The 60,948-nt window shown below is 42.2% G+C and overlaps 2 protein-coding genes across 5 annotated transcripts; both read right to left on the minus strand.

Annotated features, from left to right (window-relative positions):
- Positions 1-14,355: 14,355 nt before the first annotated feature.
- Positions 14,356-30,546, minus strand: LOC106609579 (protein FAM3C). 3 transcript variants are annotated; one of them, XM_014208535.3, is made up of 10 exons: positions 30,343-30,546; positions 28,085-28,139; positions 22,930-23,034; positions 22,134-22,157; positions 21,580-21,703; positions 20,830-20,888; positions 19,866-19,916; positions 19,668-19,752; positions 17,610-17,736; positions 14,356-16,451 (listed from the first exon to the last, which is right to left on the minus strand). In XM_014208535.3, exons 2-10 carry the CDS (start codon positions 28,095-28,097, stop codon positions 16,362-16,364), a joined length of 678 nt encoding a protein of 225 aa, XP_014064010.1. In that variant the 5' UTR covers positions 28,098-28,139; positions 30,343-30,546; the 3' UTR covers positions 14,356-16,361. The 3 variants fall into 3 exon arrangements, with proteins under 3 accessions (XP_014064010.1, XP_014064011.1, XP_014064012.1); XM_014208536.3 differs by lacking the exon at positions 30,343-30,546 and adding an exon at positions 29,768-29,937; XM_014208537.3 differs by lacking the exon at positions 30,343-30,546 and adding an exon at positions 29,605-29,747.
- Positions 30,547-32,461: 1,915 nt separating this feature from the next.
- LOC106609576 (sortilin) lies at positions 32,462-54,145 on the minus strand. Of its 2 annotated transcripts, none has more exons than XM_014208525.3 (21): positions 53,307-54,145; positions 52,584-52,646; positions 52,061-52,137; positions 51,860-51,962; positions 51,112-51,279; positions 50,482-50,555; positions 49,995-50,041; positions 49,743-49,879; positions 48,121-48,204; positions 42,695-42,755; positions 37,992-38,147; positions 37,430-37,530; positions 37,215-37,314; positions 36,517-36,691; positions 35,784-35,977; positions 35,057-35,249; positions 34,495-34,611; positions 34,098-34,224; positions 33,584-33,690; positions 33,303-33,392; positions 32,462-33,081 (listed from the first exon to the last, which is right to left on the minus strand). In XM_014208525.3, exons 1-21 carry the CDS (start codon positions 53,550-53,552, stop codon positions 32,793-32,795), a joined length of 2,709 nt encoding a protein of 902 aa, XP_014064000.1. In that variant the 5' UTR covers positions 53,553-54,145; the 3' UTR covers positions 32,462-32,792. The 2 variants fall into 2 exon arrangements, with proteins under 2 accessions (XP_014064000.1, XP_045578179.1); XM_045722223.2 differs by having other exon boundaries at positions 33,303-33,423; positions 53,307-54,144.
- Positions 54,146-60,948: the final 6,803 nt, after the last annotated feature.

A 60,948-nucleotide genomic window follows, 5' to 3' on the forward strand; every position in this document is an offset into this window, starting at 1 on the left:
CAGTAAAGACAGTACTGTAGCTGTTTACCACACAGTAAAGACAGTACTGTAGCTGTTTACCACACAGTAAAGACAGTACTGTAGCTGTTTATCTCACACAGTAAAGACAGTACTGTAGCTGTTTACCACACAGTAAAGACAGTACTGTAGCTGTTTAGCACACAGTAAAGACAGTACTGTAGCTGTTCACCACACAGTAAAGACAGTACTGTAGCTGTTTACCACACAGTAAAGACAGTACTGTAGCTGTTTATCCCACACAGTAAAGACAGTACTGTAGCTGTTTATCCCACACAGTAAAGACAGTACTGTAGCTGTTTATCCACACAGTAAAGACAGTACTGTAGCTGTTTATCCCACACAGTAAAGACAGTACTGTAGCTGTTTATCCCACACAGTAAAGACAGTACTGTAGCTGTTTATCCCACACAGTAAAGACAGTACTGTAGCTGTTTATCTCACACAGTAAAGACAGTACTGTAGCTGTTCACCACACAGTAAAGACAGTACTGTAGCTGTTCACCACACAGTAAAGACAGTACTGTAGCTGTTTACCACACAGTAAAGACAGTACTGTAGCTGTTTACCTCACAGTAAAAACAGTACTGTAGCTGTTTACCACACAGTAAAGACAGTACTGTAGCTGTTCACCACACAGTAAAGACAATACTGTAGCTTTTTATCCCAAACAGTAAAGACAGTACTGTAGCTGTTTACCACACAGTAAAGACAGTACTGTAGCTGTTTACCACACAGTAAAGACAGTACTGTAGCTGTTTATCTCACACAGTAAAGACAGTACTGTATCTGTTTATCCCACACAGTAAAGACAGTACTGTATCTGTTTATCCCACACAGTAAAGACAGTACTGTAGCTGTTCACCACACAGTAAAGACAATACTGTAGCTTTTTATCCCAAACAGTAAAGACAGAGCTGTAGCTGTTTACCACACAGTAAAGACAGTACTGTAGCTGTTTATCTCACACAGTAAAGACAGTACTGTAGCTGTTTATCCCACACAGTAAAGACAGTACTGTAGCTGTTTACCTCACACAGTAAAGACAGTACTGTAGCTGTTTACCACACAGTAAAGACAGTACTGTAGCTGTTCACCACACAGTAAAGACAGTACTGTAGCTGTTTATCTCACACAGTAAAGACAGTACTGTAGCTGTTCACCACACAGTAAAGACAGTACTGTAGCTGTTCACCACACAGTAAAGACAGTAATGTAGGTATTTATCCCACACAGTAAAGACAGTACTGTAGCTGTTTACCACACAGTAAAGACAATACTGTAGCTGTTTACCACACAGTAAAGACAGTACTGTAGCTGTTTACCACACAGTAAAGACAGTACTGTAGCTGTTTATCTCACACAGTAAAGACAGTACTGTAGCTGTTTATCCACACAGTAAAGACAGTACTGTAGCTGTTTACCACACAGTAAAGACAGTACTGTAGCTGTTTATCCCACACAGTAAAGACAGTACTGTAGCTGTTTATCCCACACAGTAAAGACAGTACTGTAGCTGTTTATCCCACACAGTAAAGACAGTACTGTAGCTGTTTATCTCACACAGTAAAGACAGTACTGTAGCTGTTCACCACACAGTAAAGACAGTACTGTAGCTGTTCACCACACAGTAAAGACAGTAATGTAGCTGTTCACCACACAGTAAAGACAGTACCGTAGCTGTTTACCTCACAGTAAAAACAGTACTGTAGCTGTTTACCACACAGTCAAGACAGTACTGTAGCTGTTTATCCCACACAGTAAAGACAGTACTGTATCTGTTTATCTCACACAGTAAAGACCGTACTGTATCTGTTTATCACACACAGTAAAGACAGTACTGTATCTGTTCACCACACAGTAAATACAATACTGTAGCTTTTTATCCCAAACAGTAAAGACAGTACTGTAGCTGTTTACCACACAGTAAAGACAGTACTGTAGCTGTTTATCTCACACAGTAAAGACAGTACTGTAGCTGTTTATCCCACACAGTAAAGACAGTACTGTAGCTGTTTACCTCGCACAGTAAAGACAGTACTGTAGCTGTTTACCACACAGTAAAGACAGTACTGTAGCTGTTCACCACACAGTAAAGACAGTACTGTAGCTGTTTATCTCACACAGTAAAGACAGTACTGTAGCTGTTTACCACACAGTAAAGACAGTACTGTAGCTGTTTACCACACAGTAAAGACAGTACTGTAGCTGTTTACCACACAGTAAAGACAGTACTGTAGCTGTTTACCACACAGTAAAGACAGTACTGTAGCTGTTTACCACACAGTAAAGACAGTACTGTAGCTGTTTACCACACAGTAAAGACAGTACTGTAGCTGTTTACCACACAGTAAAGACAGTACTGTAGCTGTTCACCACACAGTAAAGACAGTACTGTAGCTGTTTACCACACAGTAAAGACAGTACTGTAGCTGTTCACCACACAGTAAAGACAGTACTGTAGCTGTTCACCACACAGTAAAGACAGTACTGTAGCTGTTTATCTCGCACAGTAAAGACAGTACTGTAGCTGTTCACCACACAGTAAAGACAGTACTGTAGCTGTTCACCACACAGTAAAGACAGTACTGTAGCTATTTATCCCACACAGTAAAGACAGTACTGTAGCTGTTTACCACACAGTAAAGACAGTACTGTAGCTGTTTACCACACAGTAAAGACAGTACTGTAGCTGTTTACCACACAGTAAAGACAGTACTGTAGCTGTTCACCACACAGTAAAGACAGTACTGTAGCTGTTCACCACACAGTAAAGACAGTACTGTAGCTGTTTATCCCACACAGTAAAGACAGTACTGTAGCTGTTTATCCCACACAGTAAAGACAGTACTGTAGCTGTTTATCCCACACAGTAAAGACAGTACTGTAGCTGTTCACCACACAGTAAAGACAGTACTGTAGCTGTTCACCACACAGTAAAGACAGTACTGTAGCTGTTTATCCCACACAGTAAAGACAGTACTGTAGCTGTGCATCATGCATGAAGTGAGGGAGGACATTTCTTTTACGGCCCGTTTTCTTCCTCAAGAGGTGTTTTTTCAAAGCATAATTTCCAGTAAGCTACAATTATCCCTGCACTGCAGCAGATCACACACGCAGAGAGACAGAGAGACAGAGAGACAGGGAGAGAGACAGAGAGAGAGAGAGAGAGACAGAGAGAGAGAGAGAGAGAGAGAGAGGGAGATTAGGCTCAACCAACCATGGGGGTTTAACAATGGCTGAGAAAATGACAGGCTTGATATTGGGGCAGTGTGGTGGTACTGTGAACAGAGACTCTGAATGAGCTGATTTTCTGTCACACAGATACACACAATGTCCAACGAATGGAGACTGGATTTTCTTTTGTCTTTGAGACTATTTGGCTGTTTGCGTTGACAAGATGTGCGGTTGGCAATTATGTTCTCTATTCAAAAGACTTGAATAGTTTCTAAAGCAGTGTGGAATCATCATCTGACTTGTGTGTTCTGTTAATGAAATGCTGTATATAATGGATTGAATTGGCAAGTATCACAAATTGAACTGGCATTCCTATTTGGACAGCTTTATCCAAACAGCGCTCTATCTCCATATATGCTACTTCCTGTAGCATATGCTATTTGATACTGGGTGCAGGTCCTGGGCAATAGATGAAAACACATGAATGCACGTATGAACACACACACCACCATGTGGTACCACTTAGAGTGGTGGTTCCAATGTCACCTAAGTAACGCCAAGGCAAAACACACTGTGTTTCCATTCAGTCTATCAGCCATTTAAACTTCTGCTCCCCACCCCTGTCAATCTCTCAACACACACTTTTACTGATCTTGTGTTTACTGGGGGGGGGTTTCAGTGTTCCTGGTGTTTCAGTGTTCCTGTTGGAGGCCTGAGGAGAGAGCTAGATCTCAGATAAAGATGAAAAACAGCACGCTCACGGAGTTGAGGGACCTCTGCTCTCAACACAGCCAAACGTCAACAACAACTGGGTGGGACACGGCAGAAATGGAGCAGGGCGCCGCAAATACACACACACACAGAGTGACTTGAGATTAGTCAGATATTTTCTATATACACAGACCATAATACAAGTTGGGCTACATTCCCTTGTTCCACTGTCCTGTTTTACAAAATAGGCCTAAAGTCAAAGACTGATTGTTTGATACATTTCCTAGTTAATCTTGTTCAAATCTAAAAAGCTTTGAAATGCTTCATTCCGTCTCAAGTCGACCTAGTTCTAATTAAAATATAATTCTCAGGATGAATATGTTTAGGCAGTGTGTGTACGAGTGTACATGCATGTGAACGCAAACACAAGCCAATGAGATTAAATCAACTCGAACCGCAAGTCGGTTGATATTTAAGGGGCCCGTGGCTGGGAAGCGCTGGGGGTTATTTTTACCGAAAGCCATAGGTAACTCATCTGGCACTACAAGACAAGAGACCCTCAGGAGGGTTGAGTGTGTGTGTGTCTGAGGGGGAGACATGGAGGTGGGTTACAAGAGGGTATAGGCACAGGTTAAACTCACACACCTGGCCTTTTTATGGAAACCAAAATAAGGGACAGAAGACAGGGGTACTTTTGTGCTGAAGGGGGCTGTGAAATGCCATCAACTAGTCTACACTTTAGATACCCCTAGTATAGTTGTCAGGGATTTGCTATGGCTGGCCAGGTCTCAATTCATATGTTATTAAGCACCTTTTTTTAAATTTTCGCCTAAAATGACATTCCCAAATCTAATTGTGTGTGTCACTCAGGCCGTGAAGCAAGGATATGCAGATTCTTTGAAGTTTGTGGAAATGTGAAAGGAATGTAGGAGAATACAACACAATAGATCTGGTAAAAGATAATATAAAGAAAAAAACAACCATTCTTTTATATTTTTTGTAACATCATCTTTGAAATGCAAGAGAAAGGCCATAATGTATTATTCCAGCCCATGTGCAATTTAGATTTTAGCCACTAGATAGCAGCAGGGTATGCGCAATGTTTTAGACTGATCCAATGAACCATTGCATTGCTGTTCAACATTTTGACTCAAGACTGCCCAAATGTGCCTAATTTGTTTATAAATAACTTTTCATGTTCAAAATTGTGCGCTCTCCTCAAACAATAGCATGGTATTATTTCACTGTAATAGCTACTGTAAATTGAACAGTGCAGTTAGATTAACAAGAATGTAAGCTTTCTGACAATATCAGATATGTCTATGTCCTGGGAAATGTTCTTGTTAGTTACAACCTCTTGATAATCGCATTAGCCTACGTTAGCTCAACCGTCCCGTGGAAGGGACACCGATCCCGAAGAAGTTGACTGGCCTCAGATTGCGCTACCTCAACTTCCTGGATTGAAAATCTTTGATTAGAAGAGATCTGTGTACTGTCACAAAAAGAAAAGAAGGATGAGGGCTCCAGACAATAACAACTTGGCATGCATCACTCTGAATAAGGCTAGTCTAAATACCAGGTTCTTATTCACTAGGCACGAAATGAAAGCAAACAGGCCGAAACTGGGAAGCAGGCTCTCTATGTGAACTTTTTTGTTGTGGTGCACTTAAATGATTAGGACCCTGGAGTGTAGCACAGGAAAGAGTGAGCCTAGCTTCCTGATGAAGACATCATAGCAGACACAGATGGACTCCAGGTTTCATACCACTGTGTGTTGCTACCAAGTGGAGTCCTGTCACAACTTCCGCCGAGGTTGGTCCCTCTCCTTGTTCGGGCGGCGTTCGGCGGTCGACGTCACCGGTCTTCTAGCCATCGCCGATCCACCTTTTATTTTCCATTTGTTTTGTCTTGTTTTCCCGCACACCTGGTTTGCATTCCCTCATTACTCGTCTTGCATATAACCCTCTGTTTCCCCCCATGTCTGTGTGTGGAATTGTTATATATAAATGTATGTGTACTCCAGGCTGGTTTGCTCCGGGTTATTGTAACCCGTGTGTGTTTAGTTTTCTGAGTGCCGTGTTTTGTTCGCCTCAATAAAGGGCTCCGTTTGCTACCCATTTCTGCTCTCCTGCTCCTGACTTCCCTGCAGCCAGTTACGCACTCCTTTACAAGTCCACATACTGTACTATACGCTATAGCCAGTAGTTCCAGGAAGTGAGTTCACAACTAATAATAGCCAGTCTGGAGCCTCCTCCCTGAAAATAGGCTTAAAACCTTTTGTAACTCTTGGGACCAACCAAAACATACACTGGAAAATGGAATTTAAAAGATCAGGAAAACGAATCTGATTGTTTGTAGAGCTAAGGACCCACTGAGAATATGTCAGCAAGTGACACCATTTCATGGGGTCTGTGTTTCCATGAAATATGTTTTTGGCTGAGTTTCTGCTCCTAGAACTAAATAGAATGGGCTGAGTCCAGCAATCCAAATAAACCAATGTCTCCTCCAAGACACGTACTTCACTCAACCTCCCCATATGGACACCAAAGGCAGACCACCCGACACATGACATGGAACAATACACTAGTAGAAATGTTGGCACAACGCTGAGGAAATGTTGCTGGATGGGGCCCAAATGCAGAACCGCCACTAGGGAGATCGATCTGGAGCGTAATCCAACCTGTGTTGCACATGGGGACCAAAAAAACTAGGTGATGACAAGAGACGATGTGAAAGAAAACCGTTCAGCGTGGTTTCTGTTTTCTCCATGGGTATTTATGGGTATTGTGTTTGTTACACGTGGCTTGGGAGGCGAGGGCCGACGCAGTTCTATTTATGGGAAAAGACCAAACTGCTTCCCAGACACTGCTTCCCACTTCTGCTCTCACAACTTATTCAAGACAGTAACGCCATTATGGTCTCAGAAGTAAACAAATGGGACAAATGATTGTCTTGCCTCTGTCATGCCACATAGATCAGAGCAAAGACTAATGAAACTCATCCACTCTGTCCTCCAAAATACATCAGTCATCAGTAACTCTTATGAATCCCTCTCGATCACTAGAGTCTATATTTAAAGATGCAGACCAGGATCTTAAGCAGAACAAATTCATAACGTATAGCATCAAATGGATTCGTAACATATCATACAAATTGCACCAAAAAATGTCATAATGTTTTTTGCAGGATGTAACATATATACAAAATGGATGATGTAGTACAGAATTTGATCGTGAGCACCACTTTCAAAACTACTGGCTGAAATTATACAAAAGTTTGAGAGCGCATCTTTAACTCACTTGCAAATGGGCAGATATTCACTATGCCCAAATAGGGTTGTTATTTAATCTCCACTCACTCTGTCACTGCTCTGAAAACATTGGATAGGTGACATTCATCTGGTGAGAATCCATCAAGCCTTTCATCTGTTAGCTGTCATGAAGGAAAAGAGAGCGAGAGGAAAGGAGGTCATCCAAGAGTATTGGAAAGTGGCTGCCAAGGAGTTCCATAATGAATGTAAAAATACCTTGTAGCCAAAGGGGAGGTCAATGGGGTACTAAATGTAACACCCTTGTCTGAAGGCCCCATTTTGTTCTCCACACACGCACGCACGCACGCACACACACACACACATACACACACACGCACACACACACACTAGAGCTGGGAAGATATACCAAAAATGATTGACACCTACCATACCGATCACTTATCGCAGGCATTTTGCTGATATCGTTCATTATGATAAGTAGACTATACTATAGAAATGTGAAGTTTGAAATGAAATAAGTTTGCTAATATGGGTTAATGGGACAAATGATGGCTACAGCCATCAAACTAGTAGTAGTACTTTAAAGGATAATAAAATAAAATAAAACGGCAGTGCACATTGTTATAATTTAACGTATAGTTCTATTTATCGGTATCGCATGAATTCAGGCAATTTATCACAATATGGATTTTTTTGGACATATCGTCCTGCTCTAAACGCACACATATGTCGTTTCCAGGAATTATTAAGTACAGGGCAGTGGACACAAGCCTCTAAAACAGGGTTCACCAACTGGCAGCCTGTGAGTGGTTTTTTGGGCCCCTCAAGTTTTCTGAGCAATTATTATTTATATTTTTTGATATTCATTGTTGGATATAAAAGACTAAAAAACCCAAGGAAATCAGCTCCAAGTGATTTTGGAAATCTGTTCCCAATATTCCCACGCATAGAGACATGTTATGGTATACAAATGTAATCAAGGTTTTAAATTATTATATTTTAGTCAAATATTATATCTGTGTTGGCTTCTTGTGGTCAATTTGCAGTCTACAAATGATTTGTATTTATGTTCTGGCCCCCCAACCATCGGCGGTTAAATCTAATTGACGGACCCTGTTCTAATACAAATACATGATGTACTGCTGCACTCTCTCCAGTCTAACCACTGACCATCTCCCCTTGCAGTTCCTCTTCTTGGTGAGGCAGGGGGGAGCACCGAAAGAGGAAGTGGGGCAGTTTCTACTAGTAGAACTACAGATGCTGAGATGGGGGATGGATTGGACTATTTTCAGCAGACCCTGAGCCGCTTCAACTTCCTGACCCTGTTGTTTACATCTAAGGTAAAGTCACCTGGGAGACCAAAATGTCAGAAGTCAATGAGATCTTTCTTCTGTGCATAAGAGTAGAGGCCTCTGTTTGTGTGTGTTTACGTGTGTGTGTTGTGTGGGGAGAGAGAGAGAGAGGTCAGCAATTTCCATGTGTCAAGAGGGCAGCACTCTGAAATGATTAGCGGGAAATTAGTGTAACTCTGTTAAAACCCTGGGTTTCTCAGAAAAACAACTAAAGGAACTTACGGGAATGATGTCGGGCCTAACCAGGATCAAAACACAACACATATGGTTTCCCATTGAGTGGGGAAAACAGCAAAACATGCAGTTATCTACTAGCCTACTTCAAACACTATAACACATAGACCTGTGTGTAGCCTATAGGCTACGGTTGCAGTGCAGAGCGTGCATGTGCTTGCCTGACAGTGACACAATGCACATATGTGAACGTATATACACATGGTCACTCAATGATCTGGTGTGGGGCTGAGAGAATAAGCTGTGGCTGTGCAGAAGTCAGCAGAATCTCCCAGAGAAACACAGGGAGCGTAAACACAGCTGGCTGAATCAGGGGCTTTGGAGGGTGTCACGTTTGAGGGAGAGGGGGAGAGGGGGAAATGGCAGAAGGGTCACGGGGTAGATAGAGGTGGAAGGGGTGGCGTAAAAGAAACAGGAGTGGTATTAAGAGTTTGGGGAGAGAATGGAGTTGGAAAAAACTGCCTTATGTTGTGATCAGGAGTCAAGTTTATTTTAAAAGCTACAGGACACAATGTTTCACAAAAGTAGGTTTTAAAGGACCATAAAATTTAATTTGCTTCCTTTTTTCTTTTTTGCCTAGGGAAATCTGGTATCGTAGTGTCCCGATACTGGTACCATGCTACATGAATCCACTGCTGTTTAAGACATGCAAATACAGTTGAAGTCGGAAGTTTACATACACCTTAGCCAAATACATTTAAACTCAGTTTTTCACAATTCGTGACATTTAATCCTAGTTAAAATTCCCTTTCTTAGGTCAGTTAGGATAACCACTTTATTTTAAGAACGTGAAATGTCAGAATAATAGTAGAGAGAATATTTATTTCAGCTTTTATTTATTTCATCACATTCCCTGTGGGTCAGAGGTTTACATACACTCAATAAGTATTTGGTAGCATTGCCTTTAATTTGTTTAACTTGGGTCAAACATTTCGGGTAGCCTTCCTCAAGCTTCCCACAATATATATATATATTTTTTGGGGCCCATTCCTCTTGACAGAGCTGGTGTAACTGAGTCAGGTTTGTAGGCCTCCTTGCTCCCACACGCTTTTGCAAACCGTAGTCTGGCTTTATTACGCCGGTTTTGGAGCAGTGGCTTCTTCCTTGCTGAGTGGCCTTTCAGGTTATGTCGATATAGGACTCGTTTTACTGTGGATATAGATACTTGTCTGTAAACAATTGTTGGAAAAATTACTTCTGTCATGCACAAAGTAGATGCCCTAACCGACTTGCCAAAACTATAGTTTGTTAACAAGAAATTTGTAGAGTGGTTGAAAAACGAGTTTTAATGACTCCAACCTAAGTGTAAGTAAACTCCCGTTTTCAACTGTACATCTCTTACATGTTTACAATAGGCAGTGTACAACATACTGGTGGCAAATGGCATCATACACTTAAATAGGACGCACACTCAGCGGCACTCATAGGCCTAGTCATATACACAAATAAACGTATCCCGTCAGCATAAAACTAGACATGTGCCTCCAACAACAGATGATGCCTGCTGGCAACCTCAACAGCAGAGCCTCAAGGAAAGTAGTTTACAGGCAGACCATTAATAGGTCAATGGCGCCCCCTGTCTTACAATACTGCCTGAACGAGTTGTAAGGTCTGAGAGACACGTTTTTTAAACAACTAATAAGAGACAAATCAGATCCAGTCTGAACTGTGCGATGTAGTAGGGAGTTGTAGTTTCCAACAGGCCAATATTCTAAATGGTTTAGCGCATAAAACGTGGCAATTAACTACAATTACGATTTTCCATTGTCTGGTCTGGGTTTCTTTTATGCCTGCTACGGAAGAAGCAGAAGAATGTGCGATTGGGGATATATAGAGCAGCTGTTGCTTCGCGAGGTATCTCTACCTGAAAATACATGATCTATGTGGTTTATAGTTGGTATTCAGCAGTCATAAAAGTATGCCTTATTTACTTTGAATAACTACAAAATAGTTATTGTCAGACAGCATATGCAGCAGTTCTATGGAGATGAGATGACTTGGAATTAAATAAGTCATCAAATAAAACAAATGTAATATACACAACTGAAATATTTGATTAAAGTAATGTGAATAATTATTGTTAATAAGTGATAAGCTGTAATGGGCGGTCAAAACTCACTGCCATCATGGGACTTTTATTAATTGTTTGACTCAGTGTCACAGCATTCAACCCAAATAATCGAAAACCGTGATTTTAATAATTCAACCGAAACCGAAACGACCTCAAAAAGCACTAATCGCTCAGCACTAAGTGAGTCACAGGCCCTTAACATGTCAAAATGTCGAAGAGAAGCCAAGTATTTGTTCCTAGCTTTTCAAGTGGGAGCAACAATCTGGAAATATGTCGACCTTGAACAATGTCGACCTTGAACAACCAACTAAGTTTTGTTACACAGTGGTTGCGGTTTGTTACTTCTGCGTGTAATATTAAACATGCCTATTTGCAACAAGGCTTTATTATGATTGACCAGCGACAAACATTGGGAGAAAAACATAATATGGAGCCAGATAGCTGCCACAAGGTTGAACTTACGTATAGTTAGAATCATAAGAAAACCCATAGGTAAATTGTTAGGATAGTAAGAAAAGCCATGCAGTAACGTTAAATTAGTTCTGTAAATGTTACAACTATGAAAATCAATTCTTACTTTACGTCTCACTTTACTCGCTTACAGATCTTTTTTATATGTACAAACTTTCATCAGGGATGTGACATCCACAAAGGACATGACCTGAACGTAGCTAGTCGAACGTAGCTAGTCAATCAAGCAACTCTAGCCCAGACTTTAGAGTTGCTTTGCAATTTCCGGTTTAATTTCCTAAATAAAAGTTTAGAGCTTGTTGTAGAACGGCATTCGATAACGACGTTATACTAGTAGCTGGCGTAGTATAGGCTTGGGCCTTCAGCAAATGACTTTAAAGACACAGAAGAGCCTTGTCTAGAATAACCTCCTGAGCTGCAAAATAGAAAGTTAATATGATTTAGGCCTATTCCCCAATCTAAATATGCCAAGCTATGACGTGTTATTTAATGGCCATATAATCTCATAATTTATTTATAGCCGTGTGGGGCTACTGTAGTGATCATGTAATGCAGGTATTCCCAAACTGGAATGCCATCGGGGGTAAGCCAAATAAAAATGTGATTCACATTTTTTTTATTTTTTTTAAAACATTTTATTTTAATTCTCACATTTTGAAACAGTCCATTTATATTTTCCAACGGGGCTATACATTTGGGTGAGTTTTTTTTCTCACTTGAGTAACCTTGTTTCACTGCCAAAAATAAAATTAAACCATCTAGTGTTCAGCGAGTCTGTTCTATTCTCTTTGATTTAGTTCCTATTGCAACTCAGACAAATGACTAAATGGTTGACATACTGACTGAAGGATGAATTAAATGTTCAAATACGTTGGAATGATGAGTTGCAAGCATCATGCATGCTCTGCCTTTTATTTAGCTAGTAGACAAATAGGCCTACATTACAATGACTATGGCTGCATGGCTCCAGAAGGGCATCTTCTGAGGCTGAGCGGTGCTTTTCCGAAGGCGCATGGTGCTACATGGAAATCACAACCTCTTGAATTGGGCAGCAGTGTCACGATGGAGGTGATAGCCTATACAGAGACTACCTAAGACCACTGCAACAGAGTTATTGTAAAGTGTGGGAATAAGCTGATGCCAGATTTAGCCTAGGTTTAACCTCTCCCTTGTTAATTTCAAAATCCATATGTTCATGACCCGGTTCATATAAATCATGTCAAATCATAGTGTAGGAGGGGTTAATATGAATTTAAAATAATTTGACAAGATTTTGATTGATGAAATACATTTCTAAATATTCTATAAAATAATATTTGGAGTCCCCATGCTGTAGATACCTAGCAGACTGAAACTTCACTGTTGCAGACATAATACAGATAGTGCTATCTGGACTTGCCCTGACAAACACATCCATGACATTAGCTACCTAAATGTGAAGTAAACTCAACTGAGGAGTAAGAGAATGGAGACTTTTAACTTGAAAATGTGCAAGATCTCTCTTTCTGGTTTCCCTGTTTTTTTATACTGCATATGCTTGTTCACGTATCACTCCTCAAAGGCCGTTTGGTGTACTTTTTTTTGTTGGTGAGATGAAACTGCCAAAACTCTGAAAGGTATTATTGTATATCAGAATTGCTAAACAAGATTCGTTCATGCCTAAAATGTTAGTCCGTAATCGTAACATGCTGTTTGTTTGTTCACAGATGAAATCTTACTTTTACGTTTCATGAATGGCTTTTCTTACGATCCTAACAATACATATGTTCAACCATTTGGCAGCTATCTGGCTCCATAGACAAAGCATTCGCCAAACTGTCAAGATAATGGCATATGCCTACAGTAGAAATTTATTTTGCTTCTTACCAGTGATTCTTCTGCTTTGTACATTGTTTTCACTGTCAAATTTGTTTTAATTATTTACTCGTTACAATGTTTTTTGCTTGTCAACATGACACTTGAAAACAAACTTTTTTACGGGGGTTGGGCGCAAGGTCAGTAACATCACGTGCGTGACCTGCAAGTGATCTGATTAGAGCGTTGTTGGCGTGGAAAACACACAGATGTGTAGATGTGATGTGCATTGTGTACAAGTGTGCATTCAAAATACATGCCAACAATAGCCACAGTCAGTCATATATTTAAGCAATAAGCCCCAAAAGCGTGTGGTATCTGGCCAATATCAGCTAAGGGCTGTTCTAAACACGACACAACACGGAGTGCCTGGATACAGCCCTTAGCAGTGGTATATGGGCCATATACCACCAACTCATGAGGTGCCTTATTGCTGTTATAAACTGCTTACCAACGTAATTAGAGCAGTAAAAATAAATGTTTTGTCATACCCGTGGTAGACGGTCTGATATATCACAGCTGTCATCCAATCAGCATTCAGGGCTCAAACCACCCAGTTTATAATTCTTATTAAAAACCAGGTGGTAAATTATTTCTGACCTTTTGCAAAGAGAATATGGTATTTGGTTATTATATAATAGAGTCCCAGCACAACCTTGTGGAATGTTCTTAGTTCAGAAACATTAGGCTATGTAGAACAGAGTGTCACAGTAACAAAACAAAGAGCTATATCTATTCATGCCATTTCCATCTGCAACATTGAGTATGATGTAACCTCCTGAAAACAACCCAGATTGATGCAGATGACTATACTGAACAAAAATATAAAACGCAACATGTATCAATTTCAAAGATGTTACTGAGTTAAAGTTCATAAGGAATTCAGTCAATTGAAATAAATTCATTAGGCCCTAATCTATGGATTTCACATGACTGGGCAAGGGCACTGGAGCCAGGCACAGCCAATCAAAATGAGTTTTTCCTCCCAAAAGGGCTTTATTACACAGAAATATGCCTCGGCACCCCCTCATACAACCCCACAGGTGAAGAAGCCAAATGTACTATTTTTTCCCCTCCCTAAAAGCAAGTCAACTTCACCTGCCAACAAAGGATTTAAGATGTTAAAGGCATTGTGAGAGAGAAATACTTTCCAAATTCAGGACTTCTGTCTAAATAAATGTCACACGTACAATGAAGACAGGTTGAACTTTATTAACCATACTCATGAATGGTAAGTTGTTTGAAATGTTTCACGACAGATGTAAGACATTGCAACAAAATTAGTCACAATTATCAGAATTGTTCCCCTTGCAACAACATGTATGATTAAGGAATCAGTAGTTTAGTAGAGATGCAGAAATAGGGATTATTACATAGACTGTCTATGGATTTGTAAGTCAGACAAGGCACATTGGTGGGATGAATTCCTTTAAGAGCAGGAAGAACACACTTGTTTTAGGAATGGCATTGATGGGGTATCGATTTGGGCTTTTCACTTCACTCAAGGTCCTCAAATGAAACCAAAGAACAGAACACAGATCTTTTTTTAAAAGGCAATGTGGAGGATGTCATTCATTGTGTTAAAATATCTTGCCAATGTCACAACAAAAGGGAAAATCCTTCATTACAATGACTCCATAGAGAAGTGGATGGGGAACAGGTTTCAGAATAGCCTCCACAATCACATTGTGTTAGGTTACATGTACTGCCCTAAATGCAAACAGAACAGGAATTAATCCACTGAATCAATCTATGGGTTCCTGAGTGGTGCAGCGGTCTAAGGCACTGATTCTCAGTGCTTGAGGAGTCACTACAGATACAGCCTGGAATGGAACCAGGGTATCACACCTGGTCGTGATTGGGAGTCCCATAGGGCGGCGCACAATTGGCCCAGCGTCGTCCGGGTTTGGCTGGTGTAGGCCTTCATTGTAAATAAGAATTTGTTCTTAACTGACTTGCTTAGTTAAATAAAAGGTCAAATGTATTATTTTTATATTGGGAGTCCCATATATATATATATATATATATATTCCAACTGACTATTGCACGTCAGTGTGTAGCTTACTCCATTCCAAGTGTGACAAAATGACAGCTGGGGTGAATTGTAGCTAATATGACCACGGCTAATGAACAGTGGTACTGAGACCGCTCATTGAACAAGATCCAGTGGGGACATGATGCATGTTGCAAAAGCCAGCAGTAAATCAGCTAAAACTTCAGCCTAGGCAGTTTTTGCATTATATAAAGAACAAAAAAAAGTCAGTCACAATGAGGTAATCAAAGCTTTAGGAGAGCCAAGTGGAAGAGATGTGATGCAGAGAGTTAGTAGTCTTTAAAGTAAACCAGAGATACTGGGGAAAGTAAGATCTAGCCACGGAAATCTAAACCTAGTCATCTTTGTAATGTATCAATCTATTTCTTGAATGGTTTTTCCAAGGCTGTCAAGGTGCCAATAAAATCCCAAGTGATTTGTTATCAAAATCAGCAAAACCAGCTAAATATTTCCCTAAAAATATCGTTAGATTTTTACTGAAACACATACGTACATGACCCCCATCCAAAACCAACCATTCCCATTCTATCCAAGGAAGATGCACACAAGACAAAATCCCCACTAACACAATTTAGCTCTATGCTTCCTCATTCATTCCACACCCAACCCACACAAAAACTAACAATTAAAAAAAGACCAATCACTAAAGATAAAAAGCTATAATATAAATTCACTCTTAAGTAACAAGGATCTTAAGCCATATAGCTTTCCAAGATTTTATATTACAATACGGATGTTCAAAAGTTTGCTACTTTTTTTGTAGTTCTATTTACAAATTTCAGTGATCTTGGTACATTCTGCTGAATAACCAATAACAGGGATTTCTGCCAAACCAGCTACCCTTCCATTCCTCTTCCTATAAATAGACAATACTTTGACACAAAAACACAGGAAGATACAAGGATGCTCCCTGACGTCAAACACCGATTGCTGCAAACATTGACAGCTGCAACGCAGAGGGACAGTCTCTAAAATACAAAGGTTGCGTTGGTGTTAGCATTGGGTGGAGGGAGGTTCCACCATTGTTAGAGCCATCATAGGAAAGTGTGCAAGTACACTATTTTAAGAGAATGGGAGATGCAACCAAAGGCGAAGGGGTCGGCTATGAAGGGAACAGGAGATGGCCGGTCGAGGGTTCAAGTGAAAAGATCACTCCTGTCTTTGGGGTATGCAGCCTTCCATCTCCAGCACCTCGGGCCAGCCCTCGTACTTGTTGGTGTCGGCGTTGTTCTTTATGTGCTGTAGAGGCAGAGACAAGAGGTTTTGGATTAGACCCAATGGTAGCATCCCAAATGGCAGCCTATTCCCTATATAGTGCAAGTGTTTTGTGCACTACAAAGGGAATAGGGTGCCATTTGGGAAGCACCATGCATGGCCCCTCTTGTCTGATAAGGCTGTGTGTGTGTGTGTGTGTGTGTACCGGCACAGCGATCACAAACAATGTCCCAAGAACACATAAGGGAGGATGGAGAGTCAATATTGAAGGAGTGCCTGTTCACTCAGGGACGACATGTTCCAGGGTCAGTTGGAAATGTAAAAAGAGAGTATTCTCAAAATTGTCTTCTCTGGTGAAACTCAGATAATGAAATCAATAGTTCAGAACTGTAAAGAAAGAAAACTAAAATCATGGAGCGGCTGTGTTTTACATATCTTATAGAGCAATTTTGTTGTTTACAAAGAAACGTCACGTTCGAGTGATTCACTCGTCAAATTGCCCTGTTGCAGGATAGTTATACACTGATGTCGGGACCGTGACAAACTGAACAGTGAGTGATGACCATGAACACTAGGCTGATGACTATAGCTATGCTCAACAAGTAGATTATTATTCTGGCTTTATCTAGCTCCATTTGGGATATTTCACCTTGCCTCGCTAGGAAATCAACCCTCCGATGACATCTGTGACGTTGTAGACCAGGGGTGCTCAACTCTTACCCTACAAGGTCTGGAGTCTGCTGGTTATGTTCTACCTGATAATTAACTGCACACAGACACACACAGTGTCCCGAGTCTAAATCAGTCCCTGATTAGAGGGGAACAATGAAAAAAAAAAATGCAGTGGGACTGGCTTGGAGGTCCAGAGTTGAGTTTGAGGGTTGTAGACGATAACTTGTATGAACTGCATCTGGTTGTCGTTGTATTGACTAAAAATATAAACACTGCCATTGATGAGGCAGAACAGCGCGCGCAACTCTTTATGACAGGGCTGGAAACTGAGTCTGTATCATGATAAATGTTATTTCTATAGACAAAGTTCCATCGGTTGTGTTCCACTGAAGCCTTGATATTTCAACGGGGAGAGGTGAAAAAGTCCCACGTGAACAGACCAGAAAAGAAAAAATTTGAACAACCCAGGTTAAGGAGGATAAAGATTTAAAGGGGGGGGGTTGAAGTTACCTGCTCAAAGGGACTCTTGGTCTTAATCCCTTTGCCTCCCACAAAGATCCAGTTGTCCCTGAAGTCTAATGTGCTGATGCTGGAACTGCCAAGTTCACCAATCATCTTCTTGGACTCGTCGTTCAGCCTGTGGACCGCAAAGCAGGGTCGTATTCATTTGTGCGCACCGTAGCGAAATGTTTCACAACAAAAATAAATAAAAAATGTCTTAGACAAGTTCAGGTAGTCCCTCCCCGTTTCAGTCCGTTTGCTAGTGAATACACAGCTAGAATGTCATTAAGAGTCTGTAGACTAGACACTACCTGTTAGGGCTAGGGGGCAGCATTTGCACGTCTGGATAAAAAAAATGTACCCGATTTAATCTGGTTACTAATCCTACCCAGTAACTAGAATATGCATATACTTATTATATATGGATAGAAAACACTCTAAAGTTTCTAAAACTGTTTGAATGGTGTCTGTGAGTATAACAGAACTCATTTGGCAGGCAAAACCCTGAGACATTTTCTGACAGGAAGTGGATACCTGATGTGTTGTATTGACTTTAAACCTATCCCATTGAAAAACACAGGGGCTGAGGAATATTTTGGCACTTCCTATTGCTTCCACTAGATGTCACCAGCCTTTACAAAGTGTTTTGAGTCTTCTGGAGGGAGATCTGACCGAACAAGAGCCATGGAACGATGATGTCCCATTAGACACCTGGCGCGCGAGTTCATGTTGGGTACCCTCGTTCCAATACGTTATAAAAGAGTATGCATTCGTCCACCTTGAATATTATTCATGTTCTGGTTAAAAAAGGCCCTAATGATTTATGCTATACAACGTTTGACATGTTTGAACGAACGTAAATATATTTTTTCCCCTCGTTCATGACGAGAAGTCCGGCTGGCTTAGATCATGTGCTAACAAGACGGAGATTTTTGGACATAAATGATGAGCTTTTTTGAACAAAACTACATTCGTTATGGACCTGTGATACCTGGAAGTGACATCTGATGAAGAGAATCAAAGGTAATGGATTATTTACATAGTATTTTCGATTTTAGATCTCCCCAACATGACGTCTAGTCTGTATCGCAACGCGTATTTTTCTGGGCGCAGTGCTCAGATTATTGCAAAGTGTGATTTCCCAGTAAGGTTATTTTTAAATCTGGCAAGTTGATTGCGTTCAAGAGATGTAAATCTATAATTCTTTAAATGACAATATAATATTTTACCAATGTTTTCTAATTTTAATTATTTAATTTGTGACGCTGACTTGACTGCCGGTTATTGGAGGGAAACGATTTCCTCAACATCAATGCCATAGTGAAACGCTGTTTTTGGATATAAATATGAACTTGATAGAACTACAAATGCATGCATTGTCTAACATAATGTCCTAGGAGTGTCATCTGATGGAGATTGTAAAAGGTTAGTGCATCATTTTAGCTGGTTTTATGGTTTTGGTGACCCTGTCTTTGACTTGACAAAACATTACACACAACTCTTGTAAATGTACTGTCCTAACATACTCTAAATTTATGCTTTCGCCGTAAAACCTTTTTGAAATCGTAAAACGTGGTTAGATTAAGGAGATGTTTATCTTTCAAAGGGTGTAAAATAGTTGTATGTTTGAAAAATTTGAATTTTGACATTTATTTGGATTCAAATTTGCCGCTCTTGAAATGCACCTGCTGTTGATGGAGTGCACCACGGGTGGCACGCTAGCGTCCCACCTAGCCCATAGTTAAATGTCTCTACCTACCACTCTTTCCTTTGCTTGAACCTTTTCTCTTAGTCACCATTGTTATACATCAGTAATTGGTGACTACTCCTTTAATATCAGCAGTTAGGGTGAAATTCATTTACATTCCCCCGCAGTCAGTTAATGGGTGTATTTAAGTGATAGTCATTTGTCAACTCTACAAGTGTTCAATTAAGTCCCTGGAGGAACGAAACAGATTGATCAAGACACTGACCTGAAGTATTTGCCTAAGCTTAAAATGTTCATCTAAGAGTTCATGGAGAAGTTAAATGCTGAACGTGCATCTTTCTTCAGTTAGGAACACCTACTTGGAGGCCGAATCGTCAAACGTGGCCATCATCACTACTGTTCCTTCTTCAATAGTCTTCAGGAATGTGATGAGCGTGTTGACATCTGCACACACAACAAATACACAGGTACAAGACTGGTTTGCCTAGTCCAGCTGCCCAGCTGCCAAGTCAAGACACACCATGACACAGAAACTCTAACTGAAACTAAGGCCTCACCTCCCGCCCACATGTCAAAGTAGTCTGTCTTGATGAGGTCCCCTGTCTTTCCTGTGGAGAACAAACAACTTGTTCACGACAAGCCAATGTATGCTCACAGGCTAACGCCTATCATGAATAGTGATTTATAGTACATTCAATGACAATGGAAAGTACTGTTTACACTGAGTGTATAAAACATTAAGAACACCTGCTCTTTCAATGACAGACTGACCAGGTGAAAGCTATGATCCCTTATTGATGTCACTATACTACTTCAATCAGTGTAGATGAACGGGAGAAGACAGGTCAAATAAGGATTTTTAAGCCTTGAGACATGGATTGTGTATGTTTGCCATTTAGAAGGTGAATTGGCAAGAGAAAAATATTTAAGTGCCTTTGAACGGGGTACGGTAGTAGGTGCCAGGCGCACCGATTTGTGTCAAGAACTGCAACACTGTTGGGTTTTCACACCAAGTTTCCGGTGTGTATCAAGAACGGTCCACTACCCAAATAACGTCAAGCCAACTTGACAACTGTGGGACACATTGGAGTCAACATCCCTGTGGAACGCTTTTGATACCTTATAGTTAATGCGTCGACAAATTGAAGCTGTTCTAAGGACAAAAGAGGATGGTGCAACTCAATGTTAAAAAGGTGTTCTTAATGTTTTGTCCGCTCAGTGTATATGAACAGCGGTATGGACGGGTTAGTATTGAAGTAGTTAAGCAAGGCAGGGATGGGCAACTACAGTCCAGAAGGGCCATGTTGTATGCAGGCTTCTGTTCCAGCCCAGCACTAACAGCCATCTACACATCCTCGAAGGACTCGAGCTGCCAATCCCTGAACAAAGTAAATGTTTCACAACATATTTCATATTCAATTGTCATATTACTCACAGATGTAATTATGTAAAACAACCGATTAGACTACAAGGAGAAGTACTGTTTGTCTATGGTATGTAGCAGTGACAAGGCTGGTTTACCGTTAACCAGGGCGATGTTAATTCCTCTGCCCACGTTGTTCTTGACGCCACTCATCAATCTGAAAGGACAAATTAAAGCATTATGTGATTGTGAGCCTCCTGGTCGTGTGGCTTTCTTCACCACTGTACTGAGACTTGTCGCATCCTGGTCGTATAGCGTCGACACAAAAATAAAAGACATTCCTAACCAGACTTGATTCCCTTGAAGCAATGCCTGAGGAATTGGATTTCAATAACACGGATGCAGAATGCCACAAGAATCAACAGTTAATTAAATACAGGGTTAACAGTCAACAGGTTGCTTCAGGCATGTTTAAATTTAATCTCCACCTCAGTTACAAGACAGTTCATACCGGTCTACGCGAGTCTGTCTAGGAATCTATAAGAATAGAAATGCATCCTGTAGAACAGACGTGGATAATTGTGTTGTAGAATATCCTATTGTGTCAGCCTTGCACTCTAGATATCTACCTGACAATAGATGTTTACATTGTAGTCATTTAGCAGATGCTCTTATCCACAGCGACTTACAGTTATAGCGCATTCATCTTAAGATAGCTAGGTGAGACAACCACAGAACAGTCATAGTAAGTGCTGTACATTCTTTCTAAATAAAATGTAGTTATCAGCAAAGTCAGTGCTAGTAGGAAAAGTAAAGTGCAAGGTTATTTTTTGTGTGGGTTGTACTGTTAATATAGGTTGAGAGGGATGTGGGTTGTACTGTTAATATAGGTCTATCATGTCTCTTACATGTTGTCCTCCAGGCAGATTTTGGGACCCACAACACTGGCTGCTCCGCTGGCCATCTTAAAGGAGAAGTGTCCCTCAGGACATGGCTTGGAGAGGCCACACTTATAGCGGTCCAGTCTGGTAGCTGTGAATGGAATTCCAAACATAGTATACAATACCAACACACTTTACCACCCCCCCATCAAACACACACCCAATATCAGCAAACACATACATACCTAGGCCCTGCAAACACAGTCTACTATTACACACACAGCTTGAATCTCTCTCACCGGGGGCACAATATAACTCACACACCTACAGAACAAACCAGACTATTTACAAAGAACTCAACAGCTAAAGAACCAAAACATTCCCAATAAAGGCCAGGTGGTAACTACACAACACACAGATTAACTACTGAGCTCCTAACACTTAAGCCTACATGGTAAGGTGTTTCCATGGTTTGTTAAGAGAAGATCAGCCCTGAAATAAGAAATGTAACTTGATTGATTGAGGGAATCAGGAATTAGGTTAAAGTGATGTAACAGGAGAAGTGATTGAAGTACACTTACGGCCTTCCTCTACAGGCATAGACCCTGTTGTGGAGGGACAGAAACAGACAAGTTAGACTCAGATGTCTTTATGACATTAGCCCGTGAGCTCATGAGTTCCTTATTTAAGAAAGTTAAAACATTGAGCTTTGCACAAAATCTGTCTGTCTTTAGCCTGGCTTAAAACATAGCAAGCTAGCCAGGCCTTTTAGCATCCCACATCTCCATGTGAAATCAGATTTATCATTCTAAAAAAACATGCCCTAGCAAATACTCTACTTGCCGGTGCAACCTAAAACATTATCCGAGTTCGATATCCTGCTTGTGTACTCATTCAGATATCAGCTAAAAAAAAAAAAAAGCGCATGGCTAGCTAGTTGGCTAAAGCAGGTTCTACCACTTCACAATAGCCTGGAATAACTGGTTATTACTAATAAACTAAATATTTTCTGGGGGTGGAATCTTGTTGTTTGGTTTACTGTTTGTACAGTCGCAGAGATTATATTTGGTTACAAATACAAAATAGGCTACTTTGATGAATAACCTGTAGATCAGAACAAGGAACCAATCGACAACACTGTGTGAATTTAGCTTTAGCCAGAGGCTAAGGGGTGTCGTATGCAGACACAACCAAGGTTCTTCTGAAGGCCTAAATCTTGAATCCACGGTGAAGATTATTAATCCTATCTATTAAGAGATGTATTCAAAATAATAGCCTTTGAAACGAAGTGATTCCTCTTTGGAATTCCATGCAAGATCAGGCAATAGATTGATATGCACAGTTACAACACTGGAAAACCCCTGTAACCAAACTCACCAAAAACATTCCCCAAACTGAAGTCCATATTCATTTCCAGCAGCTGGAAGGCAAGGAAAACTGCCAGGAAAAAGACCGAAACCAATGCAGCCAACTTCAAGATGCCTGAAGGAAATTAGATAGACCAAAGAAAGAGAACGAATAGAGATCAATGGATGGAGCGAGAGAGGAGAGAAAATGTAACACTATTTAAACACCATGTATAATATGTGTGATGCCAGGTAAGGTCTGATGCTAACAGAGAAATTCATTTTCTTGGTGACCTGAACATTGACTGGATATCTAGTTGTCCTCTCAAGAGGAAGCTTTTTACTGTGACTAATGCCTGTAACATGACCCAGGTTATCACTCAACCAACTAGAGTGTAAATCAATAGTGTTGGATCTGTGACATCCACTTGTGTTGATCAGATCTTCACCACTGCTGCAGAGCTTTGCTCCAAAGCAATGTCAGTTCCCATTGGCTACAGTGACCATAACATTGTGGCAATAACAAGAAAAGCCAAAGGTACCAAATGCAGGGTCTAAAGTTATTTATAACAGGTAATACAAAAATGTTCTCAGGACTCTTGTTTAAGATGAAAAACATTTGTTGGCCTGATGTGTATAAGGAGGAGAAACCAGATACAGCACTCTGAGTATTTGTAAAATTATTCTTGCCGATTGTTGACAAGCGTGCACCTGTTAAGAAACTGAGAACTGTTAGAGCGCCCTGGGTCGATGAACTGAAAAATTATATGGTTCAAAGAAATGAAGAAAAAGGTGACAAACAATTCAGGCTGCTCAGCTGGTTGGTTGACATACTGTCAATTGAGACATTTGTGACAAAATACATACATATATACATATATACATACACATATATATACATACACACATATATACATATACATATACACATATATATACATACACACATATATACATACTACTAAAACAAGAAATTACACTAAAAAAAACAAAGGGAAAATACTTTGGATCACCTTAAGTTATATTATGGACAGAAAACCCAATTAAATCTACATCGTTCATTGATGTTGATGGGCCATTTATAGCAAAACCTTCTGATATAGCCAATTCATTTCAATGACTATTTCACCGGTAAAGAGGACAAACAGTCAGTTAAAACACTGAACCATCATATGTGTATTGAAGATCTAATAATGAAAGAGCAGGAATGCCGTTTTGAATTTGGTCAAGTTAGTGTGGAATAGGTGGAAAGACAGTTACCATCCATCAATCATAAGCCACCAAGTATAGACAAACTACTGAGAATGGTAAGACTGTATTGCCATGTCTTTAACCAGGATTGTGTCCACAGGTGTGGAAGAAAGCTAAAGTAATTCCACCTCCTAAAAAGAGTAAAGCACCCTTTGCTGGCTCTAACATCCACCCAGCCAGTGTGCTGCCTGTTTTTAATGAACTGATGGAGAACTGCGTTTGAGCAAATGCAATGCAATTTTATAAAGAACAAAGTTAACTAATGACTTTCAGCATGCATATAGGGAAAGGCACTCAACTTGTACTGCACTGACTCATGACTGGCTAAAATAAATTGATTAGATGATAGTTGGAGCTGTATTGTTAGGTTTCAGTGAAGCCTTTGATGTTACTGATCATCATTTGTTATTGAAAGAAAAAAAACTCACTCGGAATGGCTTTACGTCACCTGCCATCACACGGTTGGAGAGTTACTTATCCAACAGAACCCAGAGTGTTCTTCAACGGAAGCTTCTCCAACATCAGATATGTACAGTGGTATCCCTCAGGACAGTTTCCTTGGGCCGTCACTCTTCTCTATTTTTACAGATGATTTGCCACTTATCTTAGAAGAAATTAGAATGACTATGTATGCTGATTGCACACATCACCATCTACAGCCAATGAGCTCACAGAGACTCTTAGCAAGGACTTACAGTCAGTGTCAGAATGAGAAATTACAATAATCTGGTGTAAAATTCATTTGAAACCAAAAAGCATTGTATTTGGTTCAAAGCATTCTCTTAGACCTACACTGTAGATGTGCATAAAGGTTGTGAACATTTGTAGTGAAATCCTGCACGGAGCCTTCACCGTGGGCTGCCCCTTTAAGAGCACAGCAGCAGTCAGGAGGGAGATAATAAAGACAGCTCTTCCGGCTCTGTATGGAGGCTCTCGGTCGGCGCGGCAGTTTTGACAGTGTGTTTAACTCTTTGCAGAAGTCTTGTTTATTTTCAGCGTGATTAGTTTGTAAAGTGTTGAAGTTGATCGCCGGTGTTAACGCCCGAGGTCGTGTTTGGAATCTTTGGGGACCGCTCCTGTCATTGATCGAATGGATTAGTAGCAACAGTGTTGAAGCTTTGACAAACAAACCATCAGGTGTATCAGACTGACAGACAGTGCAACCGCAAGCCTGAAGTCAACAGCTAACCCCACCCTCACTAATTTTCCCTCTATCGCTCCAGCAAACTTATTTTTCCCCCCTCTGCGCTCCCTTTGATGTTCAGTGTCGCTGGACTATTATTGCCCTGCCGGATGTATTTGGGTTGACATTTTAGTTTATTTTTTAATTCACCTTTATTTAACCAGGTAAGCTAGTTGAGAACAAGTTCTCATCTACAACTGCAACCTGACCAAGATAAAGCAAAGCAGTGCGACACAAACAAGAGTTACACATGGAATAAACAAGCGTACAGTCAATAACACAATAGAAAAAAAATAAAGTCTATATACAGTGTGTGCAAATGGCATGAGGAGGTAGGCAATAAATAGGCCATAGAAGCGAAGTAATTACAATTTAGCAGATTAACACTGGAGTGATAAATGAGCAGATGATGATGTGCAAGTAGAGATACTGGTGTGCAAAAGAGCAGAAAAGTAAATAAAAACAGTATGGGGATGAGGTAGGTATATTGGAAGGGCTATTTACAGATGAGCCATGTACAGCTGCAGCGATCGGTTAGCTGCTCAGATAGCTGATGTTTAAAGTTAATGAGGGAAATATAAGTCTCCAGCTTCAGCGATTTTTACAATTCGTTCCAGTCACTGGCAGCAGAGAACTGGAAGGAAAGGCGGCCAAAGGAGGTGTTGACTTTGGGGATGACCAGAGAGATATACCTGCTGGAACGTGTGCTACGGGTGGGTGTTGTTATCGTGACCAGTGAACTGAGATAAGGCGGAGCTTTACCTAGCATAGACTTATAGATGACCTGGAGCCAGCCGACTATGACCTGGAGCTAGCAAGGGCCAGCCGTCTAGAGCATCCAGGTCGCAGTGGTGGGTGGTATAAGGTGATTTGGTAACAAAACGGATGGCACCGTGATAGACTGCATCCAGTTTGCTGAGTAGAGTGTTGGAAGCTATTTTGTAGGTGACATCGCCGAAGTCAAGGATCGGTAGGATAGTCAGTTTTACTAGGGTAAGTTTGGCGGCGTGAGTGAAGGAAGCTTTGTTGTGAAATAGAAAAACGATTCTAGATTTGATTTGTGATTGGAGATGTTTAATATGAGTCTGGAAGGAGAGTTCAGTCTAACCAGACACCTAGGCATTTATAGTTGTCCACATATTCTAGGTCAGAACCGTCCAGGGTAGTGATGCTAGTAGGGCGTGCGGTTGCGGGCAGCGAACAGTTGAAAAGCATGCATTTGGTTTTACTAGCGTTTAAAAGCAGTTGGAGGCCACGGAAGGAGTGTTGTATGGCATTGAAGCTCGTTTGGAGGTTAGTTAACAAAGTGTCCAAAGAAGGGCCAGAAGTATACAGAATGGTGAGGTTAAAGTGAGAGTTTGTTTATTATTGCTTGAACTGTATTCATTTTGTGGGGGACTATTGACATTTAGCAGAGAATATTTTGACATTTCAAAGCCTTTGTCTATGAACACACCCCACAAACCCATTTATACCCCCCCCCCTCACTCCTCCACTGGGACGTAATACAGAATATTGCAAGTTCTCTAAGGTTTATGACTGGGTTCTTTGTCGTCAATTGTTTGTATGAAGTGGCCTTTGAATTGCTCTGCCATTATTCTAGTATGAGGTATTATTGGTGGGGTTACCCCTGTGATGTAACGTGTTTTAGATGGTGTGTCTTATCTTTTCTCTCCACTGGCTATCTGGCACACAGGCTACAATAGTCTAGGCAGTCTCCTGCTGTGTGTCTGTCTGGTAGTGCTACTCCATCCTACTCTCTTCTTTCGGCAGGGTTAATACCTGCCTGGCGCCAGGACAAAATCTGTATCCCTCTCTAACAATACCGCTACACATTGAAGAAGCTGAAGTCCTAGGAGTAACATTGGATGGTCAGTTATCATTGTCAAGTCATATACAAAGTTGTTGTGAAGATGGTGAGCGGTACAGTATGTATGTTGTGGTAAGATCAACTGTACCAGGCTTTGATCTTGTCCCATTTTGATTACTGTCCGGTAATATGGTCAGGAGCAGCAAAGAAAGACCTAGCAAAGCTGCAGCTGGCTGAAAATAAACGCCTTGCCTTTAACTGCACACACACAACATGATAGTCTTTCATGGTTAAGGAGAAACTGACTACTTCTAGTCTAAGAAAAATGTGTTTTTTTGAAAATGCCTAACCATTTGCATACACTTCAAACATGCATACATGCATACCCCAGACACACCACTATGGGTTTCTTCACGGTACCCAAACCAAAAACAGATTTAATGTGTCGCTTAGTTATGTATAGAAACATGTCATCGTGGAATGCTCTGCCAGAGGTTACTTACGTTTACATTTAAAAACATATTGTATCACAGCACCTCTCCTCTTTCTGAACATCTCATTTAACTGTATTGTACATAAGAACGTATATATGAAGTGTGTAAATAGTATTTGCTGTTTATTGGAGTCTTTCATACACACCTCTTATTTCTATATTAAATGTAATATCTTATGTTGTTCTTGTCTATTACCGTTCTGTATTTTGTCATGTATTTGTACATGTTGTGTGGACCCCAGGAAGAGTAACTGCTACATGAGCAGCAGCTAATGGGGTTCCTAATAAACTAAACAAGTAGGCTATAGGCATAGCTATGTTGTACTGTGATTAAGAATATGGTTTGTAGACAGAATAGCCAAGAAACAATTGTCACACTGACCCAAGTAAATGTGATAAAAGTTATGCTAATTGTCAGAAATACAGGTACCTATTATAGCAAAACCTACCTCCAGCTCTCATGTTGGTCCCAAGAATCTGCAGTCAGTAGAACACAATGTATGCCTGTGTTGAAAGACAAACATGTCAGTATTCTCCAGTGTGGAGAGAGATACAGAGGGAGTGACTGTGGTTCGACAGTAAGGTTGACTAGCTAGTTAACTTTGGCTGGTTGGGTATGAACATGTCACACTCCTACTTGGACATTAGCCTTCCCTCCTGGGTTTAAAACATGACTCACTCACTTTGGCATCTAACTGAGAACAAGGAAGACCGGTAGTTCATAATGGGATGGCTAAATAAATATTGCCAGGAATACATCCATAGCTAGAGGGGGTTCCTACGAAGAGACAATTTTGGTCAACCAGTCATACGTCTCACCTTTCAGCCAGGTAAATGTCTTCAGAACTAAACATGCTCCAGGGAAGGCTAACTCCCTGCTAACTCCACTTACCCTGAACGAAATGACTGAGCCACGAGTTGAGGACCAATGAAATTAGATTTCATTCCTCTTGCAAAGATTGCATCATCTTCCCGTTCATTTGAGGAAGACTGAAAATATTTGATTAAATTAAATGTTTTTTGGTGTTATAGGTATGCCCTTTAACTATAGCACATTTTTCCTAGACCTATGTGTTATACATCTATTCTATCTGTGGACAACAACTTCTCAATCAAATGTCAGCAAGACAAAGAAGCTGATCATGGACTACAGGAAACGGAGGGCCGAGCACATCACCATTCACATCCACAGGGCTGTAGTGGAGCAGGTCGAGAGCTTCAAGTTCCTCTGTGTCCACTCCACTAAGGATCTATCATGGTCCACACACCAACACAGTGGTGAAGAGGGCATAACGCCTCTTCCCCTTCAGGAGGCTGAAAAGATTTGGTATGGGTCCTCAGATCCCCAAAATGTCATACAGCTGCACCGTTGAGAGCATCTTGACTGGTTGCATCACCGCTTGGTATGGCAACTGCTTGGCATCCGACCGTAAGGCACTACAGAGGGTAGTGCGTACGTCCCAGTACACCACTGGGGCCAAGCTCCCTGCCATCCAGGACCTCTATACCAGGCGGTGTCAGAGGAAGGCCATAAACATTTTCAAAGACTCCAGCCACCCAAGTCATACTGTTCTCTCTGCTACTACACGGCAAGCAGTACCGATGCACCAAGTCTGGAACCAGCAGGACCTGAACAGTTTCTAACCCCAAGCCACTGCTAAGTAGTTAACCAAATAGCTACCTGGACAATCTGCATTTACCCTTTTTGCTCCGACTGACTCATCACATACGCTGCTGCTATTCTTTATTATCTATCCTGTTGCCGAGTCATTTTATTCCTAGTTATATGTACATATCTACCTCCGTTATTGTTACTAATTGTTTATTTATTATTACTTTTGTTATTTCTCATTTCTTTCTCTCTGCAATGTTGGGAAGGGCTGTAAGTAAGCATTTCACTGTTAGTCTCTCAGGGCACGTGTCAAACTCATTCCATTAAGGTCACTAATTAGTAAAGAACTCCCCTCACCTGGTTGCCTAGGTCTCAACTGCAAGGAAAAACACACAGCCACATTCAGGGCAGCTGAATGAAAACGTCCTAGTAAGTACAATTAGTTAGCCAGCAGATCCGACCCGACTGCTCAGCTGCACTACGGTTGGAGCCAGAGCGAGATATGGTTCGGAAAACATACCTCAATACAGGGATGGGAAATGCCTTGTAGTCCAAATTGTCATACCAAGAAGACTGAATGACTGCTATGTTGTCCTCATGTGAGTTAGCAGGACAGCAGCCATTTTGGAACAATTCGGATTGAGGTTGTTAGCTACGCTTTCCAAACCTCATCTCACGCTGGCTCCTGTCTCAATCTACACCGGAAGTTATACATTTCAGTTTTAATCTACATAGGAAGCCTGTCCGATCCCGGTGCCTTAAACAATCGGGTCAGATCTGTTGGATACACAATTAGTTATGTGTGTCTAAGTTTTTGGCTACCATGTGTAGCGAGCTAACTGTGCAAACTAGACATACATTTTCCCGAATAATTTACCGTCCCCAAATAAGTAACGTTAAGGTATGGTTAGATTTAGCCATAACTAGCTAGTTATAGCGATTCAAAATGTAGTTAGATTCCGTTAACAGTAGCTAGCTAGCCAACCCTAGTCAAAATAGTTAGATAAACCTGATTGCCCCAGCAGCAAGTCGATTTAATTGGCATGAGCTAAAAAGAAAAACTGAGAACGTTAGCAAGATAGCTGGCAACTTTACCTGAGAAACGCCACGGGTACAAGCCTTGCCTGTACGATGACACTGTTCTCCCCTGTTTCAGAAAATCGCTATTTACTCTTGTGGTACTTCAATCATCTACTAAACATAAAGAACGACCAGACATGATTCTTCACCGCCACCTACTGTACTGGAGTGTGAGGCCGTTCTCTTCATCTTGAAATCATGGCGGTCCGCAAACACACGTTTAAGGTGCATACTGCTACGTACTGTCCTGAAGGATGCGATGAATCACGGTCTACCTAAAATACAAAATAAAAAAACTAATAAATGCCTGCTGAAACCCATCCCAAGCCCCCGAGTCCATTCAACTTTATCTATAACCTGCTGAAACAATCCACCATTAGAATTATTCAGCATGTCAACAACATTGAAATAAGGGAACGCTATCTGTACTGTTCTAGGCAAAACCTTCTCAAAGCTCAACAGCACTGATAAACGTTCACTTCTTTCACCCTCTTTCCTACTGAGCAAACTTTTGTCCTCAATCACGCTGCCTCCCTTCACATTTTCTTTAATATCAACTATGGACATAGATATTGGGGCCCCAGTGATAACTCCCCTCAACCTAGCATAAATCCCAGGGGTATGGCTTTTATACCACAAAATATTAGCAATTTACCTTTCCAATGAACCGGGATAGTTTGACTTCACCCATCTCTTTCTCCAAGGCGTTGGTTAGTCGGATAGGGTGTAAATGAGGCCCTGTGGTCTCAAACACCATCACCACTTTCCACTCTGACACATTATGACTCTTGCTTCCAACCTTGGCCATCTTTATGCTTTCTGTATCACGATCTCTCTTCTTCCTGTGCGTCTCCAATACAGACCATTTAAGTCCTTGACCCTCATTCTCCCAATCTATATAATCAGAACTGACACCCATAGTGTTCTCATTCCAGCACAGCTGTTGCCATTCCAACCTTTTCTCAATTTCCTCCTTTTCATCCACGCTACTCGCTGCCATTTACAACCTGAACACGGCCATCTGTTCCTCTTATCTAGCTCTGTTTCCACCTACTGTTCTGCAGTGCGAGTTCTATAACCGCGGGAAGCCCCTGATAAATCGAAATAAAAAGTTATAATAGTATATTTTTATTTTACAAAATTAGTGAACTAGGCCTTTATTACTCCTACATGAGCAGAGAAAAATACTCCTCACTTAAAGTCCCGCAGTTAGAGCAACAAAGCTAATATGTGTAAATTGTAATCTGTTGGTGTCACTGAATAGGCTGATACCTAATTTCATGGACCCAAGATCCATAGGTAAGGCTGTACATTGCAATATGAATGTCCAATACATACAATAGGCTGAATAGTGAGGGGATTTCCGACATTTAAAGTTCTGTAATAAGAGCTAAGACGCTAGTATTAATTTCAATTTTGTTGCTAGTGCTGTTGTTCATGACACACTCCAAGTCACATCAGCTCCAAAGGAGAGGCAAAGCATAGACACAAGACTTGGCAAAGACCTTTCGGGAGAGGATATGCTGCACAGCGCCCTCGTGTGGGGAGAGTAGTTGAATGAAAAGTGCATCCTTCCTCCTGCATCCAGCAACCATTGATTATTATTACAAGATTGGGCAAGTACATGCAAGGGCACCATCACATGGCTTTCACCTTTCCAATTATTTATAATCAACGAGGAAGGAATGATGCACTTTTAAAGAATTCAAACAGGGATTTCATTTGTGGGTGGTCCTGTCCAGAAAGAACAAGTGGAACCCATCGGTTGGAGCCCTAGCCCATATGGCACATTGTACAGGTAAGTAATAAGGCAACAAAAAATCCTTCTAGGAAGTAAAACAATTAAAGAACATAGACCGTTTAGGTGAGGTGCTGACTAACAGAAGATAATCTATTCAAATAGAAAACAAGTTGATAGTAATCTCTACTTGCTGTGGATCCACTCTACATGTCAAATCAATCATATGTTATTTGTCACATGTTTCATAAACAACGGGTGTAGACTAACAGTGAAATTCTTACTCACGGGGCCTTTTCCAACAATGCAGAGTTAAAGAAATAGAGACATCAGGAATAAATTCACAGTGAATAACAGATAACAGTTGATTGTTCCTGCAGAGTAAATACAGAATAATTGAGGTAATCAGGCACTTTATTTCCATTACATTGCTATTCTAACATTACTGTATTGATTTGTTAGGAATGCACATTATTCAGGGCCTCATCAAAATACAGACTAGTGAACAGTGGTTATAATAATACAAAAAATATAGGCCATTTAGCAGACGCTTTTATCCAAATTGACTTACAGTCATGCGTGCATACATTTTACACACGGGTGGTCCCGGGAATCGAACCCACTATCAATTGCGTTGCAAGCGCCATACAAAATTGTGCAAGTTGAAGAAAGTGTTCCATACATAAATAATATCATCAGACAGAGACACTGTTAATTCATGAAATACTTAAAAACAGAGCAGTGAAACTTGAAGTAAACTCAATTCAACGTCTATTCTTCGTTGGTTCAACCAGTGTGTGCCCAGTGGGAAGTGTTCTTCGCTCAATAAATAGCTCGGGACATCTGCATACCATCTACATGACATCCACAATTTGTTCCTTACAAACCCTAGACATCTTTCCATTGAGATGCAACAGGTACGTAATACAACAAGTGGAATGCCATACATCCAAATGGCCAAGCTCTGGAGATCATCGTCAAGATATTTAATCTCATGTTGTTCATTCAATAAGATCCTACAAAACGAGGGGGACAAAAGAGGGAAATAATCAATATTTTCCACATTACGTCTTGAAAATGGATCATTGTTCATTTAAAACAATTGACGGGCCAACATGACTATAACGTTGCCCTTAAATGCACAAGTTCACACATATTTTGCCTTTTGCTATGCACACAAAATGTCCTAAAAATCCTGGGTGCCTTTAGCCACCATGCTAAAGCTAATAACACTCACATCATCTGAATCCACTTGGAAGACTGATGTTCCGTTGCTACTGGCGACACTCTCTGGGTCGGCGGCAATGGAGCGGTCATCATCCTGAAGCTGCAGGACAGAGAAGCGATACGTTGGCGCCCTGTAGGGGGCGGAGCAGAGCCACAAGGCATGTCAATATTTAGGACCAGAATGGAAGCAGGCATTTTAATGTGCACTTGTACCTGAGCAGTGTGTGTGTGTGTTTGTTTGTATGCGTGTGTACTTGCATGCTCGTGCGCATAAATGTGTATGTGGCTCACCTATTTCCATAGATCATTCTCCTTACAGTATAGACAGCAGCGGCAACAGCCACCAGAATGACAATCCCTAATCCAACACAAACTACGATCAACAGCATCTTCTCTCTCTGAAATACAGACATAGCATTATCATATTTCTAGTCATAATATTCTAAACGCTATAAAGCTTTATCATGTGACACATCGCATCATCTAATATGTGGGGCTGTATTTTCTGATGAGGAAGTACCCAGAGGGTGTGTAGGCTTTTGTTCGAGCACACCGCTGACACAACTGATTCAACTCATCAACCAGTTATCAAGCCATTGATTGATTGAATCAGGTGTGTTAGTACTGGGCTGGAACAAAACCCAGCTCACAATGTGTGTCTCCCGAGAATGAAGAACACAGTTACACTATGCCCAGGTAAGTCACACCTTTCACACTGTGAGCAATAACCCAAGCACACACATACTCAAAGGAGACCCACACAAGAACTCGCAGATGCACACGCACACGCACAGGTCACACTCACCGGGGTTTCAGAATATGGGCTGGCAGTGGGGGGCTGACTGGAGTTCCCACAATGCTTGCTGACTGTTTCCTTTCTGCGCAGGGGAGTGAAACCTCCCTCACACTTATCACTGGGAATCTTACGGTACCTACACATGGAGATCACACGGTGAACTGTGTGTGTGTGTAGGTGTGTGTAGTTTGACTATCTTTGTGGGGACCACATTTCGCCGGTCCCCACAAGGAAAAAGGTTATTTTAGGCTTAGGGGTTAAGTTTAGGGTTAGGGATACAATTAGGGTTAGGAGTTAAGGTTAGTGTTAGATTAAGGGTTAGGGTCAGGAAAAATAGGATTTTCAATGGGAATCAATTGTTTGGTCCCCACAAGGATAATAAAACAAATGTGTGTGTCATAATTACCCTGACGTCCTAAGCTCCTCCTCCTCTCCATTTAGACACACCTCCAGGGCGTGGTCTGCAGTGTCCAGTTGTCTCAGACACTCTGAGCTGTTCTCATGACGATAGTAACCATAGTCACTGTTGGAAAGGAGAGAAACGTTAGGCCATTTCAACCAGACACAGCATATGCCTTGTTGGCAATGTTATGTTTGGGTCTGCGTTGACTCCGCCTTTGCCTCAAAGCACAATTCGAGAAAAAAAACGCTTTTTTGACTAGAAATGAAGTAACAGATTGTGCCTTTAAATGGACAACACTCAACTTCTGGTTTCCTGTATCTGAATGTATCCCTGACTAGAGGGAGAGAATGAAAACCAGGGTTGAATTTATTAGGGCACAACAAAGCATTTTTTTTTTTCAACAGACAATGAAAACGAGTGTTTCCTAAGTTCAGGTAGTCCCTTTCTGTTTCAGTTTGTTTTCTTCTGGTTACTACTGAATACGACCCAATAGTGTTACGGCCCTCGCGGACCATAACTGCATAGCCTTGTCAGTTTAGACTGGACCCCTGACAGTGTTTCTTACCATAGGTAGTCCTCTCTGGTGCAGGGGCAGGGGCTTTTCTGCCTGCTCACCATGTAGTCCCGTCCATTCCTGCAGACGGACAGCTTCCTCAGCCTCCTGAAGATCTCCTTGTAGCCCAAGACACACCCCTCTGTGGCCAAGTCCCCACCCTCTGTGGCATGGGCCAACCACTGTACATAGTCCTGGTTACCACCTATAGGAAACCAACGTTAACCAATAGAGACTATTGAGACATGCCAATTTTAGTATATATTTATCGATATCAGTATGCTCAATTCCGTTCCTAGTGACCCACAGGGGTGCACGCCGAAGGTGGCTGGTGGGAGGATCTATAGGAGGGCGAACTCATTGTAATAGCTGGAATGGAATCAATGGAATGGTATCAAACACATCAAACATATGGAAACCACATATTTGACGACACTCTTTGGGTATTCTCACAATAGAAAGCTAGCTACTGATTCATTCCTTGTGAAATGTCTGTTGTTGGTTTAATGATTATGATCCTTGGGGATATTACATTTGACAACAAATGACTCACAGGGGGAATCTCAATCATCTTTCCTTGATTCCTCGTGACCACTCTCCTCACCTCCTTCTCAAAAAGCATTGGAGGAGAAAATCCAAGGTTCCTCCCCTCAGACATTCTCCTCCACTAAGTTTTGACAAGGAGACGAGTAGACACAGGTCACAAAGAATCAAGAAAATACAATTGAGATTCACCCACACTCTCTGGTGAGGAGACTCTGGAAGTCAATGGTGACCACCACCCACATGGGCTGGTGGTCGTCCTCGGGCCGGTAGCCCCACACGCTGATGTTCATGGTCTTGGTGCCCGGCTCGGATGTCAGGCCAGCGAAGAAGATGGGCTGCTCTGTAAAATTGTACACCTTCCAACACTGGCCCTCATCTGTGGAGAACCTGGGGTGATGCACAATGACATACAGGGTTGTTTTCATTAGTGCACAGAGTCACAAAACGCTTTGAAACGGAAGACTAAAACGAGCCTTTCTTATTGGACAAAGTTAAGGTTGTTTTCTTTCGTTTGGTGCCTAATGAATACGACCCTGTATAAACATCTCAATGTGAACGTGCAAGCACACACACACGCATACACACACGCATGAAGTAAACAGAATTAAAACACACATACAGAGTTACCGGATAGTGGACTGCTTATAGACACATTCATAGCCACAACTTCATAGGGAGAGAAGAGCGGATAGACACACCACACTCCATAGTCACACACACACACACACACACACACACACACACACACACACACAAAACACTCAGAGGATGTCGCTTGCATGCCATGGGTGGGGGTGCAAATAAAATGCATCTCCTTACACCCAATCTTTCTACATGCCACCGACTGTGTGTGTGTGTGTGTGTGTGTGTGTGTGTGTGTGTGTGTGTGTGTGTGTGTGTGTGTGTGTGTGTGTGGTGTTCAGTACTTGATGGTGTTGATTTGGCCATCCATGGGGTGGGCCTCCACAGCCACGACGAGCCCCCCAGCGTCCAGGATGCTGTAGTGATGAGGCCCCCTCAGGGAACCCCTCCACTTGTACCCCCCATCCTCTGACACGTACACGTCAGGCCGTGTTGACGAGATGGAGTCCCCCACACTGCCTGACCGGTCAAAGCGCAGAGGTCATAGAAAGGTCACACACATTCTGGGACAGCTAGAGGGTGGGGGATGTGTCCGAAAACATGTTCTATCTGTCAGTCATCCGGTCCCAAATTTCTCCCTACCCATCCGTTTAGCCCTAACCCTCCAATGTTGTCTGACCTGAAGGGTCTGGATAGAGATAACCAGTGTAGTGGAGAAGCTTTCACCATACTGATCCCACATTACTGATCTGCAAACATTAAATGGTGAGGGAACGAATTGGGACCGGGCATATATAGTGCACTATATATGGGATCAGCTATTTTGTAGTGATGACCGAATTATTAGGGGGGGAAGAATTTCCTGTGTAGTCCATTCAAGATTGCCTACAATGCTAAATGTAGTGCACAACATCATGTACACTACGGTAATACAGAAGTATCACAATGCAACATGTAGTGCACAACATCCTGTACACTACGGTAATACAGAAGTATCACAATGCAACATGTCTTTGATATGTATGATTGACAGTTTGGTTACCGTGGGCGATGACAAGGCCAACGGCAGTGGGGTCAGAGAGAGGCAGCATGGGAGTGATGCCGTTGTAGCGACTGTGCTCACCGTGGATGTGCAAGTTACACTGTCACAAACACAAACACACACACACACACACACACAAGAATCCAGTGTTCACAATCATATAATAAGCATCAACATACTTAATTGTCAGAGGAGGGAATGAAGTTAGCTCTCACATCATTTCTTGAATCCTCACCACACTCAACATTCTGGGGCTTGTTGAGGAGTTTCCACTCTCCCCCTCGGTTAAATGAAATGACTGTCCGAATGCGGCCGTCTGTCAAAAACAATACCCAGGAAAAAAATACGTTTTAGCTTGGATTAGTAATTGTCATATTTTTGCCACTAAAAAATACATGAATTCACACTTCAAATCAGTAAGTTGAACCCCCCCCCCCCCTACAAAGTACAAGCATTTTATATTGGACAAGTTCAGGTATCAATCAAATTTATTTATAAAGCCCTTTTAACATCGGCAGTTGTCACTAAGATCTTAAACAGAAACCCGGCCTAAAATCCCAAAGAGCAAACAATGCAGATGTAGAAGCACGGTGGCTAGGAAAAACTCCTTAGAAAGGCTAGAACCTAGGAAGAAACCTAGAGAAAAACCAGGCTCTGAGGGGTGGCCAGAACTCTTCTGGCTGTGCCAGGTGTAGATTATAAGAGTCCCTCCCCGTTTCGGACTGTTTATGTTCCTAAAGAATACGACCCAGATTGTGTTGATGCGTAGTTGCGTACCCTCCTCCAGTACGTTGGTGAGGTACACTCCTCTCATGGAGGTGACGTTGGTGAAGTCGCTCTTCCCTTCCCCACCAAACAGGTGGCGCTCTAGAGACTTAGAGTACAGGATGCCCCGGTCATCTGACGTGTACACCGTCCCAAAGTAGCTTTCCTCTGGAGAATAGAAGACAGTAGAGTATGGTACAATAGAATAGAAAGTCAACAGAATCAAACATTATAATATAGAAGGAATAGTCATTAATCATCTACTCTATCCCGACCCCATGAGACAACACACACACGGACGGAAGAAATACAGTGTCTTCTGTAAGCTTGGGAACAAACCCAACTGTGCTGACACAGCCCTCTATGAGTCGGCATAGCGATAAGGGGCCGTAAACATCAATAAATGGTGTGAAGAACCCTCCTGACATCAAAGATGTAGAAACAACTTACGTCAGCACTTAGTGGTAAATAGTATGCATATGACCTTCTGGCCTTAAAATCCCTTTGTACCGTGTGTGTGTGTGTGTTTGTGTGTGTACCCTGATGCCCAGAGCTGTGTCAGCTGGTATTCTAGCCTGTCAATGTGTCTGTCTACCTCTAACCTTCCCCCACTCAGATAAAACCCCTCCTTCTTATCTTCTCCATTCAGCTGAATGGAACAAACACCTCGGACCTCCACCCATAGACACCTACTGTATGCACTGACACAGAAGACACACACACACAGCCTGTATGATCGGATGACTTGTCAGCAATACTGAGAACTTGTGAAACCAGCCTTTCCTCTTTCTCTCTAACAAACTCAAGCTTTTCCATTGCAGCAAGCAGGGTAGCAGAACTGAGACAGACATATCAGGGATAGTAGAACTGAGACAGACATATCAGGGTTAGTAGCACTGAGACAGACATACCAGAGATAGTAGAACTGAGACAGACATACCAGGGTTAGTAGGACTGAGACAGACATATCAGGGTTAGAGTTAGTAGCACTGAGACAGACATATCAGGGTTAGAGTTAGTAGAACTGAGACAGACATATCAGGATTAGTAGGACTGAGACAGACATATCAGGGATAGTAGAACTGAGACAGACATATCAGGGTTAGTAGGACTGAGACAGACATATCAGGGTTAGTAGGACTGAGACAGACATATCAGGGTTAGTAGGACTGAGACAGACATATCAGGGTTAGTAGGACTGAGACAGACATACCAGGGTTAGTAGCACTGAGACAGACATATCGGGATTAGTAGGACTGAGACAGACATATCAGGGTTAGAGTTAGTAGAACTGAGACAGACATATCAGGGTTAGTAGGACTGAGACAGACATATCAGGGTTAGTAGGACTGAGACAGACATACCAGGGTTAGTAGCACTGAGACAGACATATCAGGATTAGTAGGACTGAGACAGACATATCAGGGTTAGTTAGTAGAACTGAGACAGACATATCAGGGTTAGTAGGACTGAGACAGACATATCAGGGTTAGAGTTAGTAGAACTGAGACAGACATATCAGGGTTAGTAGGACTGAGACAGACATATCAGGGTTAGTAGGACTGAGACAGACATACCAGGGTTAGTAGCACTGAGACAGACATATCGGGATTAGTAGGACTGAGACAGACATATCAGGGTTAGAGTTAGTAGAACTGAGACAGACATATCAGGGTTAGTAGGACTGAGACAGACATATCAGGGTTAGTAGGACTGAGACAGACATACCAGGGTTAGTAGCACTGAGACAGACATATCAGGATTAGTAGGACTGAGACAGACATATCAGGGTTAGTTAGTAGAACTGAGACAGACATATCAGGGTTAGTAGGACTGAGACAGACATACCAGGGTTAGTAGGACTGAGACAGACATATCAGGGTTAGTAGGACTGAGACAGACATATCAGGGTTAGTAGGACTGAGACAGACATATCAGGGTTAGAGTTAGTAGGACTGAGACAGACATATCAGGGTTAGTAGGACTGAGACAGACATATCAGGATTAGTAGGACTGAGACAGACATATCAGGATTAGTAGGACTGAGACAGACATATCAGGGTTAGTAGGACTGAGACAGACATATCAGGGTTAGTAGGACTGAGACAGACATACCAGGGTTAGTAGAACTGACACAGACATATCAGGGTTAGTAGGACTGAGACAGACATACCAGGGTTAGTAGGAATGAGACAGACATATCAGGGTTAGAGTTAGTAGAACTGAGACAGACATATCAGGGTTAGTAGGACTGAGACAGACATACCAGGGTTAGTAGAACTGAGACAGACATACCAGGGTTAGTAGAACTGAGACAGACATATCAGGCATAGTAGAACTGAGACAGACATATCAGGGTTAGTAGCACTGAGACAGACATATCAGGATTAGTAGGAGAGAGACAGACATATCAGGGATAGTAGAACTGAGACAGACATATCAGGGTTAGTAGAACTGAGACAGAAATATCAGGGTTAGTAGGACTGAGACAGATATATCAGGGTTAGTAGGACTGAGACGGACATACCAGGGTTAGTAGCACTGAGACAGACATATCAGGGTTAGAGTTAGTAGAACTGAGACAGACATATCAGGATTAGTAGAACTGAGACAGACATATCAGGGTTAGTAGGACTGAGACAGACATATCAGGGTTAGAGTTAGTAGGACTGAGACAGACATATCAGGGTTAGAGTTAGTAGGACTGAGACAGACATCTCAGGGTTAGTAGAACTGAGACAGACATACCAGGGTTAGTAGGACTGAGACAGACATACCAGGGTTAGTAGGACTGAGACAGACATCTCAGGGTTAGTAGAACTGAGACAGACATACCAGGGTTAGTAGAACTGAGACAGACATACCAGGGTTAGTAGGACTGAGACAGACATACCAGGGTTAGTAGGACTGAGACAGACATACCAGGGTTAGTAGAACTGAGACAGACATATCAGGGTTAGTAGGACTGAGACAGACATATCAGGGTTAGTAGAACTGAGACAGACATATCAGGGTTAGTACGACTGAGACAGACATATCAGGGTTAGTACGACTGAGACAGACATATCAGGGTTAGTAGAACTGAGACAGACATATCAGGGTTAGTAGGACTGAGACAGACATACCAGGGTTAGTAGGACTGAGACAGACATACCAGGGTTAGTAGAACTGAGACAGACATATCAGGGTTAGAGTTAGTAGAACTGAGACAGACATATCAGGATTAGTAGGACTGAGACAGACATATCGGGGTTAGAGTTAGTAGAACTGAGACAGACATATCAGGGTTAGAGTTAGTAGGACTGAGACAGACATACCAGGGTTAGTAGAACTGAGACAGACATATCAGGGTTAGTAGAACTGAGACAGACATATCAGGGTTAGTAGGACTGAGACAGACATACCAGGGTTAGTAGGACTGAGACAGACATACCAGGGTTAGTAGGACTGAGACAGACATACCAGGGTTAGTAGAACTGAGACAGACATATCAGGGTTAGTAGGACTGAGACAGACATATCAGGGATAGTAGAACTGAGACAGACATACCAGGGTTAGTAGAACTGAGACAGACATATCAGGCATAGTAGAACTGAGACAGACATATCAGGGTTAGTAGCACTGAGACAGACATATCAGGCATAGTAGAACTGAGACAGACATATCAGGGTTAGTAGCACTGAGACAGACATACCAGGGTTAGTAGAACTGAGACAGACATATCAGGGTTAGTAGGACTGAGACAGACATATCAGGGTTAGTAGAACTGAGACAGACATATCAGGGTTAGTAGAACTGAGACAGACATACCAGGATTAGTAGCACTGAGACAGACATATCAGGATTAGTAGGACTGAGACAGACATATCGGGGTTAGAGTTAGTAGAACTGAGACAGACAAATCAGGGTTAGTAGGACTGAGACAGACATATCAGGGTTAGAGTTAGTAGGACTGAGACAGACATACCAGGGTTAGTAGAACTGAGACAGACATATCAGGGTTAGTAGAACTGAGACAGACATATCAGGGTTAGTCGGACTGAGACAGACATATCAGGGATAGTAGAACTGAGACAGACATATCAGGGTTAGTAGAACTGAGACAGACATACCAGGGTTAGTAGGACTGAGACAGACATATCAGGGTTAGTAGAACTGAGACAGACATATCAGGGTTAGTAGGACTGAGACAGACATACCAGGGTTAGTAGGACTGAGACAGACATCTCAGGGTTAGTAGAACTGAGACAGACATACCAGGGTTAGAGTTAGTAGAACTGAGACAGACATATCAGGGTTAGTAGGACTGAGACAGACATATCAGGATTAGTAGAACTGAGACAGACATACCAGGGTTAGTAGGACTGAGACAGACATACCAGGATTAGTAGGACTGAGACAGACATAAGGCTTAGCAGGCTTAGACAGCCATAGATCTAGATGAGATAGATGTACAATTTCAGACATGATCGGTACTGAGTAAAATACATGAGTAAACTTTAATGTTTAATCTAAAGACGGATCCATGTGGCTCATATGTCCTTTGTCTGTACTTGAAAAGCATGTGTGAGTGTGTGAGTTAGAATGTGTGAAATAGAGAGAGGGAGAGAAAGTGAGATAGAAACAGAGACTAGAGTGTGTGTGTGACAGAGTGTCTGTAAGATATGTGTGTTTGAGTGAGTTGCGATGACGTTCACTCCTTTCCCCTACAGTACCTCCTGGATTGTCCACATGCATGAAGATCATATCCTCATCCCCATCCAGAACCGAGTAGAACTGGAAACACACACACACACGTATACAGGTGAGAAAATGAATCATCAAGACCTGTGTGCAACTGTTTGCGTTATTGTAATGCCTCCCCCAATTAGTGTGTGTGTGTGTGTGTTCTCCCATTTCTAAGCCTTTAATCATCGTGAGAGAATCTTTGTTTCTGTCTCGTCAGCAAGATACAGTTTGGGAGGGAGTTGAGGGAGAGAGAGGAGAGCAGGGGATGGCATGTGTGTGTGTCTTTGTCAGTGGCAAGATCAGGTGTGGGCATCTGTCATTACGTTATGTGTTGTAATGGAAAGTTGCCAAACGGTCTCCTCCTGATATGAGCAAACGTCTTTCAAACCCCTACTTCCTCTTTCAAGAGCTTCTAGACCAGAACCTTGGTGACAGTTACTATATCTTGTAGTTACTTTGTCACAATGTGGTTTTTAATCTGTACTATGTCTTGTCAATTGTTGTGACAGATTCTTTACCGTGTACTTGTCAAAATGCTGTCACCCTGATCTGGAATTCTGAGATATTTTAAAATTAATTTATGACAGAGGTACAGATAGAGGGATAGAGACAGAGGGACAGAGACAGAGGGACAGGGGGAAAAGAGAGACAGGGGAAGACAGGGACAGGAAGACAACAGTACAGAGGAACAGGAGAGATGGACAAGGGTAGGATTGTGGCGTTCATTAAATTTTGTCAGCCAGTGATTGTCAAGCAAATAACTGCCAGTCTCACGGTTAATGAACGTTATTATTTGTATTATTTTATAGTATGAAGAATACAATCAAACATAGATTCATAAAATAGAAGGGATCTTTTCTCCAAACGATTTCAAAGGAAGCGCGCACTTGAGACTATTCTGTGTTGAGCGGTTAACAAAGAAACTGGTCCTCCTATATGGTTAATTTAGAGTTATTTATGCAACTTTAGTTGTGACACAAACGTTGGGCTATATGTTCAGATTTTTATACATTCTAAGGCTGTATGATGTGACTCTAATATTGATTTGAAAAATAGTTGCATGAAAGGCATGAGCTCTTATTTGTTTCTTGTTCAAGCTACACACACTCCATCAGTCTCTCAATCACAATTTGACAAGCACTTGATAGTTCTCACCAGGCCTCAAATTTCCCAGCGGCATCCCCCTTGTGTGGCCGTAATGCCCCCTAAAAAAATCCATGCCTTTGCAGCCAAAGTGGCCGTTGTGCACTTTGACTGAATATAATAATTATAATTCCCTTCTCCCAGCTGCCGTGCTCCGAAGCACCTCTCACTCACATGGCTCTTTCAGATATCTACATTTTTAATATCCAATGCCCGTCACGTGATCGGGTCCTTCTCACAGGCATTTCAGCTAAGAAGTAGGATACAAGTGAATGAAGACAGACACATCGGGGGACGCAACTCCGAATTCCCAGGCCCATATTGAAGATGTTAGAACTGTCCACTACTTTTCATCAGCCAATAAGATGAGTGGGCCTAACGAACAGCAGAACAATAGCCTATGTCAATCTACTATCCCCCATATGTCACGGATTCCCCCGGTACTGCTGCCCTTCCGTGCACCAGGTCCGGAGGACTACGTCACCGGCCTGTCTCATTACGCACACCTGATTCCAATTCTCCTGATTAGTAATTGTATACAGTTGAAGTCGGAAGTTTACATACACTTAGGTTGGAGTCATTAAAACTCGTTTTTCAACCACTCCACAAATTTCTTGTTAACAAACTATAGTTTTGGCAAGTCGGTTAGGACATCTACCTTGTGCATGACACAAGTCATTTTTCCAACAATTGTTTACAGAGAAATTATTTCACATATAATTCACTGTATCACAATTCCAGTGGGTCAGAAGTTTACATACACTAAGTTGACTGTGCCTTTAAACAGCTTGTAAAATTCCAGAAAATGATGTCATGGCTTTAGAAGCTTTTGATAGGCTAATTGACATCATTTAAGTCAATTGGAGGTGTACCTGTGGATGTATTTCAAGGACTCCCTTCAAACTCTTTGCTTGACATCATGGGAAAGTCAAAAGAAATCAGCCAAGACCTCAGAAAAAAAAAATTGTAGACCTCCACAAGTCTGGTTCATCCTTGGGAGTAATTTCCAATTGCCTGATGGTACCATGTTCATCTGTACAAACAATAGTACGCAAGTATAAACACCATGGGACCACGCAGCCTGTCACAGTCGTCGTATGAATGAGACCAAAGCGCAGCGTGTGTATCGTTCCACATCTTTAACTGTGAAACTAGGCAAGACATACAATAAACTAATAAACAAAAACAACAAACCACGACGAAGAGGTGCAACATACACTAACTCAAAATAATCTCCCACAAACACTAGTTGGAAAAACAACAATTTAAATATGATCCCCAATTAGAGACAACGATGACCCGCTGCCTCTAATTGGGAATCATACGCAAACCCCAACCTAGAAAAAATAACCTAGAACACAACATAGAAAATGTAAACTAGACAAAAAACCCAACATAGAAAAATGAACCTAGAACACAACATAGAAAATTTAAACTAGACAAAAAACCCAACACAGATAAAAGAAACTAGAACCAAAATAGAAATAAGTAAACTAGACCAAACCCCCCAGTCACGTCCCTGACCTACTCTACCATAGAAAAATACAAGCTCTCTATGGTCAGGATGTGACAGCCGTCATACTGCTCAGGAAGGAGACACATTCTGTCTCCTAGAGATGAATGTACTTTGGTGCGAAAAGTCCAAATCAATCCCAGAACAACAGCCAAGGACCTTGTGAAGATGCTGGAGGAAACAGGTACAAAAGTATCTATATCCACAGTAAAACAAGTCCTATATCGACATAACCTGAAAGGCCGCTCAGCAAGGAAGACGCCACTGCTCCAAAACCGCCACAAGAAAGCCAGACTACGGTTTGCAACTGCACATGGGGAGAAAGATCGTACTTTTTGGAGAAATGTCCTCTGGTCTGATGAAACAAAAATAGAACTGCTTGGCCATAATGACCATCGTTATGTTTGGAGGAAAAAGGTGGAGGCTTGCAAGCCGAAGAACACCATCCCAACCGTGAAGCACGGGGGTGGCAGCATCATGTTGTGGGGGTGCTTTGCTGCAGAAGGGACTGGTGAACTTCACAAAAAAGATGGAATCATGAGGGGGGGAAATTATGTGGATATATTGAAGCAACATCTCAAGACAACAGTCAGGAAGTTAAAGCGTGGTCGCAAATGGGTCATCCAAATGAACAATGACCCTAAGCAGACTTCTAAAGTTGTGTCAAAATGGCTTAAGGACAACAAAGTCAAGGTAGTGGAGTGGCCATCACAAAGCCCTGACCTCAATCCTATAGAAAATTTGTGGGCAGAACTGAAAAAGCATGTGTGAGCAAGGAGGCCTACAAACCTGACTCAGTTACACCAGCTCTGTCATGAGGAATGGGCCAAAATTCACCCAACTTATTGTGGGAAGCTCGTGGAAGGCTACCCGAAATGTTTGACCAAAGTTAAACAATTTAAAGGCAATGCTACCAAATACTAATTGAGTGTATGTAAACTTCTGACCCACTGGGAATGTGATGAAAGAATTTGAATCTGAAATAAATCATTCTCTCTACAATTATTCTGACATTTCACATTCTTAAAATAAAGTGATGATCCTAACTGACCTAAGACAGGGAATTGTTACTATGATTAAATGTCAGGAATTGTGAAAAACTGAGTTTAAATGTATTTGGCTAAGGTGTATGTAAACTTCCGACTTCAACTGTATATGTGTCCTCTGTTCAATATTGTCTTGTCGATTATTGTTCCCATGTCCATTGGTCTCTGAGTACCTGTTCTTTGTTATTTTGGCTTTCGTGCTGCGTGTATTGTGCACTTGTTATTACGGGTCTCGTCCCGTGTATTGTTGTGCATTGGTTATTATGGATCTCGCCCTGTGTAGTGTACTGCGGGTCTCGTCCTGTGTATTTATTAGAGGTTTTACCTCGCTCTTTCGTTTGGGTTACATTCCTGTGTTTTTGTATACGTGTTTGTTTTGGGCTTTGTCCCCGTGCCACTCGCATAAAAAAAAAAATGTTTAAAAGCAATGGAGGCAACAGATCAGAACGTTTAGCTTCAAATGTTGATAAACTATTCAGCTATTTCTTCACATTATAAGCACAGGAATGCGCACATGGCAGTAGGCTATAAGTGCAAACGTTCCAAAATGCAATCAATTAGCGGGAAAACTGTCCTTGAAAGTGACGGTACATGTGATTATGCATACAATGCTGTATTATAAAGGTGCATTTTTATGGTGAAAATGATCTTTCCCAAACTTGAAACTCACGAGCTGCGTATATATACCAGTTTGGCTCTATACCGGTTATAGAGCGGATTAATATGCCTAATTTTAGGAAGTTATTTGGCTACTTTAGTTGTGATACAAACATTATCAAAACATATAGGCCTATGGGCTAGGCTACATGAGGTGTGTGACTATGATTTGAAAAAGTCGCCAAAAAAAGGCATTGTTTCTTACACTGGGCATCATTCACAACTGATAATATATAATTCACAAGTGGTAGGCTAATATTGTCATCCATCAGACTATTCTTAATTTAACGTTGTCTTTACATACTAAATAATATATGTCTGAAATGAGGTTTGATTTAGAATGGGCCATTATCATGCACCTGTCTCAGAACCGAGGCATGGGGAAATACTTAAATAGAGGATGCTTTTCCCATGGTTCATTTTCATGCCAGCCAGGTAGGCTATACTCCTGTTGTAAAGAGAAGCAATGTGCTTAATATTAGGAAAGTTAATAAATATAGTAGGTCTAGCCTATAGAAAGCTGATGGGACCCTCCTCTTTTTAATAGGCCATCAAAACTCTGTTTTCTCACACAATTGCATAGCCTATAGAAATGTTGCGCAACATGAGCTCATGGGCTCTCATGAAGAGTTTGATCCGATTTTCGCTAACATTTGCATTGATGTCAGAGTGATTAGAGGGACAATAGAGTGCTGAGTACCAGGCAGTTAGCAAGTTTGGTAGGCTACTAATGACCATCAGCAGCATCAGAGCTTGGAGATCCTTATTACCGTGACTAAACAGTCACGTGGAATTTGACTGCCTTCATGACTCATTACCGGTGTGGAGGTAATACGGTTACTATAATAGCCATAGACAGGGGACAATAGAATGAAGTGAGGGCTGAGGGGACATAGTGGGATACAGAGGGACATAATGGACAGACAGACAGACAGACAGACAGACAGACAGACAGACAGACAGACAGACAGACAGACAGACAGACAGACAGACAGACAGACAGACAGACAGACAGACAGACAGACAGACAGACACAGACAAGAGCCTGTCCTACCTGCTCAGTGGAGGCGGAGGGGAGCTGGGCCTTGTTGAAGTGGTCCCCTTGGTCTGAGGAGACATAGATGACACGTGGGGCTCCCTAGGAGAGAATCAATTAGTCACAGAACAGATCTAACCAAGGCTTCCTGGGAGAGAATCACTTAGCCACAACACAGATCTAACCAAGGCTCCCTGGGAGAGAATCACTTAGCCACAACACAGATCTAACCAAGGCTCCCTAGGAGAGAATCAATTAGTCATAGAACAGATCTAACCAAGGCTCCCTGGGAGAGAATCACTTAGCCACAACACAGATCTAACCAAGGCTCCCTAGGAGAGAATCAATTAGTCATAGAACAGATCTAACCAAGGCTTCCTGGGAGAGAATCACTTAGCCACAACACAGATCTAACCAAGGCTCCCTGGGAGAGAATCACTTAGTCACAGAACAGATCTAACCAAGGCTTCCTGGGAGAGAATCACTTAGCCACAACACAGATCTAACCAAGGCTCCCTGGGAGAGAATCACTTAGTCACAGAACAGATCTAACCAAGGCTTCCTGGGAGAGAATCACTTAGCCACAACACAGATCTAACCAAGGCTCCCTAGGAGAGAATCAATTAGCCACAACACAGATCTAACCAAGGCTCCCTGGGAGAGAATCACTTAGTCACAGAACAGATCTAACCAAGGCTCCCTGGGAGAGAATCAATTAGCCACAACACAGATCTAACCAAGGCTCCCTAGGAGAGAATCAATTAGCCACAACACAGATCTAACCAAGGCTCCCTAGGAGAGAATCAATTAGTCACAACACAGATCTAACCAAGGCTCCCTGGGAGAGAATCACTTAGTCACAGAACAGATCTAACCAAGGCTCCCTGTCACCACACAGATCTAACCAAGGCTCCCTGGGAGAGAATCACTTAGTCACAACACAGATCTAACCAAGGCTCCCTAGGAGAGAATCACTTAGTCACAGAACAGATCTAACCAAGGCTTCCTGGGAGAGAATCACTTAGTCACAGAACAGATCTAACCAAGGCTTCCTGGGAGAGAATCACTTAGTCACAACACAGATCTAACCAAGGCTCCCTAGGAGAGAATCACTTAGTCACAGAACAGATCTAACCAAGGCTTCCTGGGAGAGAATCACTTAGTCACAGAACAGATCTAACCAAGGCTTCCTGGGAGAGAATCACTTAGTCACAGAACAGATCTAACCAAGGCTCCCTGGGAGAGAATCACTTAGTCACAGAACAGATCTAACCAAGGCTCCCTGGGAGAGAATCACTTAGGCGCAGAACAGATCTAACCAAGGCTTCCTGGGAGATAATCACTTAGTCACAACACAGATCTAACCAAGGCTCCCTGGGAGAGAATCACTTAGTCACAGAACAGATCTAACCAAGCAAGAACCACAATGTGGTGTAGGACTGTTGACTGACTGGACCAATGAAAGGCAGCGTAAGTGGAAATAACACAGAGTGTAAATGATTGTATATGTCAGCTTATATGTTGATACTCGTGTGTGTTTGTGTGTGTGTGTGCATGTATGTGTACGCTTGCTTGCGGTGTGTGTGTGTGTGTGTGTGTGTGTGTGTGTGTGTTTGGTTGCATCAGTGTGTGTGTCTCACCAGTGTCTCTATGACTGAGGTGAAGAGGAAGCCTCCTACATAGCCGAAGGAGAAGATGCTGTGTGCCACGGTGGTGAACGTCTTCCCCAGGTCTTCTGTCCTCTTTAGGAACAGCTCTCCTCTTCTGTCTGCCTCCACTAATGACACAACACATTACTAGACCAGCGCACAAACAGAAGAAAACAAAGTTGTCGCTCATTTTTTGGTTTCAAAATGTTTTGCTACGGTGTGTACTAATGAATCTGCTCTCACCTGTTCCTTTGGGACTGAAGCTGAAGAAGAGAGCGATGCCGGAGCCCCTGGCAAAATAAGGACATAGAGAGAGAGAGACCCAGTAAATAATCATATTTATTACATTTTGTTACTTTTTATTACATGGGGCAAATCCTATAACTTACACTCAAGTAATTTTCCCTTAGTCTCCCATTGATTGATATCAATGCATGACTAAGTGAAAATTTGCCTTTAGTGACTTAACAAATAGGAGCTTCTCACTCCTACCAAACACACTATAGTTGCCACCAGACCTGGGCTAAACATTCCAATTCAGTCAAACAACAGACAACAGACTGTAGACGTGTGTGCTTTATGAGCTCTGTGTGTTTACTACATTGATGAATTGAAGTCAGTATTTAAATTGAACACAACACACCTCCTCTCTTTGTCTGGGCACGGCTGATCAAACTGAGCTTTGTGGTGTGTGTGTATGTGTGTGTGTGTGTGCCCCGTTTGTCCTCACCACGTGAAAGATTGTGTTCCTTCGTGAACCTTTGTCCACACAGCCCCAAAGTCCAGAGAAAGCCACAGGCCGCCCTGCAAGTGAGAAAAGCATAGGAGAATGTGTATTTAATGCTGGAATATGTAACTTTTTGGGCGACCCGACCAAATTCCCATAGAAATGTGAGTTATAGATCTGTAATTCTCATTGAAAGCAAGTCTAAGAAGCAGTAGATCTGTTTTATCTGTGCTATTTCTATGCTTCCTGTTATTAAGTTCCGTTTTTGCGTCTTTTACTTTTGGTTTTGTACACCAGCTTCAAACAGCTGAAAATACAATATTTTTGGTTATGGAAAATATATTTCACAGCGGTTTAGATGGTACACTGATTACCTACACTAGACTTGCTTGTTTTGTCACATAAACTGAAATTAGGCAAACTATTATAATTTTTTCTACCAGGAAATGGCAGAGTGATTTTTACATATGGCACCTTTATGTATGTATGTATGTGTGTGTGTGTGTGTGTGTGTGTGTGTGTGTGTGTGTGTGTGTGTGTGTGTGTGTGGTGTGTGTGTGTGCCCATGTGTGCGTATATGTGAGGTGAGTGTGATCACAAAGAGATAAAGAGCATGTTTGTTTATTTACTCACATCTATGCTGATGACCACTAAGTACTCTGGATTCAAGAAGTGGAAGGTGATTGGCTGGGCCGGGTGAAAAGGCAGCTGGACAGACTTAAACGACACTCCGGCGTCAGTTGAGGTAAAGATGACGCCACCGGGGTTGTCCAAAACCGGTGTGTCTGCAGTCAGAATCACCTGTCAATCAGAACAAGCACCATCGGTGATGGGAGGTTGCCTTAACGTGCATCTCAATAGTCTAAACTGGCTTCCTCCCCTTGTCTTCTCTATTGTCTTCATATAAATCACCTCCCCCAACATAAAACTATGAGGCCTCATCCTGGGGTGTATTCATTAGATGCCAAACAGACAAAAACAAACTGCAACAGACCTGAATTTGTCCAATAAGAAACGCTTGCTTTTGTTGCTGAACATTTTTCGTTGCAAATTGTTTTGCTACGTTGTGCCCTAATGGATACCACCCTGATGTGGTTGTTTAGGAGAAATGGGTTTGGTGGTTTTGTTGTTCTCACTGCCTAGTCTTCACACCAGTGTTCTGAGCAGCGTGACCACAGTGGCATGTGGAGGAGAGTGTTGAAACTGAGCTGTGGTGGCTCAAGCTGATTGGACAGCAAGAACCAAGACGACTGATGTGTCTGCACATGCACGCCAGACAGTCACAAACACACACACATACACACAGACATGCAGACACACACACATACTGTCATCAGCCAGAATGCTTTCCTGCATGTACACTTGTGATCAGGCAGCTTACCTGTTGAGAGTTCCCTGGTCCAGCTAGAAGTCCAAATTCCTTCCTTATGAAGGTGTTGTTGATGAGATGAGAAATATCATGGAAAGACTTGCCATAGTCTGCACTGAGAGGGGAGTATAACAGGCCAAAATGTCAGAACACTGGCTCAGTTCATCTAGAGACACAAACAGACAGACAGATATATTGCCACCATCCACTAACCTGCGGTACAATCGTGAAGAACCGCCCTCGAAGAAGGAATCTAGAGGAGCACTGATTGTAGACAACACCAAGATTACCTGGTGGGACACAAATTAACACTTGGCTAAACTTCACCATAACTGTACTATTACCAGTTTATGCACAGTTAGCAATTCCCATTTATCCACCCGTCATTTCACTCAATCACTCAATCAATCAATCACTCAATCAACAAATCAATAAATTAACCAATCAATCAACCAAATTAAAAAACTGTTGTCAAAGGTTTAAAAGGTTTCCTCTCTCCTCATCCCCTTTCCTTTCCTTCATCTGCATCGATGTGAGAGAACTGGATAGGCGAAAGCAAATTCCCTGTAGGCATCTATCACGTTGCCTCACTGTCTGGTTATCGCAGGTGAAAGAGGGGAAAAGAGGGGAGGAAGCTACTCCAGCGTAATGAGCTGCAGCCCTTTCAGATGCACCCAATGAGTGACGATAACAATGATGCTACATCCATCATCCATTAAATGACAACCATACGTACTCCTGTCCCGTCTCCAACCCATGTGACAGTAAAACTGGAGCCATCGTCACCATGAAACCCTGTCTGAAGGGAGAGAGAAAGAGAAAGAGATAGATAGATAGATAGATAGATAGATAGATAGATAGATAGATAGATAGATAGATAGATAGATAGATAGATAGATAGATAGATAGATAGATAGATAGATAGATAGATAGATAGATAGATAGATAGATAGATAGATAGATAGATAGACATAAGATGAGGGACAGTGTCTGACAGACCAACCAACCTGCACATGTCCTCTATGCTTATTGTTATTATTCAATGCATGATTATTTTTACCCTTGGTTATTTTTGTTATTGTTGTCCAGTTGACAATATTGATTATTATTATGTAAATATTGTAAATCTCCAAAGAAAGCTTTGGCACATTGTCACGTCATGCCAATAAAGCAAATTGATTTGAACTGAGAAAGAGAGCGAGTGAAACTCAACTTTATATTTTTCCTCACATACACCCATAACATCACACCTTCAGAGCTGATGAACCTTATGACAACCCAAGTATCCCTACCCTCAAAACTATCACACACAAAATCATGAATAAAGAAGCATTAATCATCATGATGACATATTATGATACATTTGCATTTATTTATGCAATTGCAAAAGTAAAACTGCGGTGTTGATGCTATAGTAATTGATAAAGTACGTCAAAAACAGCACTGACATAGCTCTCACCTCGTGTGTGTTTTGATCCAACACCCGGTGTTCTAATGGTGTGAGAGGGAGTTTACAAGCGGTGAAAGTGGGTCTTGGAGAATCTGTGGTATCCCTTTCTGGCCGTGAGAGGACTTGGCGTTGGTCCCCACCTTGCTGAGTCTGATGGAAAGACACTGTTCTCCGGTTTCGTTGCTCTTTGCACTGACCCCCCACACCCAGAAGAAGCAAGCATGCCCCACCGAGGACCAAAAGTCTCCAAGTCATTTTGATGTGGTGGGCTAAATAACAGTAAAGTCCCAAATCCCAGAGTTCGGGTCACGTATGACAGACCAGCACTGCCTATCGCTTCAGGCGACAAATGACAAGTGTCGCACTTGAATGGCTGGGGGCGGAGAGACACATGTTTGACGAGTCATTTACCTCAAATCTGCTGCCAGTGGGTATATGAACGGTTGTTCGCCCCTATGCCGCATCCATGTGACGACCATACATATATAGGCTACAAAACATCCTTCACAAAAGCCACTATAACGCCTTTGCAAATACTAATATTAAGCTAAGCCTATAGCAGCCTATGACTCAATGTTAATGCTATAGTAGCTATAGGCTAAATTCCCTGTAGCATAACAAGTCATTAATGTATTACAAGTGTGAGAAAAGTATCTCCCACCATAGCAACACATCTACAGTAGTCTGCAAAGTATTACTACATAGAACTAAACAACCTGCCTAATAGATGTAATGTCATCAGCAACGATTTATGCGCTTCTCCCTTGTCCCAACACCGCGAGATGACGCAGTTGGCCTACAAGAGAACACTGTAGCCACTCGTACCAATTCCTCTTGTGATTTATTTTTACAAGTTCATGTAGACCTGTTGTTTCTGATGAGTTGACTTGGCTAGAGAGAGAGGAGAGACTTAGTAACATTTACATTCAGTAGGTCCCTCAGCGCTCAATAACATTTTTGAGGAGACAGGCAAGAAAGATCATATCGGACTCCAAACGTGCACTGAACATTGAGTCCCAGCTGATGCAACCAGGAAGGTGTTATAGGGCAAGATTTCTCAAAGTGGGGTCCGGGGATCACTGGCCAAATCTCAAAATACTATATATATATATATATACACACTGCTCCAAAAAAATAAAGGGAACACTAAAATAACACATCCTAGATCTGAATGAATGAAATAATCTTATTAAATACTTTTTTCTTTACATAGTTGAATGTGCTGACAACAAAATCACGCAAAAATAATCAACGGAAATCCAATTTATTAACCCATGGTCTGGATTTGGAGTCACACTCAAAATTAAAGTGGAAAACCACACTACAGGCTGATCCAACTTTGATGTAATGTCCTTAAAACAAGTCAAAATTAGGCTCCGTAGTGTGTGTGGCCTCCACGTGCTTGTATGACCTCCCTACAACGCCTGGACATGCTCCTGATGAGGTGGCGGATGGTCTCCTGAGGGATCTCCTCCCAGACCTGGACTAAAGCATCCGCCAACTCCTGGACAGTCTGTGGTGCAACGTGGCGTTGGTGGACGGAGCGAGACATGATGTCCCAGATATGCTCAATTGGATTCAGGTCTGGGGAACGGGCGGGCCAGTCCATAGGATCAATGCCTTCCTCTTGCAGGAACTGCTGACACACTCCAGCCACATGAGGTCTAGCATTGTCTTGCATTAGGAGGAACCCAGGGCCAACCGCACCAGCATATGGTCTCACAAGGGGTCTGAGGATCTCATCTCGGTACCTAATGGCAGTCAGGCTACCTCTGGCGAGCACATGGAGGGCTGTGCGGCCCCCCCCAAAGAAATGCAACCCCACACCATGACTGACCCACCGCCAAACCGGTCATGCTGGAGGATGTTGCAGGCAGCAGAACGTTCTCCACGGCGTCTCCAGACTCTGTCACGTCTGTCACATGTGCTCAGTGTGAACCTGCTTTCATCTGTGAAGAGCACAGGGCGCCAGTGGCGAATTTGCCAACCTTGGTGTTCTCTGGCAAATGCCAAACATCCTGCACGGTGTTGGGCTGTAAGCACAACCCCCACCTGTGGACGTCGGGCCCTCATACCACCCTCATGGAGTCTGTTTCTGACCGTTTGAGCAGACACATGCACATTTGTGGCCTGCTGGAGGTCATTTTGCAGGGCTCTGGCAGTGCTCCTCCTGCTCCTCCTTGCACAAAGGCGGAGGTAGCGGTCCTGCTGCTGGGTTGTTGCCCTCCTACGGCCTCCTCCACGTCTCCTGATGTACTGGCCTGTCTCCTGGTAGCGCCTCCATGCTCTGGACACTACGCTGACAGACACAGCAAACCTTCTTGCCACAGCTCGCATTGATGTGCCATCCTGGATGAGCTGCACTACCTGAGCCACTTGTGTGGGTTGTAGACTCCGTCTCATGCTACCACTAGAGTGAAAGCACCGCCAGCATTCAAAAGTGACCAAAACATCAGCCAGGAAGCACAGGAACTGAGAAGTGGTCTGTGGTCACCACCTGCACAACCACTCCTTTATTGGGGGTGTCTTGCTAATTGCCTATAATTTCCACCTGTTGTCTATTCCATTTGCACAACAGCATGTGAAATTTATTGTCAATCAGTGTTGCTTCCTAAGTGGACAGTTTGATTTCACAGAAGTGTGATTGACTTGGAGTTACATTGTGTTGTTTAAGTGTTCCCTTTATTTTTTTGAGCAGTGTATATATATATATATATATATACTATTTTGAGATTTACTATGTGTCATGTCGTGTGTAGGTGGCAGGGAAGTCAGGCGCAGGAGAAACAAACTTGGTGTAACTGGAGTAGTTTAATAAAGTAAAAACAAACTCCAAAACCAAAGTACATAATAAAATAAACATGGGTACAATAACCCGTCACGCACCAAGCCAACAACACATAACAAACCTTCTCTGACAAGGACATGAGGGGAAACAGAGGGTTAAATACACAACATGTAATGAATGGGATTGGAACCAGGTGTGTAGGAAGACAAGACAAAACCAATGGAAAATGAAAAAGGGATCAATGATGGCTAGAAGACCGGTGACGTCGACCGCTGAGCACCGCCCGAACAAGGAGGGGCATCGACTTCGGGAGAAGTCGTGACACTATGCAAGGGCATAGTACAACATGATGTGACTAGTAGCACCGGTGGCTAATAGCCTGGTGCATTTCATTATTTTATTAATATTTTATGAATATATATATATATATAAACTGGGTGGTTCGAGGCCTGAATACTGATTGGCTGACAGCTGTTGTATATCAGACTGTATACCATGTGTATGACAAAACATGTATTTTTACTGCTCTAATTACGTTGGTAACCAGTTTATAATAGCAATAAGGTACCTCGGGGGTTTGTGATATATGGCCAATATACCACGGCTAAGGGCTGTGTCCAGGCATTCCGCGATGCGTCGTGCCTAAGAACAGCCCTTAGCCGTGGTATATTGGCCGTATACCACACCTTTTCTGGCCTTATTGCTTAAATATATATATACATACACTACTGTTCAAAAGTCACTTAGAAATGTCCTTGTTTTCCATGAAAACATACATGAAATGAGTTGCAAAATGAATAGGAAATATAGTCAAGACATTGACAAGGTTATAAATAATGATTTTAAATTTAAATAATAATTGTGTCCTTCAAACTTTGCTTTCGTCAAAGAATCCTCCATTTGCAGCAATTACAACCTTGCAGGCCTTTGGCATTCTAGTTGGCTTGATGGGCACTTCTTACATACCATACGGTCAAGCTGCTCCCACAACAGCTCAATAGGGTTGAGATCCAGTGACTGTGCTGGCCACTCCATTATAGACAGAATACCAGCTAAATGCTTCTTCCCTAAATAGTTATTGCATAGTTTGGAGCTAAGCTTTGGGTCATTGTCCTGTTGTAGGAGGAAACTGGCTCCAATTAAGTGCCGTCCACAGGGTATGGTATGGCGTTCCAAAATTGAGTCATAGCCTTCCTTCTTCAAGATCCCTTTTACCCTGTACAAATATCCCACTTTACCACCACCAAAGCACCCCCAGACCATCACATTGCCGCCACCTTGCTTGACAGATCGAGTCAAGCACTCCTCCAGCATCTTTTCATTTTTTTACATCTCACGATTGTTCTTCTTTGTGATCCGAACACCTCAAACTTAGATTCGTCTGTGCATAACACTTTTTTCCAATCTTCCTCTGTCCAGTGTCTGTGCTCTTTTGCCCATCTTAATCTTTTATTTTTATTGGCCAGTCTGAGATATGGCTTTTTCTTTGCAACTCTGCCTAGAAGGCCAGCATCCCGGAGTCGCCTCTTCACTGTTGACGATGAGGCTGGTGTTTTGCGGGTACTATTTAATGAAGCTGCCAGTTGAGGACTTGTGAGGCATCTGTTTCTCAAACTAGACACTCTAATGTACTAGTCCTCTTGCTCAGTTGTGCACCGGGGCCTCCCACTCCTCTTTCTATTCTGGTTAGAGACAGTTTGCGCTGCTTTGTGAAAGGAGTAATACACAGCGTTGTACGAGATCTTCAGATTCTTGCCAATTTCTCACATGGAATAGCCTTAATTTCTCAGAATAAGAATAGACTGACGAGTTTCAGAAGAAAGTCTAAAGAAGGCCAGTTTTATTGCTTCTTTAATCAGGACAACAGTTTTCAGCTGTGCTAATATACTTTCAAAAGGGTTTTCTAATGATCAGTTAGCTTTTTAAAATGATAAACTTGGATTAGCTAACACAACGTGCCATTGGAACACAGGAGTGATGGTTGCTGATAATGGGCATCTGTACACCTATGTAGATATTCCATATAAAATCTGCCATTTGTAGCTACAATAGTCATTTACAACATTAACAATATCTATACTGTATTTCTGATCAATTTGATGTTATTTTCATGGACAGAAAATGTGCTTTTCTTTCAAAAACAAAGACATTTCTAAGTGACCCCAAACTTTTGAACGGTAATGTATAATATATACACTGCTCAAAAAAATAAAGGGAACACTTAAACAACACAATGTAACTCCAAGTCAATCACACTTCTGTGAAATCAAACTGTCCACTTAGGAAGCAACACTGATTGACAATAAATTTCACATGCTGTTGTGCAAATGGAATAGACAACAGGTGGAAATTATAGGCAATTAGCGAGACACCCCCAATAAAGGAGTGGTTCTGCAGGTGGTGACCACAGACCACTTCTCAGTTCCTGTGCTTCCTGGCTGATGTTTTGGTCACTTTTGAATGCTGGCGGTGCTTTCACTCTAGTGGTAGCATGAGACGGAGTCTACAACCCACACAAGTGGCTCAGGTAGTGCAGCTTATCCAGGATGGCACATCAATGCGAGCTGTGGCAAGAAGGTTTGCTGTGTCTGTCAGCGTAGTGTCCAGAGCATGGAGGCGCTACCAGGAGACAGGCCAGTACATCAGGAGACGTGGAGGAGGCCGTAGGAGGGCAACAACCCAGCAGCAGGACCGCTACCTCCGCCTTTGTGCAAGGAGGAGCAGGAGGAGCACAGCCAGAGCCCTGCAAAATGACCTCCAGCAGGCCACAAATGTGCATGTGTCTGCTCAAACGGTCAGAAACAGACTCCATGAGGGTGGTATGAGGGCCCGACGTCCACAGGTGGGGGTTGTGCTTACAGCCCAACACCGTGCAGGATGTTTGGCATTTGCCAGAGAACACCAAGATTGGCAAATTCGCCACTGGCGCCCTGTGCTCTTCACAGATGAAAGCAGGTTCACACTGAGCACATGTGACAGACGTGACAGAGTCTGGAGACGCCGTGGAGAACGTTCTGCTGCCTGCAACATCCTCCAGCATGACCGGTTTGGCGGTGGGTCTGTCATGGTGTGGGGTTGCATTTCTTTGGGGGGGGCCGCACAGCCCTCCATGTGCTCGCCAGAGGTAGCCTGACTGCCATTAGGTACCGAGATGAGATCCTCAGACCCCTTGTGAGACCATATGCTGGTGCGGTTGGCCCTGGGCTCCTCCTAATGCAAGACAATGCTAGACCTCATGTGGCTGGAGTGTGTCAGCAGTTCCTGCAAGAGGAAAGCATTGATCCTATGGACTGGCCCGCCCGTTCCCCAGACCTGAATCCAATTGAGCACATCTGGGACATCATGTCTCGCTCCATCCACCAACGCCACGTTGCACCACAGACTGTCCAGGAGTTGGCGGATGCTTTAGTCCAGGTCTGGGAGGAGATCCCTCAGGAGACCATCCGCCACCTCATCAGGAGCATGCCCAGGCATTGTAGGGAGGTCATACAGGCACGTGGAGGCCACACACACCACTGAGCCTCATTTTGACTTGTTTTAAGAACATTACATCAAAGTTGGATCAGCCTGTAGTGTGGTTTTCCACTTTAATTTTGAGTGTGACTCCAAATCCAGACCTCCATGGGTGGATAAATTGGATTTCCATTGATTATTTTTGTGTGATTTTGTTGTCAGCACATTCAACTATGTAAAGAAAAAAGTATTTAATAAGATTATTTCATTCATTCAGATCTAGGATGTGTTATTTTAGTGTTCCCTTTATTTTTTTGAGCAGTATATATATATTTATTTTTAGAATGTTACTAATAACAACAGATTAAACACATTTTGGCCAAGGGATCTGTGGATTAAGTTCAGAGGGTACAATACATGTAGGCCTAATATTATTCATCTACAATTCAGGTTGGTAGCCCTGTCCTGCAGTCAAATGACTAGTGGCCTCATGGGTGGAATGTTATTCATATTTTTCATAAATAAACCTCTTTTTTTTTTTAACAACTGGTTTTGTTATATTTCAGGCTTCTGTGATGTATATAAAGTGTAATATTGGGTTGCAAACTCAATAGATTTCAACTCTATATCTGACATGGTACAGGTGTCTCCTTTTTAAGCCCAAACCATGTGTGTGAGGTGTATACTTTTGTTTCAAAGTAGATTTGTTTAAGACTGCCAAGAAACACTTTGTGACCCTGATTTAGCCCACTGCAGTAAAAGGTTAACCCTGGGTAACATGGGCATGGGAGGCTCACAGGGATATTGGTATCCACAGTACTCCACCAATTATCAATTATTTATTTTTTACATAAATGCACTGCAATATTTTACAATTTTTTTTATTTAACCTTTATTTAAGTTGGCAAGTCAGATAAGAACAAATTCTTATTTACAATGACGCCCTACACCCGGCCAAACCCAGACGACGCTGGGCTAATTGTGCTCGGCACTATGGGACTCCCTATCACGGCCGGTTGTGATACAGCCTGGATTTGATCCAGAGTGTCTGTGGTGACGCCTTAAGCACTGAGATGCAGGGCCTTAGACCGCTGCGCTACTTGGGAAAAACTGCACAATGTAATGTGTGTAGAATTACAGGACATTAGCTTTAAAGTTGGAACAACAAAAAATCTCTCTGCCCCATGATAAAATGCGTAGAACTGCAGGAAATTAGCTAGAAAACTGCTAAATGTTCTCTCCGATGCCAGTAGGTGGGACTTTAAAACGTTCCATCACAAGACCTGAGACTTGGTTTGTCTGGCCATGTACAACACTGGAGTTGTGTTCTGATTATCAGGGGGGTCCCTTACAAATTTGCTATCACAAAAGGGTTTCCCGGCCCCAAAAAGTTTGAGAACCCGTTATGCC

This window comes from Salmo salar, chromosome 07 (assembly GCF_965601325.2).
Source record: "Salmo salar chromosome 07, fSalSal1, whole genome shotgun sequence".
NCBI classification, from domain to species: domain Eukaryota; kingdom Metazoa; phylum Chordata; class Actinopteri; order Salmoniformes; family Salmonidae; genus Salmo; species Salmo salar.

Coding starts and splice junctions, on each gene's coding strand:
- LOC106609579 (XM_014208535.3), bottom strand. Junction 19,917..20,829: donor TAACATCGCCCTGGTTAACG/GTAAACCAGCCT, acceptor TGTTCTCCACAG/GAAAGACAGGGGACCTCATC. Junction 17,737..19,667: donor TTTGACGATTCGGCCTCCAA/GTAGGTGTTCCT, acceptor TGCGGTCCACAG/GCTGAACGACGAGTCCAAGA.
- LOC106609576 (XM_014208525.3), bottom strand. CDS start 53,552: ATGACTTGGAGACTTTTGGTCCTCGGTGGGGCATGCTTGCTTCTTCTG. Junction 37,531..37,991: donor CACCAACGTACTGGAGGAGG/GTACGCAACTAC, acceptor TGTTTTTGACAG/ACGGCCGCATTCGGACAGTC. Junction 37,315..37,429: donor GTGAGGATTCAAGAAATGAT/GTGAGAGCTAAC, acceptor TGTTTGTGACAG/TGTAACTTGCACATCCACGG.